The following is a 52,500-nucleotide window of genomic DNA, read 5'->3' on the forward strand; positions in this document are numbered from 1 at the left end:
TGGACTAGGATAACTTGTTCATTTGGTGAAGCAAATATCAGTAAGCCGTATGTATGAGACCTAGGGGTATTATTATTTGTATTTGGCATGGCCCTGACTGGTTATCAGAACCACATAACCAATGACCTCAGTTTTCGGGCGATCTGAGTAACGAAGAAGGAAATGAGGAAATGCGAAGAGTAATAATAATGTGCCGCTATCTCCCGGGCTGGCGATTCAATGCATAGGGCGCTAGTCTTACAAGCCAGTTGTCGTATGTTCGAGCCCCGACCTGGCAGGATTCATAGTGTCAGTAGGATCCGTAGTACTAGGCATTCAATGATTCTGTACACTAAGAATCGGCTGCGAAGTCTGTTGAAACAGAAAGGCCAAATTCCACAAAATGAATGTAATGCCAGGACTTTGACTTTGCAATCTCTCCAATATCAGAGTTCAATGATTGGTACATCGGAAAATTTTCAACATATACGTATTTAATACGACGTACAGCGATGTGGTTGCGACTAATCAAATTACTGCGCTCCCCGAAAGGCAGCAATCGTTCCGGGTTTCTTACAATCAACGAATTACGGGAAGCAGAGCATCTCTTGGCTCGGCGCGTACAATTAGAAGCATTTGCTGAGGAATGGAAGGCACTCAAAAGGGGTGAGTCTGTGTCAGGTCAATCAGCGTTACGATGGTACAATCCAAGTATCACAAGGGATCACCTCATTAGGTTTGGAGGACGTTTGATGCACTCTCAGGAATCAGATGATACGAAACATCCTATACCACTTCCAGCTCGGCACCGGTTCACCCAAATGATGTGGCAGCATTATCATGTGCGTTTGCCGCAACTACTTTTAAGTGTCGTTGAACTTCGTTTCTGGCCTTTACGTGGAAGAGACATGGCTAGACAAATAGATCACAAGTGCTATAGGTGTTCTCGATTGAAACCCGTATCCATACCGCAGTTCATGGGAGAACTACCGGCAGGTAGGGTAACAATAGCTCGACCATTTTAGAAGACTGGAGTCGACTATTTTGGACCGATTTATCTAAGACCTGTACCAAGACGAACGGCAGTAAAGGCTTACGTCACAATATTCGTCAATATTCGCACATAGAAGTTGTTTCAGATCTCTCTACGGATCGATTTCTGCAAACGCTTCATAGGTTCATCTCGAGAAGAGGAAGATGTACCGATTTATATTCGGAGAACGGAACAAACTTTGCCGGCTCTCGTAACAAGCTACTGGAGTTTTTCCGTTTGTTAAGGGACAAAGAACACTGTGAACAGGTGTCAAAATTTTGTGCAGATGAAGGCATACTTTGGCATTTCAACTTACCTACACTGAAATGAAAATCTTATTTATAATCATTAGAATTGTCATATGAATCATATGCCGAATATAATTTATAGAAGTTATATGGAAACTTATAATATTTATTTAATGTGTACGTTAAATCTAAATAGACGTTACCATAATGAAAGTTATAAGAATATCCCATATAATATAAATGATAATTCGATGAAACCCAACTCGTTACATAATTTATATTCATTGGATATGTCTTATGAATCGTACGCAGATGGTATTTTACAAAAGACATATGACAACTTATGACCTTTAATGGAACTCTACATAAAATCTAAATGATGATGATATTGATAAAAATACCATTTACAAATTATGCGAAAAGTCGATAGAACTTAAGCAAATATAATTTTAATATTCATTACATTTTTCTATTATTCGCATGCTGATTATGTTTAATAAAAGTCATGTGAAAACTTGTAATTTTCATTGGAAGCGTACACCAAATCTGTAACAAGGAAGAAAACAAGACACTGTTTTCTTAAGCTGAAGAAAATAACAAGCAATAATTTTTTAACTTAGACATATAATGAAGTTTGTTTTTACGAAAGAATAGTTGTGAATCGTACTGCTTAAAGCTGAAGAAGGAGTTGTGTCCTCGATATTCAACAACTGCTCCAGACAGTTTTTAGGAAGTTCCGTTATTCTGAATCACTGAGAAGACAGCTCATTCAATTTCGTTCAAGGATATGCCCTAACGGATTATGAAATAAATACCCGCTACGTCTCATAACTCTGTCTGTCTAATAAGAGGATTTAAATTTTTTTATTCATAGTTTCGGGATCCTACTTCTCCTTCGCAAATATCAGAAGGTGCTTCCTTACAAAACTAACGACTAGTATAGCTCAAATCCTTGATAAAAGAAGTAGTTTCCGATTCGTTGTGCATCTGATTCATCTGGTAACAGTGAATATCCGATAAAATCAGGCAGTTCCAAAGAAGTAAGTGTAGTTGAAATATTAAAATAAATTTTCATTATGAAACTCTTTACATACGGAAAATATAACGAGTTTTTTATAAGACAATTATTTTTATTGTTTTTGATTCCCTTAAGCACCATTACCCCAGTATTTTAATAAATTTGAATCTTATATGTATCACTTATTCAATCAAATAGCAATTATATGATCTATATATTACTGCTATATAGAACTGGGATGACCTCCATCAAAAGTTATATATATAAATTTTATGAAACTAGTCATATGGTTTAGATAAACCTATCTACATTAATTCGAAGTGAATATAACATGCGCTTCATAAATTGGTTATAGGGCACGCCAATAAATTTGACTCAGACTGAAAACTTCATTCGTTATATGAAAATCTTGTAAAAATAACGTTACGAAGAGTTCTATGTTTCATAAGATTATCTTATATATTTGACATAATGTTGAACACACTTTGTAGCTTTCAATGGAAATGCTAATAGTGAAAACTCAATAGAATAGCATATAATGTGAAAATGAGAATTTAGCTCGGTGTAGCGCCCCCATTTCGGCGGACTGTGAGAAGCTGCGGTCCGTTAGGCAAACATCACATTTTGCAAGTCATTGGGAACATTCCAGTAACACCCGAAGATATGAGGACATTATTGATTCAAGTAGAAGGATGCTTGAATTCAAGACCTATCACTGCTATTTCCAATGATCCAAATGATTTAGCACCGTTGACTCCGGCACACTTCCTAATAGGAACCTCCCTACGTCCATTCCTAAACCCAATTATCGAAACATCCCTATGAATCGTCTAAACCGGTGGCAATTAATGCAACGAAATCTTCAAGACTTCTGGTCAAGATGGTGGAGAGAATATTTGTCCCAATTGCAAGCTAGAGTCAAACCGACGACACGACCTGCCACTCGTCTATCGAAACTGTATCGCAAATTTAAGTACCCCTCAGTAACTGGTAATGTCAAAACGAAATCACCTGAAAAATTATTAAAAATGGCAACACAAGTTGATGAATTATTGATTTTAAATCCCAGAAAGTTGATTTTTTCAAAAAAAATTTTTTTTGAGATGACACTAAATTTCGATGTTTTATGCAGTTTTAAGAGTTTTGGCATCAAAAAAAATTTTCGATTTTGGAAATTTCATGTACTCCCCCCTATGGTGCTTTTTCAAGATCGATCATTGTCAAACCTTTACCACCGGGCAGCACCCCTTAAGCATGTCCGATTTAGGTCAAATTTTGCATGAGGGCTTTTTTCGAGGTGCTTAAACTTTTGAGCACTAGAACTTTACGAAAATAGAGTTGATCCCAAAATTTTGGCACCCTTATATATACAAGAGCGGTAAAAATCAACGTGTTTTGTCGGTTACGTCACTTATACCATCATATATCTGGAACCAAAAGTCACAACCATTTGATCTTCGAACTTGATCAATGGCCCGACAGTAGCTTTCAAACGAGCCCAAGTTTGTTAAAATCGGTTCAGCCATCTCTGAGAAAATTGAGCGCGTTCAAATAGCACGATTTTTGTCGGTTACGTCACTTATACCATCATATCTCCGGAACCAAAAGTCACAGCCATTTGATCTTCGAACTTGATCAATGGCCCGACAGTAGCTTTCAAACGAGCCCAAGTTTGTTCAAATCGGTTCAGCCATCTCTGAGAAAATTGAGCGCGTTCAAATATCTTCGAAAAGTGCACACACATACACACACACACACACACACATACACACACACACACACACACACAGACATTTTCCGATCTCGACGAACTGAGTCGAATGGTATATAACACTATGGGTCTCCGAGGCTCCGTTCGAAAGTCGGTTTTTCCAGCAATTCTAATACCTTTCTATAGAGAAAGGCAAAACCGATGCTTTAGTTTGTGAGCCTATCGTTACCAGTATGTTCATGAACATCCGATTCGAGTACTATAGGCTGTTGCTTCGGATGAACCGAACTTTGTCAGCTGCGGCTGGACGTTTCAGTTTTTGGGTAGCTTAGCAGAGTATGGTAATTTTGTACATTTCCAGTGAGCGTAGGGTGGCTCAATATGGTAAATTGAAAATGTTTTAACATTTGAAAATTCAATATTGAATAAATTGGTGAGTCAATAGCAATTAAAATTGAGTAATTTTGGACATTTACAACGAGCGTAGGGTGCCTTTATATGGAAAATAGAAATTTTTTGACTAATCTCATTTCGATGCTCTATTGATTAGTGAATAAATAGCAGTTCGAATTGGATAATTTTTTACATTTTCAGCGAGCGGGGGTGGCGCAATATAAAAATTTGTAAAATTTTTGATTTCTGCTAATTTGATGTTTTATTAAATATTCATTCAAAAGCAATTAAAATTTAACAATTTTGGACAATTTCTCTGACCGTAGGGTGGTTCTATTTAAAAAATCGACAAGAATTGTATGTTAGACTAATTCGATGGTCTTTTTTTTTTCATAATTACGTTTATTTCATAGGCAATATACATAAGTTTTTCTTCGCCGTGGCATCCACAATACATAGTAGTTTAAACCTAATACATTTCGAATATCATATTAGTATGTTGGTACTCATTAGTTAATCACTGTTTTTATCAAGCGTGTTGCTATTTTAAATTACGTTAAATAAAATACATTTATTTTGTACATGATCTTATAACTATTTCAGAATTGTTTGTATCAGTTCACCACTTATATTCAATATCCTATAGTTGGCTATTGGTTGAACTCATGGAAGAGAAAACAGTCTAACATAAAATAAAATTTAAATTGGAACTCCAATGGATTTAATGAATTGATAAAGAAGTTTCATGTATGGAAGGTCACGACAAGCAAGAATGTCGCGAACTGGGACATTGGATAGTCTACCTTGGGTACGCAAGGAATTTATTAGTTGAGATCTGACATCACGAAACTCCACGCATGTCCAAACAACATGGTCAATATCGCGGTAACCTTCGCCGCAAGCACAATGATTAGTCTCGGAAAGTCCAATTCGAAGGAGATGTGCATCTAACGTGTAGTGATTGGACATGAGTCTGGACATCACACGAATGAAATCTCTACTCACATCCAGTCCCCTGAACCATGCCTTTGTCGATATTTTAGGAATAATTGAGTGCATCCACCGACCCAGATCATCTTTATCCCAAGAAGCTTGCCAGCTGGCAAGTGTTCTTTGGCGAGACGCGCTATAGAATTCGTTGAAAGCAATCGGTCTCTCATAAATTTCACCCTCAATAGCACCACGTTTGGCTAAAATATCGGCTCTTTCATTGCCTGGAATGGAGCAATGAGCCGGAACCCAAACTATTGTGATTTGATAGTTATTATTTAATGACGTTCAGGCACTGTTTTATTTTGGCCAAGAAAAAAGGTTCATTTTTGCAAGCGGCGTTTGAGCGAATAGCTTCAATTGCACTTAGACTATCTGTGAAAAGAAAATAATGGTTTGGAGATAATGTGACGATTACACTCAAGCTATAATGAACTGCTGCTAACTCTGCTATATAAACAGATGCAGGTTCTTGAAGCCTAAATGAAACCGAAACATTATTGTTGAATATACCAAACCCAGTAGCCTCTTCAATTCGTGATCCGTCCGTGTAAATATTTTCTCAGAGTCAATATGCCTGAACTTACTTGTAAATATTTTTGGGATTTCCATCGAGCGTAGGTGTTCCGGGATTCCACGCACTTCGCGCTGCATGGATGTGTCGAAAAATAAAGTTGAGTCAGGGACATTTAGGAGGCTGACACGGATAGGAATATATCTTGAAGGGTTGATTTCCTGTGACATATGGTTAAAATATACTGTCATGAATCTTGTTTGAGATTGAAGCTCAACTAGCCTTTCGAAGTTATTAATAACCAGGGGATTCAGTACCTCACATCTTATTAGCAGTCGCGATGAAAGCTCCCAAAAACGATCTTTCAATGGAAGAACTCCCGCCAGAACTTTAAGACTCATTGTATGTGTCGAATGCATGCACCCTAAAGCAATTCGCAAACAACGATACTGAATTCGCTCCAGTTTGATAATATGAGAGTTTGTAGCGGAACGAAAGCAAACGCATCCATATTCCATCACTGAAAGTATCGTTGTCTGATACAATTTTATTAGATCTTCCGGATGAGCACCCCACCAAGATCCTGTTATTGTTCGAAGAAAATTTACTCTTTGTTGGCATTTTGTTATCAGAAACCTAATGTGTCCTCCCCACGTGCATTTGGAATCAAACCACACCCCAAGGTATTTGAAAGTCAAAACCTGTTGGATCATTCTTCCCATCATATGAAGCTGAAGCTGCGCGGGATCATGCTTTCTTGAAAAGACGAGCAGCTCTGTTTTCTCCGCAGAGAATTCGATACCCAGATGAACAGCCTAAGCGGACAAGTTATCTAAGGTATCTTGCAATGGTTTTTGCAGATCAATAGCTTTGGGTCCAGTAACTGAAACTACGCCATCATCTGCCAATTGTCTTAGTGTACATGGGGTTACTAGACAGCTGTCAATGTCATTCACGTAAAAATTGTAAAGGAGCGGACTGTGGCATGAGCCTTGCGGTAGACCCATGTAGCTAATTCTGATTGTTGCCAAATCGCCATGTGAAATTGCATGCGTTTCTCTGACAAAAGGTTGTGCAAATAATTATTTATAACCGGTGGAAGTCCATGTTGGTGGAGCTTGTCTGAAAGAACATCAATGGAAACTGAATCAAATGCTCCTTTAATGTCTAAAAATACAGATGCCATTTGTTGCTTTTGAGCAAAGGCAATTTGGATGTCAGACGAAAGTAATGCAAGGCAATCATTCGTCCCTTTATTTCTACGGAAGCCAAACTGAGTATCTGACAACAAACCGTTCGTCTCGACCCAAGTGTCGAGACGTCGTAGAATAATTTTTTCGAACAATTTTCTGATGCAGGACAACATCGCAATGGGTCTATATGAGTTATGATTGGAAGCTGGTTTCCCCGGCTTTTGAATGGCGATAACTTTCACTTGCCTCCAGTCAGGTGGAACAATATTTTGCTCAAGAAACTTGTTAAACAATTCCAACAAACGTCTTTTTGCGAGGTCGGGCAGATTCTTCACCAAGTTGAATTTAATTCTGTCCAACCCAGGAGCGTTATTGTTACAAGACATGAGTGCTATGGAAAAATCCATCATTGAAAAGGGGTTCTGAAAAGGGGTTGGTTTCTAAAGTCAAGAAATTTTCAAAATTCTGAGGAGTTACTTCTCCTCGTTTTAAAAACGTCTTGAAAGCATTTTGTTTCGCGTGCTTAGCATCTGAACACTCTTTGTCCCACCAAGGGTTTGGAGGCCTTCTGTTAGACGATAGACCAAGAAATCGTTTGGTTTGGGCTTGTTCTGCGGCCTCCAGAATCGAACAAACGAGGAAGTCATATTCTTCAAGTGGGGGGAGCTCTTCCATAGAAGTTAAGACACTTGAGATATTACTTTGGTATTTAATCCAGTCAATATTTTTTGTCAAATCATATGGCATATTAACTGAATTAGCAATGCCTTTGTTACTGCTAATTGAGATGATGATTGGTAAATGATCGCTACCATGTAAATCAGGAAATACTTTCCAGGTGCAATCTAGTCGAATTGAAGTCGAACAAAGAGATAAATCTAGTGCACTTGGATGTGCAGGAGGTCTTGGGATCCGTGTCATGCTACCCATATTTAGTACCGTCATCGTCTCGTCTATCGAGACGTATAATGTTAAAGTCATTAAAATTTAAGGCTATGTTTGATGTAAGCCATGTTTCGCACAAAGCAAATACATCACATTTTTGACTATGCAACAAAACTTTAAATGAATCAAGTTTTGGCATGATGCTTCGACAATTCCACTGCAGGACAGTGATTGAATCATTTGCGGCGGATGATAAATTATCCATCAAATGATACAAAACCTGAAAGAGCTGGCCATTGAGCTGATAACTGTTTCAAAAAAGTTCTAGCTATTGGAAGGAATGCTGTTATGATGGTCTTTAGAGGTTCAGAAATATTGAATGCAGCGAAAATCCATTCTACAATTTCCGAAAATTTCAGTAATCCTGTTGGTGAATATGAAATAGAGCCCACTGGATTATTGTCTTTTCTTGAGCTAGTTCCTGGATTGGTTTGTGAATTTGACAAACCAGGAGGCACAGTTTTTTTTTTAAATTTGGCTTTTTAGCTTTAACACGGGGATCTTTTTTTGAAGGTGTAATTTTAGGTGTCTTTTTTGGTATTTTATGGTTTGGTAATCTCCTCTTAACAGACCCTTGAGGAGTGACAAACGAGGTATCTTCCCTATTTCCGTCAGAGTCAGATTCCTCTGGCTCCGCAAGATTTGAAAAACCGTTTTCGGTTTCCGAAGGGGAGACATGTATGACCGTTTTGAGCATTTCTGCATATGTACGCTTAGACCGTGCTTTTAAAGAAAGCTTCATTTTGTCTTTACGCAGCTTAAATGCAGCGCACACTGAAAGATCATCATGAGGACTCTCCCCACAATAAACACATTTTTCAACATCTTTATCGCAAAGATTATCCTTATGAGGCCCTTGACATTTGATACATTTGGACTTGTTACTACAGTAAGTAGCTGTATGTCCGAATTTTTTACAGTTCGTGCAATTCATAACATGCGGTACGAAAAGCCGAACAGGAAGACGAATTTTATCGATATAGACATGGCTAGGCAATGCAGATCCGGCAAATGTTACGCGAAACGAATCTGAGGGACGATAAGACTTTTTTCGACAATAGATGCTGAGTACAATTGTTTGCACTCGAGTATCTTAACTCCCTCAAGCATGGAGTTTTTAAAACGGCCAACTCCATTTTTAAGTAAATCATCTGCTGTCAGACTTGCTTCAGTCACAACACCGTCAATTTCTACCTCCTTCGATGGAATGTAAACTCGATATTCAATAGCAAATAATTTACAGGTTACAATATCGTTTGCCTGTTTCAAGTCGTTAACAACAACTCGAATTTTATCTCTATTAACCTTACAGATTTCTTTAACTTCAGAGAAATGTGATGTCAAATCCTTTGTAATTTGCATCAAGTTTAAAATCTTTTCTTTTTTTCGAAGATAGACTATCCATGGCCCAGTGGTACCTTGTGGATAATGTTTAGCCCTCGGAGTATTTAAACTCCTACTAGTATCCGGAATCGGATTCGGATGATCTTCCATGAGATCATCCATTACATTAATTTTTTTTGTAAATTAATAATACCAAAATAAAAACTTATGTTTAGTAAAATTTCAGATATAAGAAATAAAAAATAAATTAAATTAATCTACCTTGTAGCTGATGTCTGTGTTCCTTTATCGTGAAGAACGACGTGAAGCTCTTCCAACGATTTCCAATTGGCAGTCTTCTGTTGTTTTCAATTGGCAGTCTTCTGTCGTTTACTGCTATCTCAGTTGCTCTGCCGTCGTTGTGGACACCACTGCACTTGCTGTGCTGCCTGTATCTGACCCCAGGTACAGTACTTTTGCTCTTGGTGGCGTTCAAATGCGACCTCTGTGCCTTTGCACCCCTTTGTCTTCGCACCTTTATGCGATGGCACCTCTGTGACTCGTCACTTCTATGCTCTTGCACCTCTGTGTCTCTGCACCTCTGTGCGTATGAACGGGATGGCCTTCGTTGCTAGCTTCCCAGTCGGGAAACGCCCCGAATATTGCGTTTGCTATGGGCAGTTTAACTACCTGAAGCTTAGAATTGTCTCGGTAGCAGCCGTTAACTCACGAGCCAGTACAATCGAAACACAACCTCTTCGCTTGAATGGTTTTTACTGAATCAATTCGATGGTCTGTTGATTCTGGAAATAATTTTTTACATTTTTATCGAGCGTAGGGTGGTGCAATATGAAAATTTGCATATATTTAGACTTTTTCTGATTTCATGTTCCATTTAATAGTGAATCAAGAGGAATGTAAATTTGATAATTTTGGACATTTTCGACGAGCGTAGGGTGGTGTTATTTGGAAAATTTTAAAATTTTTGACTAATGTCGATTCAATGTCCTATTAATTGATGAATCAATAGCAGTTCCAATAGGATTTCCTATTTACAGCGAGCGTAGTGTGGTTCTATTTGAAAAATGTTAGTATTTGAATTTGCAGATCCGATGCTTTATTGATGAACGAATTAAATTCGAATAGAATAATTTTATACATATCTTTTGGGCGTGGAATGGCTTAATATAAAAATTTGGGAATACTTTACCTTTTGCTAATTCAATGTTTAATAGTTAGCAATTGGAATATTAGAATTTTAAGCATTTTATTCGGTGATAAGGCAGCTTTATATGAGAAATTAAGAACTAGTTTTACAAATCGGATGCTGTATTGATTAATATATAAATAGTAGTGGTGGTGAACCATCGGATTTAAACATGCAAATCGTCGAAGTGCCTGTGATTTTGATTGTAATTTTTAACGCGCTATTACTTTGCTCATCAACTGAAATAGAATTTAGTTTTGATGCTGTAGGTAGGCATTTCATCGAACCATAAATAATAAAACTACGCATAGAATAGAGCTCAATTGACCTTCGCCGATGGTCTGCCAACTGAATGGTTTGGTACATATTGCTCCGCCGAACAGCAAGCGAACCTTACCATAAACCGAATGAACAGCTTTTGCATATTTTTGCTAGGAAAACATTTCTAAACAAATATGTATAAAGCATTGGTGCTCGGTTCCCGCTTTACCGTTGGCATGAAATTGTAAATAGTTTAAAAATTACAATTTCTATATTATCCAGCGCTCGCTGAGAATATCCAAAATTAACAAACGTCGCTCGCTCGCTAGAAACGTCCAAAATCATCCAATTCTACCTGTTACTGATTCGCTCATCTATTGAACATTAAAATACCAAAAATCAAAATATTTTCAAATTTTTATATTAAACCCCCTTACGATCGCTGAAAATGTTCTTATCATTATCATGAAAATCATCTTATTTGAACTGCTATTAATTCATCAATCAATAGAGCATCGAATTGATATTAGTCTAAAACTTTACCATTATACAGATAGAACCATCCTATGGTCCCTGACAATCTCAAAAATGAGCAATTTGTAATTGATATTAATTCACTATTAAATGAAACATTTTATTAGCAAAAGTCAAAATACTTACAAGTTTTCATATTGCGCCATCCTACACTCACCGAAAATGCCCAAAATTATTCAATTCGAACTGCTATTGATCCAACAATCAACAAACGATCGAATTGGTATTAGTCAAAAATTTTACAATTTTTCAAATAAAAAAACCCTACGGTGGCAGATAATTTCCAAAGATTTTTTACTATTTAATAAATCATCGAATTAGTAAAAAAATCCGAATTTTCAAATTTCACCTCTCTACGCTCTCTGAAAATGTCTAAAATTATCCAAGTTGAACATCTATTGATTCAACAATCAATAGAACATCAAATTTAAATGCGCTCGTTAAAATACCTGAAATTACCTAATTTTATTTGTTATTGACTCACCAGTTTATTAAACATCGAATTTGCAAGAGTAAGAAAAATCCCTTTTCATATTGAGCCACTCTACGATTGCTGAAATTTTCCAAAATATTCAATTCTTATTGTTATAGATTCTATAACCAAAACCATAAAATTAGCAAAAGATCCAAAACTTACTATTTTCCATATCGAGCCACCCTACGCACACTGATAATGTCCAAAAAAATACCATTTGAATTGCTATTGATCGATTTATCAATCGAACAAAACAATTATTTTTTGTGCTGATCACGTGTGCATTGATAATTTCAAAACCAGGATGCGAAAATTGAAATCAACAAACCATCGTATCGAAGGCAGTTTACTCGGCCCTCGCCGATGGTCCGCCAACCGAACGGTTCGAATCAGATTGCTTCGCCAAACACCGAGCACAGAACACCTTCGCATTAACCGAGGGAATAGTTTTCGAACCTATCGCATGCTTACGCTCGGCGAACAGTTTTGAGTAAATTTGCAGAAGCATCGGCGTTCGGTTCGCAATTTACCACCACTGCTGAGAAGGCTTTTTGCCTTTCTCTATAGAAAGGTATTAGAATTGCTGGAAAAACCGACTTTCGAACGGAGCCTCGGAGACCCATAGTGTTATATACCATTCGACTCAGTTCGACGAGATAGGAAAATGTCTGTGTGTATGTGTGTGTATGTGTGTGTGTGCACTTTTAGAAGATATTTGAACGCGCTCAATTTTCTCAGAGATGGCTGAACCGATTTTAACAAACTTGGGCTCGTTTGAAAGCTACTGTCGGGCCATTGATCAAGTTCGAAGATCAAATGGCTGTGACTTTTGGTTTCGAAGATATGATTGTATAAGTGACGTAACCGACAAAAGGCGTTGAATTTGAACGCGCTCAATTTTCTCAGAGATGGCTGAACCGATTTTAACAAACTTGGGCTCGTTTGAAAGGTACTATCGGGCCATTGATCAAGTTCGAAGATCAAATGGCTGTAACTTTTGGTTCCGGAGATATGATTGTATAAGTGACGTAACCGACAAAAAGCGTTGTATTTGAACGCGCTCAATTTTCTCAGAGATGGCTGAATCGATTTTAACAAACTTGGGCTCGTTTGAAAGCTACTGTCGGGCCATTGATCAAGTTCGAAGATCAAATGGTTGTGACTTTTGGTTCCAGATATATGATGGTATAAGTGACGTAACCGACAAAACACGTTGATTTTTACCGCTCTTATATATATAAGGGTGTCAAAATTTTGGGATAACCTCTATTTTCGTTAAGTTCTAGTGCTCAAAAGTTTAAGCACCTCGGAAAAAGCCTTCATGCAAAATTTGACCTAAATTGGACATGCTTAAGGGGTGCTGCCCGGTGGTAAAGGTTTGACAATTTTCGATCTTGAAAAAGCACCATAGGGGAGAGTACATGAAATTTCCAAAATCGAAATTTTTTTTGATGCCGAAACTCTTAAAACTGCATGAAATATCGAAATTTAGTGTCATCTCAAAAAAATTTTTTTTTGAAAAAACCAACTTTCTGGGACTTAGAAAAATTTTCATATATTTTCTAAGTCCCAAAAAGTCGACTTTTTCAAAAAAAAAAAAATTTTTCGAGATGACACTAAATCTCGACGTTTCATGCAATTCTAAGCCTTTGGCATCAAAAATTTTTTTTCGATTTCGAAAATTTCATGTACTCTCCCCTATGGTGATTTTTCAAGATATATGAAAATTCCACTAAGTGGACTAAGAAGGGTTTTTGCCTTTCTCTATAGAAAGGTATTAGAATTGCTGGAAAAACCGACTTTCGAACGGAGCCTCGGAGACCCATAGTGTTATATACCATTCGACTCAGTTCGACGAGATCGGAAAATGTCTGTGTGTGTGTGTATGTGTGTGTGTGTGTGTGTGTGTGTGTGTGTGTGTGTGTGTGTGTGTGTGTGTGTGTGCACTTTTAGAAGATATTTGAACGCGCTCAATTTTCTCAGAGATGGCTGAACCGATTTTAACAAACTTGGGCTCGTTTGAAAGCTACTGTCGGACCATTGATCAAGTTCGAATATCAAATGGCTGTGGCTTTTGGTTTCGGAGATATGATTGTATAAGTGACGTAACCGACAAATCGTTGAATTTGAACGCGCTCAATTTTCTCAGAGATAGCTGAACCGATTTTAACAAACTTGGGCTCGTTTGAAAGGTACTATCGGGCCATTGATCAAGTTCGAAGATCAAATGGCTGTGACTTTTGGTTCCGGAGATATGATTGTATAAGTGACGTAACCGACAAAAAGCGTTGTATTTGAACGCGCTCAATTTTCTCAGAGATAACTGAACCGATTTTAACAAACTTGGGCTCGTTTGAAAGCTACTGTCGGGCCATTGATCAAGTTCGAAGATCAAATGGTTGTGACTTTTAGTTCCAGATATATGATGGTATAAGTTACGTAACCGACAAAACACATTGATTTTTACTGCTCTTATATATATATATATATATGTATATATATATATATATATATATATATATATATATATATATATATATATATATATATATATATATATATATATATATATATATATATATATATATATATATATATATATATATATATATATATATATATATATATATATATATATATATATATATATATATATATATATATATATATATATATATATATATATATATATATATATATATGGGTGCCAAAATTTTAGGATCACCTCTTTTTTCGTTAAGTTCTAGTGCTCAAAAGTTTAAGCACCTCGAAAAAAGCCTTCATGCAAAATTTGAGCTAAATCGGACATGCGTAAGGGGTGCTGCCCGGTGGTAAAGCTTTGACAATTTTCGACCTTGAAAAAGCACCATAGGGGGGAGTACATGAAAATTTCCAAAATCGAATTTTTTTTTTGATGCCGAAACTCTTAAAACTCATAAAACATCGAAATTTAGTGTCATCTCAACAAAAATTTTTTTGAAAAAATCAACTTTCTGGGACTTTTTATATTTTTTTAAGTCCCAAAAAGTCGACTTTTTCAAAAAAATTTTTTTCGAGATGACACTAAATCTCGACGTTTCATGCAATTCTAAGCCTTTTGGCAACAAAAATTTTTTTTCGTTTTCGAAAATTTCATGTACTTTTTTTCGAAAATACTCATGTACTGGTGATTTTTCAAGATATATGAAAATTCCAGTAAGTGGACTAAGAAGGCTTTTTTTTTAGATTAGCATCACTGATTACAAATAGGCATCCCAAATGTCAAGCACTAGTTTGGAAAAATGATGCTGACTGTGTGACATAAACACTGAAGCATGCTTTTGTGAACTACTCGAATTAATCTGAATCAATTGGTGTCAAAATTAGTACCCGAAATAATTTAATAAAAGTATGAAATATATTTTCATGAGAATGTTATGAAAGAAGAGAAAGGCATTATCACACTACTAGGTGGATTAAGAAGGGTTTTGCCTTTCTCTATAGAAAGGTATTAGAATTGCTGGAAAAACCGACTTTCGAACGGAGCCTCGGAGACCCATAGTGTTATATACCATTCGACTCAGTTCGTCGAGATCGGAAAATGTCTGTGTGTGTGTGTGTGTGTGTGTGTGTGTGTGTGTGTGTGTGTATGTGTGTGTGTGTGTGTATGTATGTGCACTTTTCGAAGATATTTTTTCATAAATACGTTTATTTCTTAAGGCAATTCACATAAGTTTTTCTTCGCCGTATCATCACTTTTACATAGAATTCTTAACCTAATATAATACTAATATAGTCACAGCGATTTGAGTTTAATATAACATATTCCTCTTATATTTTAAATATCATATTAGCTATTTCGTTATTTATTATTAAATCTACTTAAGAACATTATTTGAACCAAGCGATTAACTGCTATAAATTATAAGATAAGCTTAAATTTTTATACACTTTGTTGTTGATTTCGTAACCTATTTTGAGTTTGTTTGTATCAGCACATCATTTTTATTAAAATTTTGCTAGTGGATGAACTAATGGACGTAGTAGGAGTCAAAACTAACCCTCAAAAGGGTCAATTATTAAATTGAAACTTCAATTGTCTTTATGAAATGATAAAGAAGTTTCATGTAAGAAAGGTCACGACAAGCAAGAATGTCTCGAACTGGGACATTGGATAGTCTACCTTGGGTACGCAGGGAATTTATTAGTTGAGATCTGACATCACGATACTCCACGCATGTCCAAACGACATGATCAATATCGCGATAGCCTTTGCCACAAGCACAATGATTAGTTTCGGAAAGTCCAATTCGAAGGAGATGTGCATCTAAGGTGTAGTGATTGGACATGAGTCTGGACATCAAACGAATGAAGTCCCTACTCACATCCAGCCCCTTGAACCATGCCTTTGTCGATATTTTTGGAATAATTGAGTGCATCCACCGACCTAGATCATCTCTATCCCAAGAAGCTTGCCAGCTGGCAAGTGTTCTTTGGCGAGTCGCGCTATAAAATTCGTTGAAAGCAATCGGTCGCTCATAAATTTCACCTTCAATAGCACCACGTTTGGCAAAACTATCGGCTCTTTCATTGCCTGGAATGGAGCAATGAGCCGGGACCCAGACTATTGTGATTTGATAATTATTATTCAATATGTCGTTCAGACACTGTTTTATTTTGCCCAAGAAAAACGGTTCATTTTTGCCAGCAGCGTTTGAGCGAATGGCTTCAATTGCACTCAGACTATCTGTGAAGAGGAAATAATGGTTTGGAGATAATGTGACGATTACATTCAAGCTATAATGAACTGCTGCTAACTCTGCTATATAAACAGATGCAGGTTCTTGAAGCTTGAATGAGGCCGATACATTATTGTTGAACATACCAAACCCTGTCGCTTCTTCAATTCGCGATCCGTCCGTGTAAAACATTTTCTCAGAGTCAATATGCCTGAACTTACGTGAAAATATTTTTGGGATTTCCAACGAGCGTAGGTGTTCCGGGATTCCACGCACTTCGCGCTGCATGGATGTGTCGAAAAATAAATTTGAGTCAGGGACATTTAGGAGGCTGACACGGATAGGAATATATCTTGAAGGGTTGATTTCCTGTGACATATGGTTAAAATATACAGTCATGAATCTTGTTTGAGATTGAAGCTCAACTAGCCTTTCGAAGTTATTAATAACTAGGGGATTCAGTACCTCACATCTTATTAGCAGTCGCGACGAAAGCTCCCAAAAACGATCCTTCAATGGAAGAACTCCCGCCAGAACTTCAAGACTCATTGTATGTGTCGAATGCATGCAGCCTAAAGCAATTCGCAAACAACGATACTGAATTCGCTCCAGTTTGATAATATGAGAATTTGCAGCGGAACGAAAGCAAACGCATCCATATTCCATCACTGAAAGTATCGTTGTCTGATACAATTTTATTAGATCTTGCGGATGAGCACCCCACCAAGATCCTGTTATTGTTCGAAGAAAATTTACTCTTTGTTGGCATTTTGTTATCAGATACCTAATGTGTCCTCCCCACGTGCATTTGGAATCAAACCACACCCCGAGGTATTTGAAAGTCAAAACCTGTTGGATCATTCTTCCCATCATATGAAGCTGAAGTTGCGCGGGATCATGCTTTCTTGAAAAGACGACCAGCTCTGTTTTCTCCGCAGAGAATTCGATACCCAGATGAACAGCCCAAACGGACAATTTATCTAAGGTATCTTGCAATGGTTTTTGCAGATCAATAGCTTTGGATCCAGTAACTGAAACCACGCCATCATCTGCCAATTGCCTTAGTGTACATGGGGTTACGAGACAGCTGTCAATGTCGTTTACATAGAAATTATACAGGAGCGGACTGAGGCATGAGCCTTGCGGGAGACCCATGTAGCTAATTCTGAATGTTGCCAAATCGCCATGTGAAAAATACATGCACTTCTCTGACAAAAGGTTGTGCAAATAATTATTTATAACCGCTGGAAGTCCATGTTGGTGGAGCTTGTCTGAAAGAACATCAATGGAAACTGAATCAAATGCTCCTTTAATGTCTAAAAATACAGAGGCCATTTGTTGTTTTTGAGCGAAGGCAATTTGGATGTCAGACGAAAGCAATGCAAGGCAATCATTCGTCCCTTTATTTCTTCGGAAGCCAAATTGAGTATCTGATAACGAACCTTTCGTCTCGACCCAAGTGTCGAGACGTCGAAGAATAATTTTTTCGAACAATTTTCTGATGCAGGACAACATTGCAATAGGTCTATATGAGTTGTGATTGGAAGTTGGTTTCCCCGGCTTTTGAATGGCGATAACTTTCACTTGTCTCCAGTCAGGTGGAACAATATTTTGCTCAAGAAACTTGTTGAACAATTCCAACAAACGTCTTTTTGCGAGGTCGGGCAGATTCTTCACCAAATTGAATTTAATTCTGTCCAACCCGGGAGCGTTATTGTTACAAGACATGAGTGCTATGGAAAATTCCATCATTGAAAAGGGGCTAGCAATAGAACTATTATTTGGAGGAGACTCCCGAATAATGCTATGCGTAGGAACAGAATCTGGACAAACTTTCCTCGCAAAATCAAATATCCATCGATTCGAGTACTCCTCACTCTCATTTCATACGTTACGATTCCTCATTCGTCTGGCCGTATTCCAAAGAGTGCTCATTGAGGTTTCTCTTGACAAACCTTCCACAAAATGTCTCCAATAGCTGCATTTCTTGACCCGAAGTATGTTCTTGTACTTGGTTTCTAAAACCAAGAATTTTTCAAAATTCTGAGGAGTTCCTCCTCCTCGTTTTAAAAACGTCTTGAAAGCATTTTGTTTCGCGTGTTTAGCATCTGAGCATTCTTTATCCCACCAAGGATTTGGAGGTCTTCTGTTAGACGATGGGCCAAGAAATCGTTTGGTTTGTGCTTGTTCAGCGGCCTCCAGTATCGAACAAACGAGGAAGTCATATTCCTCAAGTGGGGGGAGCTCTTCCATGGAATTTAAGATACTTGACATATTACTTTGGAATTTAATCCAGTCAATATTTTTTGTCAAATCATATGGAATATTAACTGAATTAGCAATACATTTGTTACAGCTAATTGAGATGATGATTGGTAAATGATCGCTACCGTGTAAATCAGGAAATACTTTCCAGGTGCAATCTAGTCGAATTGAAGTCGAGCAAAGAGATAAATCTAATGCACTTGGACGTGCAGGAGGTCTTGGAATCCGTGTCATGCTACCCATATTCAATACTGTCATGTTGAAATTGTCGCAAATATTATATATTAAAGATGATCTGCTATCATTGTAAACGGAACCCCACATCATTCCGTGCGAATTGAAATCTCCTAAAATCAAACGTGGAGCAGGAAGGGCTTCGACCATTTCATTAAGCTGTCGTTGTCCAACTTGAGCTCTTGGAGGAATATATACCGAAGCAATGCAAATGTCCTTTCCTTTAATGTTTATTTGACAAGCAACAACTTCTATACTAGAAGTCGAAGGAATGTTTAATCTATAAAAGGAATAACATTTCTTAATTCCTAAAAGCACTCCACCATACGGAGAGTCTCTATCGAGTCGTATAATGTTAAAGTCAATCAAATTTAAGGCTGTGTTTGATGTAAGCCATGTTTCGCATAAAGCAAAAACATCACATTTTTTACTATGCAACAAAACTTTAAATGAATCAAGTTTTGGCATGATGCTTCGACAATTCCACTGCAGAACAGTGATTGAATCATTTGCGGCGGATGATAAGTTATCCATCAAATGATACAAAACCTGAAAGAACTGGCCATTGAGCTGATAACTGTTTCAAAAAAGTTCTAGCTATTGGAAGGAATGCCGTTATGATAGTCTTTAGAGGTTCAGAAATATTGAATGCTGCGAAAATCCATTCTACAATTTCCGAAAACTTCAGTAATCCTGATGGTGGCTGTGAAACGGAGCCCACTGGATTATTGTCTTTTCTTGTGCTAGTTCCTGGATTGGTTTGTGAATTTGACAAACCAGGAGGCACAGTTTTTGGTTTTAAATTTGGCTTTTTAGATTTAACACGGGGATCTTTTTGTGAAGGTGTAATTTTAGGTGTCTTTTTTGGTATTTTGTGGTTTGTTAATCTCCTCTTAACAGACCCTTGAGGAGTGACAAACGAGGTATCTTCACTAATTCCGTCAGAGTCAGATTCCTCTGGTTCCGCCAGATTTGAAAAACCGTTTTCGGATTCCAAAGGTGGGACATAAATGATAGTTTTGAGCATTTCCGCATATGTGCGCTTAGACCGTGCTTTTAAAGAAAGCTTCATTTTGTCCTTACGCAATTTAAATGCAGCGCATACTGAAAGATCATCATGAGGACTTTCCCCACAATAAACACATTTTTCAATAACTTTATCGCAAAGATTATCCTTATGAGGCCCTTGACATTTTGTACATTTCGACTTATTGCTACAGTAAGTAGCTGTGTGGCCAAATTTTTTGCAGTTCGTGCAATTCATAACATTTGGTATGAAAAGCCGAACAGGAAGGCGAACTCTATCGATGTGCACATGGCTAGGCAAGGCAGATCCAGCGAATGTTACTCGATACGAGTCTGAAGGTCGATAAGTTTTGTTTCCTTCTTCAAAAGATGCTGAGTACAATTGCTTGCACTCGAGTATCCTTACTCCCTCAAGCATAGAGTTTTTAAAACGTCCAACTCCATGCTCAAGCAACTCTTTAACCGAAAGACCCGCTTCGGTGATAACACCGTCTATTTCAACGTCTTTCGAAGGAATATATACGCGATATTCGCGGGTAAATAATTCGCAAACAACAATCTCGTTAGCCTGCTTCAAGGAATCGACAACAACACGGATCTTGTCTTTATGGACTCTTACGATATCTTTGGTAGCGGGAAATCGTGATGTCAATTCTTTAGATATATTAAATAAATTTAAAGCCTTCATTTTACGCCGAAAATAGACTATCCATGGGCCCGCAGAAGTTTCATTGTAAAACTTCGTTCTCTGCGAGTTAGGAGCCGTTAAATTTTCGCCTGGTGGCAGAGATGGATCTCCTGGATTCTCATCCATTAGATCATCCATTACATATATATGTTTAAATTGATCTCAACTAACTTATATAAACGAGAATATACTTTAAAGTGAAATAAAATAAAGTTATAGATCTACCTGTTAGTCGCTTTCTGCTTTCCACAGGTACTCGGCATGAAGCTCGCTCCAACTATTTTAAATTTGCTGTCTTCTATCTCCGTTACTCTGCCGTCGTGGTCTTCGCTGAGCTTGGTCTGTACGCTGCCTGTACCTGGCCTTAGATACAGCGTTGTAGCTCTTGTTGACGATTAAGTGTAATGCTTCTTGTATAGCACCACACGATAATGCTTCTTTCTGTCCACCGCAACCGGTACTGTACACCATACGGACTGATACCTGGTGGTTGTCTTTGCGGCTTTGCGCTGATGCGCCCTAGCACCTCTGTGCCTTAGCACCCCTGTGCCTTTACACCCCTTCGTCTCCGCACCTCTGTGACTGAGCACTTCTATGCGTTCGCACATCTGTGTTTCTTCACCTCTGTGCTTATGAATGGGATGGCCTTCTTCGATTGCTTCCAAGTCGGGAACGCCCCGAATATTGGCTGTACACCAGCTTTTGCTGCGTTTGCAATAGGCGCAGGTAGGTTTTGTTTACCTGCAGCTAAAGTTGCCTTGACTCGGTGATAGCCGTTAACTCACAAGCCAGTAACACAACCTGTCTGCTTGAACGCTTTTTACTGAATGATTCGAAGATATTTGAACGCGCTCAATTTTCTCAGAGATGGCTCAACCGATTTTAACAAACATGGGCTCGTTTGAAAGCTACTGTCGGCCCATTGATCAAGTTCGAAGATCAAATGGCTGTGGTTCCGGAGATATGATTGTATAAGTGACGTAACCGACAAAAATCGTGCTATTTGAACGCGCTCAATTTTCTCAGAGATGGCTGAACCGATTTTAACAAACTTGGGCTCGTTTGAAAGCTACTGTCGGGCTATTGATCAAGTTCGAAGATCAAATGGTTGTGAGTTTTGGTTCCGGAGATATGATCGTATAAGTGACGTAACCGACAAAAAGCGTTGTATTTGAACGCGCTCAATTTTCTCAGAGATGGCTGATCCGATTTTAACAAACTTTGGCTCGTTTGAAAGCTACTGTCGGGCCGTTGATCAAGTTCGAAGATCAAATGGTTGTGACTTTTGGTTCCAGATATATGATGGTATAAGTGACGTAACCGACAAAACACGTTGATTTTTACCGCTCTTATATATATAAGGGTGCCAAAATTTTGGGATCAACTCTATTTTCGTAAAGTTCTAGTGCTCAAAAGTTTAAGCACCTCGAAAAAAGCCTTTATGCAAAATTTGACCTAAATCGGACATGCTTAAGGGGTGCTGCCCGGTGGTAAAGGTTTGGCAATTTTCGATCTTGAAAAAGCACCATAGGGGGGAGTACATGAAATTTCCAAAATCGAAAATTTTTTTTGATGCCAAAACTCTTAAAACTGCATAAAACATCGAAATTTAGTGCCATCTCAAAAAAATTTTTTTTTAAAAAAATCAACTTTCTGGGAATTAGAAAAAGTTTCATATTTTTTCTAAGTTCCAAAAAGTCGATTTTTTCAAAAAATTTTTTTTTCGAGATGACACTAAATCTCGACGTTTCATGTAATTCTAAGCCTTTTGGCATCAAAAATTTTTTTTCGATTTCGAAAATTTCATGTACTCCCCCCTATGGTGATTTTTCAAAATATATGAAAACATCACTGTACGTTCGTAATAACGTTGTCCGTGTCCCAGTTGGGTCCCAAACGGTGTATTCTGTTGAAATTGAATATCGGCTACGATGGTGACTTGCATATAGCTTTATATATGTACGATCGAGATAACTGCGAGACAACAAACGCACTGCTTGATGGTTGTAAGAATAATAATTTTTATTGGTAGGAAAAACCAGCAGAAGGCCAGTGAAAAAACCTACGTCTTTTCTGTCATTCAATTTTGTTTTGTTTTAGATGTGCGAGGTGTGCTAACTTTATTTGTGCGAGTGTGTTAGTATAGTACATTTGAGTGATTATGTTGAAGAGTTGAAGAATGATAGGGTTGTGTGATGTGTTAAATATTTACATGTCATTTCACAATTAATTCATTCGTATTTCATTTGATTGCGAAGTAGTTCAATATGTGTGCTATTGTGACTGTCCAGCTGGCCGTACTTGTTGATGAAAGAAGAGGACAGAACATGCCGCCCCCCTTGAAATATTTATTTCAACTGGAACCCTGCTTCAAAATCTTTCCCCAGAACTGCCACAAAGGGTTATCAGTCGGGTACTCGCCGCGCGTTCCCACCGTTGCGGCTGCCGCCAGGGACCAGCCGATCATCTTTCTTCAATTATCATGACGCGTTCGGGGTAGTTGGATTACTCGTCGACTGCTCCGAATCATCTGTGTCGGCAGAGCCGGTGGGTATGTGAGTGATAGTAGGAGCAAGGTGTTGAGTGCATTCGGGAGCAGGAGATTGGCGCTCGACCTTTGTGTCAATGGGAAATTGAGTTTCGTATAGTGGAAGCGGGCACATTTTTCGAATACTACGACGGTAGATTTTGTTATCACCCAAGAGCACATCTGCAACTCGAACACACTTATCATCGCCAGCTATCGCATTGACGACCCGGGCGATAGGCCATTTCGTCGGTGGTTGGTTCTCTTCTTGAACTAGAACCATGTCACCAACGGAGAGGTTCGGATGAATTCCTGGCCATTTCTGGAGTTTCTGGAGAGCAGGTAGATATTCGAGGTACCAGCGAGACCAGAACGATTGAAGGATCCGTTGCATCAATTGCCAACGGGATAAGCGATTTACGGAGAGTGAGCATAGGTCGGGTTCGGGTAATGATTGAAGAGGAGCACCAATCAGAAAATGACCAGGAGTGAGGGCTTCAAGGTCAGTAGGATCGTTGGAAATAGGTGTGAGCGGTCGTGAGTTAAGACACGCTTCAATTTGTGCTACAGTAGTAGACATTTCTTCTTGCGTGAGGATCACGTCGAGAGTCACACGATTGAGAATGTGTTTCGTCGACTTCACGCAGGCCTCCCATAAACCGCCAAACGAAGGAGAACGGGGCGGAATAAAATGGAACGTTATTCCTAACCGAGTTGATTCTCCTATGACTGCAAGCTTGTGCTGTTGAGAATGAAACAAACGTCGCAACTCGTGAAGTTCCTTACTAGCTCCTGTAAAATTGGTGGCGTTGTCACAGTAGATATTCAGTGGATATCCTCGTCTGGCACAGAAACGACGAAGCGCAGCCAAAAATGCTTCAGTAGACAGATTCATTACTAATTCAAGATGAGCAGCCTTAGTCACCATACAAACAAATACGCAGACGTATGCTTTAATAGGATCCTGCTTGCGAGGCGGTTTTATATAAACCGGACCTAAGAAATCTACACCAATATTCACGAACGGACGGGACGGTGTGACTCGAACTGGTGGGAGATCAGCCATTGTTTGCTGGGCAAACGTAGGTTTGTTTCGAAAGCATGTGAGACATCTGTGTACAACAACACGAGCCTTATTACGTCCATCAATAGGCCAATAACGCCGATGAACAGCTGCTAACAAATGCGAAGGTCCGGAATGAAGTGTGTTCTCATGACTGTCGTGGAACAGAAGTTCCGTGAACGGATGGTTTTTGGGTATTAATATTGGATATTTGCTGTCAAACGAGATTGGGGCGTTTTTCAGTCGACCACCAACTCTGATGAGTAGCTCGTCATCTAGCATTATTGGTTTAAGATACCGAAGTGAAGACTTGCTGTCGATAGGATTCTTTCTTTGAAGATTCTCGAAATCCTTCGGGAATTCAGCAATTTGAATTTGACGAATGAGTCGGATCTCAATGGAACGAATTTCTTGGCACGTTATAAATCCTGTAACACGATGATTCTTCTGCAGCTTGCAGTTATTTATAAACCGTTGACAGTGAGTAAGAATTCTTAAAGCATTATGCAACGAATCGTGACCTTTAAGGTATTCAATAATCCAGGCATCGGTAGGAGCAGTACAAACAGCAGTGAGGACTATTGCTTTTCGACGTTCGAAATCAATCTCCGGAGGTATCTTGGACTTCCATGAGTGTATTGTTTCTGGCCAGTCTGTATGAGGTTTAAGGTACCATTGTGGTCCATACCACCACAAAGAGTTTCCGATGATTGAATCCCCGGAAAGACCACGCGAAATATGATCAGCAGGATTATCAGCCGTGGGAATGTGAAGCCAAGTGGCTGATTGAGTAAGCTGTTGAATCTCCGCAACACGGTTTGCTACGAAGCTATTCCAAGACGAAGGTTGACCTGCAATCCAATGTAGTGTGATAGTTGAGTCTGACCATAGATATACTGGACACTGGAGTTCTAAACATTGCTGGATCCTTTTCTGCAAATTCGCTAGAAGCAGCGCTGCGCACAGTTCCAGTCGAGCAAGTGTTGGTCGACGCTTTTCCAATGGAGCAATTCGTGATTTTGCAGCTACCAACCGTGATGTCACTGTACCGCACATAGTAACGGATCTGAAGTAAATGCAAGCTCCATACGCACGTTGTGATGCGTCCGAAAAACCATGCATTTCGGTAGATACCATTTGATCAGAGAACACAAAACGAGGTATTGTAAGATGTTTGAGCGCAGTAAGTTGTCGGCTGATCTCCGTCCATCTTTCATGCAATATCTGAGGTAAAGGATCATCCCATCCAAAATTGCGTTCCCAAAGTGTCTGAATAAGCATTTTAGTGAGAATGATGACAGGACTGATCAGACCCAAAGGATCAAATAAGCTGCAAACGTGTGACAAAATACTTCGTTTGGTTGATATCGGATTCTCGGGCCATTCCGGGACTTTAAAGAGAAATTCATCGGATTCTGGCTTCCACAACAATCCGAGAGCCTTTACTGGTGCGGAACGATCTAATTCTAATATCGCCGACTTTTCTAGATAACTCTCAGGAAACTGTGCGAGGACTTCTCGATGATTTGCCGACCATTTCCGCAGTGAAAATCCGGCCGAGGTTAACATCTGAGACGTTTCTCGAGAGGCAACTATTGCTTCCTCAAGGGTATCAAATCCAAACATTAAATCATCGACGTAAAACCCCTTTGTGACAACGGGGACAGCAAGCGGAAAATTAATTGCTTCGTCTTCCGCTAACTGCTGCAGACAACGTGTTGCTAAATACGGAGCGGTTGTTGTCCCATATGTAACGGTGGTAAGTTCGTATGTGCAAAGCGGTTCTGAAGGCGAATTGCGCCATAACACTCTTTGTAGTGGTTGATCTTCTTCTGCAACCCAAATCTGGCGGTACATTTTCGTTATGTCAGCTGTAACTACTACAGCTTTTGCACGGAAACGAAGAATCGTGAGTATCATATCATCTTGTACAGTTGGACCTTTCAATAACAAATCGTTAAGGCTGAAACCCGAAGTGGTTTTGCAGGAGCCATCAAACACCACCCGTAGTTTTGTGGTTGTACTGTCCGGCTTGAAAACGGCATGATGTGGCAGGTAAAAATGGTGCCCGGGACAATCAACGACTGGATCCACCAGTTTCATGTGACCTAATGCAAGATACTCTTTCATGAAATTCGTGTACTGACTTCGAAGCTCTGGATTGCCAGCGAAACGTCGTTCGAGAGAATGAAAACGACGTGTTGCAATAGAGAGCGAGTGTCCAAGCTGTCCTACGAGTTCCGCTTTCTTAGGCAACGAGACTATATAACGGCCGTTTTTATCTCTGTGAGTAGTGGATCCGAAAACATTCTCGCACAACCTTTCTTCTACAGACCAAACAGAGCTCGATTGACACGCTTCCAGCTCCCAAAATCTACATATACGTTGATCTAAATCTCGATAAGTGATTATATTGCAATTAGACCGAATATTTCCTCCAGTCTGACCACTTTGGTGTAGACCAGACACAAGCCATCCAAAGACCGAATTCTGTAATAGTGGTTTATCGTCAGAGATCTTAACGTGACCATTTCGAATAATCTCAAAGAATATCTGGGCTCCGATCACGATATCGATCGGACCTTTCGTAGCAAAGGAAGGATCTGCGAGGCGAATATTTTCCGGAATTGACCAATCACTGGAATCGACAGTCCACGCTGGTAAGTCGTTAGTAACCTTTTCCATAACAATGAACTCGAGTGGAACACGGAAATTGTTGAAGCGAGATGCTATAGTGGCAACCGTTGAACAGGTAGCAACAGCTGCAATTTCTCCTCCAATACCTGCAATCTCAGTACTATCCGGTGTCTTACGAGCGTTGAGTAGTTGACGAAATCTTTCGGTCATTAGATTAGGTTGTGAAGCACTATCCAATAAAACTCGAGCGAGGAATGAATTTCCCTTGGGACCGAATACCTTCACTATGGCAGTGGCGAGAAAAACTTGAGTCGAGATAGGATGATCAAAACGAGACGTCACCGAGTGAGTTTCAGATCTGCGAAGCGGCTTACATGATGCAATAGTCGATGAAGGGCTGTCGGATAGTTCACCGTAATGAATGACTACATTGGAAACTGCCGGTGCAGTATCAGAAGTTGATGGCGTATCAATAAGCGGGTTATGTAACAAAGAATGGTGTTTAGCTCCACACTCCCTACACGCACCGTATTTGCAGCTTACGAACGAGTGTTTCCCGAAGAGACAGTTAGCACATAGACCGGCCTTTGATACAATCGACGTACGTTGAGATAGCGGAAGATGCTTGAATTGATCGCAGTAGTAGAGTCGATGTCCTTTTCCACAAACAGGGCAAGATTCCTTCTGGTTAGAAGTGATGGCGGGAGTTGCATTTGGTGAATATGTTCTGTTATCTACTGTTCGATCAACATGGAGAATTTCAAGTTCCACTATGTAATCTCGAAGAAATGTTATAAGTTCATCGTATTTTGGCATTCTTTTCTTATCAGCAATTCTCTGCCATTCACGAAATGTTGCCGGATCAAGCCTAGATGTGATCATGTACACCAACAGTGAACTCCATCCTTTAATATCTTCGCCCATTTTCTCCAGAATCCCTAAATTATTTTCAAACTCACCTACGAGGTTAGTCAGAGCTCTAGGGCACTCTTTCTTCACTTTATCCACCTTAAACAACGCTTCTATATGATTCCTTATAAGAATGTTCGTGTTTTGGTACCGATCCGTGATCATCTTCAATGCAACAGAGTAGTTGTCACCAGTCACAGATATTTTTTCCACTAATTTTAAAGCTTCACCACGCAGTGTAGATTTCAAATAATAAAACCTTTGTACATCCGAAAGCTCACGATTATCATGTACCAATGATTCGAAAGTATCGTAGAACGAGAACCACTCTAAAATATTTCCACCGAATTCCGGAAGTTTGATTTCGGGTAACTTAAAGGATCGCGATGACTGTGATTGTTGTGGTTGACCGGGTTCTACAACACGTTTTGCAGTAACAGAAGCTAAGAATGCCTTGAGCATGAAATAGTCATCCTCAAACGATGCCATATCTTCCGAAATATTAAGTCCATCAATACTTTTCCCATCCATAAGAACCTCAAGTATGCAAGAACATTCACGAAACCGCTCATATGTGCCATCAAGTGCTTCAATACGAGCGAGCGCTTGCTCGACTTGTGTTTCAGGATCGTAGGCATCCTTGAAAGAACGAAGTCTTGCTAAAAAATCACGCGATTGGCGATAGATTGCGAAATGCTTCTTAAATTCGCTTTCCTTTCCCATCGAAATTTGGAATTTGCAAGGAAACGAATATGAAATTATGCCAATCACACACGAAGGCTTGTATGATCAACTTAGCACTCGTTCCATACAGCCAAACAACAGTAGTGTTTTTTCTCAAAACCACTTGAGCATGCGGTTAATCTGCATTTATTCTCATACAGGTTAGTGAAGAAAAGCAAAATAATCGTACGTCACCTCCTTTTCTGCTATTCGAGTTTTATCCTAACCAACACTCGGGACGATAAAGTTGCTCTCGTGTAAGACAATTACATCCAAAATGTCTGCCCGCTAGCAAAATGCAAAAACCCTTTGGCAATATACACTCTCGATTTCGTAATCCGGTTCGAAGGACCATGTACGTTCGTAATAACGTTGTCCGTGTCCCAGTTGGGTCCCAAACGGTGTATTCTGTTGAAATTGAATATCGGCTACGATGGTGACTTGCATATAGCTTTATATATGTACGATCGAGATAACTGCGAGACAACAAACGCACTGCTTGATGGTTGTAAGAATAATAATTTTTATTGGTAGGAAAAACCAGCAGAAGGCCAGTGAAAAAACCTACGTCTTTTCTGTCATTCAATTTTGTTTTGTTTTAGATGTGCGAGGTGTGCTAACTTTATTTGTGCGAGTGTGTTAGTATAGTACATTTGAGTGATTATGTTGAAGAGTTGAAGAATGATAGGGTTGTGTGATGTGTTAAATATTTACATGTCATTTCACAATTAATTCATTCGTATTTCATTTGATTGCGAAGTAGTTCAATATGTGTGCTATTGTGACTGTCCAGCTGGCCGTACTTGTTGATGAAAGAAGAGGACAGAACAATCACTAAGTGGACTAAGAAGGCTTTTTGCCTTTCTCTATAGAAAGGTATTAGAATTGCTGGAAAAACCGACTTTCGAACGGAGCCTCGGAGACCCATAGTGTTATATACCATTCGACTCAGTTCGTCGAGATCGGAAAATGTCTGTGTGTGTGTGTGTGTGTGTATGTGTGTGTGTGTGTGTGTATGTATGTGCACTTTTCGAAGATATTTGAACGCGCTCAATTTTCTCAGAGATGGCTGAACCGATTTGAACAAACTTGGGCTCGTTTGAAAGCTACTGTCGGGCCATTGATCAAGTTCGAAGATCAAATGGCTGTGACTTTTGGTTCCGGAGATATGATTGTATAAGTGACGTAACCGACAAAAATCGTGCTATTTGAACGCGCTCAATTTTCTCAGAGATGGCTGAACCGATTTTAACAAACTTGGGCTCGTTTGAAAGCTACTGTCGGGCTATTGATCAAGTTCGAAGATCAAATGGCTGTGAGTTTTGGTTCCGGAGATATGATCGTATAAGTGACGTAACCGACAAAAAGCGTTGTATTTGAACGCGCTCAATTTTCTCAGAGATGGCTGATCCGATTTTAACAAACTTGGGCTCGTTTGAAAGCTACTGTCGGGCCGTTGATCAAGTTCGAAGATCAAATGGTTGTGACTTTTGGTTCCAGATATATGATGGTATAAGTGACGTAACCGACAAAACACGTTGATTTTTACCGGTCTTATATATATAAGGGTGCCAAAATTTTGGGATCAACTCTATTTTCGTAAAGTTCTAGTGCTCAAAAGTTTAAGCACCTCGAAAAAAGTCTTCATGCAAAATTTGACCTAAATCGGACATGCTTAAGGGGTGCTGCCCGGTGGTAAAGGTTTGGCAATTTTCGATCTTGAAAAAGCACCACAGGGGGGAGTACATGAAATTTCCAAAATCGAAAATTTTTTTTGATGCCAAAACTCTTAAAACTGCATAAAACATCGAAATTTAGTGTCATCTCAAAAAAAATTTTTTTTGAAAAAATCAACTTTCTGGGACTTGAAAAAATTTTCATATTTTTTCTAAGTCCCAAAAAGTCGATTTTTTCAAAAAAATTTTTTTTCGAGATGACACTAAATCTCGACGTTTCATGCAATTCTAAGCCTTTTGGCATCAAAAATTTTTTTTCGATTTCGAAAATTTCATGTACTCCCCCCTATGGTGATTTTTCAAGATATATGAAAATTTCACTAAGTGGACTAAGAAGGCTTTTTGCCTTTCTCTATAGAAAGGTATTAGAATTGCTGGAAAAACCGACTTTCGAACGGAGCCTCGGAGACCCATAGTGTTATATACCATTCGACTCAGTTCGTCGAGATCGGAAAATGTCTGTGTGTGTGTGTGTGTGTGTGTGTGTGTGTGTGTGTGTGTGTGTGTGTGTGTGTGTGTGTGTGTGTGTGTGTGTGTGTATGTGTGTGTGTGTGTGTGTGTATGTATGTGCACTTTTCGAAGATATTTGAACGCGCTCAATTTTCTCAGAGATGGCTCAACCGATTTTAACAAACATGGGCTCGTTTGAAAGCTACTGTCGGCCCATTGATCAAGTTCGAAGATCAAATGGCTGTGACTTTTGGTTCCGGAGATATGATTGTATAAGTGACGTAACCGACAAAAATCGTGCTATTTGAACGCGCTCAATTTTCTCAGAGATGGCTGAACCGATTTTAACAAACTTGGGCTCGTTTGAAAGCTACTGTCGGGCTATTGATCAAGTTCGAAGATCAAATGGTTGTGAGTTTTGGTTCCGGAGATATGATCGTATAAGTGACGTAACCGACAAAAAGCGTTGTATTTGAACGCGCTCAATTTTCTCAGAGATGGCTGATCCGATTTTAACAAACTTGGGCTCGTTTGAAAGCTACTGTCGGGCCGTTGATCAAGTTCGAAGATCAAATGGTTGTGACTTTTGGTTCCAGATATATGATGGTATAAGTGACGTAACCGACAAAACACGTTGATTTTTACCGCTCTTATATATATAAGGGTGCCAAAATTTTGGGATCAACTCTATTTTCGTAAAGTTCTAGTGCTCAAAAGTTTAAGCACCTCGAAAAAAGCCTTTATGCAAAATTTGACCTAAATCGGACATGCTTAAGGGGTGCTGCCCGGTGGTAAAGGTTTGGCAATTTTCGATCTTGAAAAAGCACCATAGGGGGGAGTACATGAAATTTCCAAAATCGAAAATTTTTTTTGATGCCAAAACTCTTAAAACTGCATAAAACATCGAAATTTAGTGCCATCTCAAAAAAATTTTTTTTTTTTAAAAACAACTTTCTGGGAATTAGAAAAAGTTTCATATTTTTTCTAAGTTCCAAAAAGTCGATTTTTTCAAAAAATTTTTTTTTCGAGATGACACTAAATCTCGACGTTTCATGTAATTCTAAGCCTTTTGGCATCAAAAATTTTTTTTCGATTTCGAAAATTTCATGTACTCCCCCCTATGGTGATTTTTCAAAATATATGAAAACATCACTAAGTGGACTAAGAAGGCTTTTTGCCTTTCTCTATAGAAAGGTATTAGAATTGCTGGAAAAACCGACTTTCGAACGGAGCCTCGGAGACCCATAGTGTTATATACCATTCGACTCAGTTCGTCGAGATCGGAAAATGTCTGTGTGTGTGTGTGTGTGTGTATGTGTGTGTGTGTGTGTGTGTATGTATGTGCACTTTTCGAAGATATTTGAACGCGCTCAATTTTCTCAGAGATGGCTGAACCGATTTGAACAAACTTGGGCTCGTTTGAAAGCTACTGTCGGGCCATTGATCAAGTTCGAAGATCGAATGGCTGTGACTTTTGGTTCCGGAGATATGATTGTATAAGTGACGTAACCGACAAAAATCGTGCTATTTGAACGCGCTCAATTTTCTCAGAGATGGCTGAACCGATTTTAACAAACTTGGGCTCGTTTGAAAGCTACTGTCGGGCTATTGATCAAGTTCGAAGATCAAATGGCTGTGAGTTTTGGTTCCGGAGATATGATCGTATAAGTGACGTAACCGACAAAAAGCGTTGTATTTGAACGCGCTCAATTTTCTCAGAGATGGCTGATCCGATTTTAACAAACTTGGGCTCGTTTGAAAGCTACTGTCGGGCCGTTGATCAAGTTCGAAGATCAAATGGTTGTGACTTTTGGTTCCAGATATATGATGGTATAAGTGACGTAACCGACAAAACACGTTGATTTTTACCGGTCTTATATATATAAGGGTGCCAAAATTTTGGGATCAACTCTATTTTCGTAAAGTTCTAGTGCTCAAAAGTTTAAGCACCTCGAAAAAAGTCTTCATGCAAAATTTGACCTAAATCGGACATGCTTAAGGGGTGCTGCCCGGTGGTAAAGGTTTGGCAATTTTCGATCTTGAAAAAGCACCACAGGGGGGAGTACATGAAATTTCCAAAATCGAAAATTTTTTTTGATGCCAAAACTCTTAAAACTGCATAAAACATCGAAATTTAGTGTCATCTCAAAAAAAATTTTTTTTGAAAAAATCAACTTTCTGGGACTTGAAAAAATTTTCATATTTTTTCTAAGTCCCAAAAAGTCGATTTTTTCAAAAAAATTTTTTTTCGAGATGACACTAAATCTCGACGTTTCATGCAATTCTAAGCCTTTTGGCATCAAAAATTTTTTTTCGATTTCGAAAATTTCATGTACTCCCCCCTATGGTGATTTTTCAAGATATATGAAAATTTCACTAAGTGGACTAAGAAGGCTTTTTGCCTTTCTCTATAGAAAGGTATTAGAATTGCTGGAAAAACCGACTTTCGAACGGAGCCTCGGAGACCCATAGTGTTATATACCATTCGACTCAGTTCGTCGAGATCGGAAAATGTCTGTGTGTGTGTGTGTGTGTGTGTGTGTGTGTGTGTGTGTGTGTATGTGTGTGTGTGTGTGTGTATGTATGTGCACTTTTCGAAGATATTTGAACGCGCTCAATTTTCTCAGAGATGGCTCAACCGATTTTAACAAACATGGGCTCGTTTGAAAGCTACTGTCGGCCCATTGATCAAGTTCGAAGATCAAATGGCTGTGACTTTTGGTTCCGGAGATATGATTGTATAAGTGACGTAACCGACAAAAATCGTGCTATTTGAACGCGCTCAATTTTCTCAGAGATGGCTGAACCGATTTTAACAAACTTGGGCTCGTTTGAAAGCTACTGTCGGGCTATTGATCAAGTTCGAAGATCAAATGGTTGTGAGTTTTGGTTCCGGAGATATGATCGTATAAGTGACGTAACCGACAAAAAGCGTTGTATTTGAACGCGCTCAATTTTCTCAGAGATGGCTGATCCGATTTTAACAAACTTGGGCTCGTTTGAAAGCTACTGTCGGGCCGTTGATCAAGTTCGAAGATCAAATGGTTGTGACTTTTGGTTCCAGATATATGATGGTATAAGTGACGTAACCGACAAAACACGTTGATTTTTACCGCTCTTATATATATAAGGGTGCCAAAATTTTGGGATCAACTCTATTTTCGTAAAGTTCTAGTGCTCAAAAGTTTAAGCACCTCGAAAAAAGCCTTTATGCAAAATTTGACCTAAATCGGACATGCTTAAGGGGTGCTGCCCGGTGGTAAAGGTTTGGCAATTTTCGATCTTGAAAAAGCACCATAGGGGGGAGTACATGAAATTTCCAAAATCGAAAATTTTTTTTGATGCCAAAACTCTTAAAACTGCATAAAACATCGAAATTTAGTGCCATCTCAAAAAAAATTTTTTTTTTTAAAAACAACTTTCTGGGAATTAGAAAAAGTTTCATATTTTTTCTAAGTTCCAAAAAGTCGATTTTTTCAAAAAATTTTTTTTTCGAGATGACACTAAATCTCGACGTTTCATGTAATTCTAAGCCTTTTGGCATCAAAAATTTTTTTTCGATTTCGAAAATTTCATGTACTCCCCCCTATGGTGATTTTTCAAAATATATGAAAACATCACTAAGTGGACTAAGAAGGCTTTTTGCCTTTCTCTATAGAAAGGTATTAGAATTGCTGGAAAAACCGACTTTCGAACGGAGCCTCGGAGACCCATAGTGTTATATACCATTCGACTCAGCTCGACGAGATCGGAAAATGTCTGTGTGTGTGTGTGTGTATGTGTGTGTGTGTGTATGTGTGTGTGTGCACTTTTAGAAGATATTTGAACGCGCTCAATTTTCTCAGAGATGGCTGAACCGATTTTAACAAACTTGGGCTCGTTTGAAAGGTACTATCGGGCCATTGATCAAGTTCGAAGATCAAATGGCTGTGACTTTTGGTTCCGGAGATATGATTGTATAAGTGACGTAACCGACAAAAAGCGTTGTATTTGAACGCGCTCAATTTTCTCAGAGATGGCTCAACCGATTTTAACAAACTTGGGCTCGTTTGAAAGCTACTATCGGGGCATTGATCAAGTTCGAAGATAAAATGGCTGTGACTTTTGGTTCCGGAGATATGATTGTATAAGTGACGTAACCGACAAAAAGCGTTGTATTTGAACGCGCTCAATTTTCTCAGAGATGGCTGAACCGATTTGAACAAACTTGGACTCGTTTGAAAGCTACTGGCGGCCCATTGATCAAGTTCGAAGATCAAATGGCTGTGACTTTTGGTTCCGGAGATATGATTGTATAAGTGACGTAACCGACAAAAAGCGTTGTATTTGAACGCGCTCAATTTTCTCAGAGATGGCTGAACCGATTTGAACAAACTTGGACTCGTTTGAAAGCTACTGGCGGGCCATTGATCAAGTTCGAAGATCAAATGGCTGTGACTTTTGGTTCCGGAGATATGATTGTATAAGTTACGTAACCGACAAAAATCGTGCTATTTGAACGCGCTCAATTTTCTCAGAGATGGCTGAACCGATTTTAACAAACTTGGGCTCGTTTGAAAGCTACTGTCGGACCATTGATCAAGTTCGAAGATCAAATGGCTGTGAGTTTTGGTTCCGGAGATATGATTGTATAAGTGACGTAACCGACAAAAAGCGTTGTATTTGAACGCGCTCAATTTTCTCAGAGATGGCTGATCCGATTTTAACAAACTTGGGCTCGTTTGAAAGCTACTGTCGGGCCGTTGATCAAGTTCGAAGATCAAATGGTTGTGACTTTTGGTACCAGATATATGATGGTATAAGTGACGTAACCGACAAAACACGTTGATTTTTACCGCTCTTATATATATAAGGGTGCCAAAATTTTGGGATCAACTCTATTTTCGTAAAGTTCTAGTGCTCAAAAGTGTAAGCACCTCGAAAAAAGCCTTCATGCAAAATTTGACCTAAATCGGACATGCTTAAGGGGTGCTGCCCGGTGGTAAAGGTTTGACAATTATCGATCTTGAAAAAGCACCATAGGGGAGAGTACATGAAATTTCCAAAATCGAAAATTTTTTTTGATGCCAAAACTCTTAAAACTGCATAAAACATCGAAATTTAGTGTCATCTCAAAAAAAAGTTTTTTTGAAAAAATCAACTTTCTGGGACTTAGAAAAATTTTCATATTTTTTCTAAGTCCCAAAAAGTCGATTTTTTCAAAAAATTTTTTTTTCGAGATGACACTAAATCTCGACGTTTCATGCAATTCTAAGCCTTTTGGCATCAAAAATTTTTTTTCGATTTCGAAAATTTCATGTACTCCCCCCTATGGTGATTTTTCAAGATATATGAAAATTCCACTAAGTGGACTAAGAAGGGTTTTGCCTTTCTCTATAGAAAGGTATTAGAATTGCTGGAAAAACCGACTTTCGAACGGAGCCTCGGAGACCCATAGTGTTATATACCATTCGACTCAGTTCGACGAGATCGGAAAATGTCTGTGTGTATGTGTGTGTGTGTGTGTGTGTGTGTGTATGTGTGTGTGTGTGCACTTTTAGAAGATATTTGAACGCGCTCAATTTTCTCAGAGATGGCTGAACCGATTTTAACAAACTTGGGCTCGTTTGAAAGGTACTATCGGGCCATTGATCAAGTTCGAAGATCAAATGGCTGTGACTTTTGGTTCCGGAGATATGATTGTATAAGTGACGTAACCGACAAAAAGCGTTGTATTTGAACGCGCTCAATTTTCTCAGAGATAACTGAACCGATTTTAACAAACTTGGGCTCGTTTGAAAGCTACTGTCGGACCATTGATCAAGTTCGAAGATCAAATGGTTGTGACTTTTGGTTCCAGATATATGATGGTATAAGTGACGTAACCGACAAAACGCATTGATTTTTACCGCTCTTATATATATATGGGTGCCAAAATGTTAGGATCACCTCTATTTTCGTGAAGTTCTAGTGCTCAAAAGTTTAAGCACCTCGAAAAAAGCCTTCATGCAAAATTTGACCTAAATCGGACATGCGTAAGGGGTGCTGCCCGGTGGTAAAGGTTTGACAATTTTCGATCTTGAAAAAGCACCATAGGGGGGAGTACATGAAATTTCCAAAATCGAAAATTTTTTTTGATGCCAAAACTCTTAAAACTGCATAAAACATCGAAATTTAGTGTCATCTCAAAAAAAAGTTTTTTTGAAAAAATCAACTTTCTGGGACTTAGAAAAATTTTCATATTTTTTCTAAGTCCCAAAAAGTCGATTTTTTCAAAAAATTTTTTTTTCGAGATGACACTAAATCTCGACGTTTCATGCAATTCTAAGCCTTTTGGCATCAAAAATTTTTTTTCGATTTCGAAAATTTCATGTACTCCCCCCTATGGTGATTTTTCAAGATATATGAAAATTCCACTAAGTGGACTAAGAAGGGTTTTGCCTTTCTCTATAGAAAGGTATTAGAATTGCTGGAAAAACCGACTTTCGAACGGAGCCTCGGAGACCCATAGTGTTATATACCATTCGACTCAGTTCGACGAGATCGGAAAATGTCTGTGTGTATGTGTGTGTGTGTGTGTGTGTGTGTGTGTATGTGTGTGTGCACTTTTAGAAGATATTTGAACGCGCTCAATTTTCTCAGAGATGGCTGAACCGATTTTAAACAAACTTGGGCTCGTTTGAAAGGTACTATCGGGCCATTGATCAAGTTCGAAGATCAAATGGCTGTGACTTTTGGTTCCGGAGATATGATTGTATAAGTGACGTAACCGACAAAAAGCGTTGTATTTGAACGCGCTCAATTTTCTCAGAGATAACTGAACCGATTTTAACAAACTTGGGCTCGTTTGAAAGCTACTGTCGGACCATTGATCAAGTTCGAAGATCAAATGGTTGTGACTTTTGGTTCCAGATATATGATGGTATAAGTGACGTAACCGACAAAACGCATTGATTTTTACCGCTCTTATATATATATGGGTGCCAAAATGTTAGGATCACCTCTATTTTCGTGAAGTTCTAGTGCTCAAAAGTTTAAGCACCTCGAAAAAAGCCTTCATGCAAAATTTGACCTAAATCGGACATGCGTAAGGGGTGCTGCCCGGTGGTAAAGGTTTGACAATTTTCGATCTTGAAAAAGCACCATAGGGGGGAGTACATGAAATTTCCAAAATCGAAAATTTTTTTTGATGCCAAAACTCTTAAAACTGCATAAAACATCGAAATTTAGTGTCATCTCAAAAAAAAGTTTTTTTGAAAAAATCAACTTTCTGGGACTTAGAAAAATTTTCATATTTTTTCTAAGTCCCAAAAAGTCGATTTTTTCAAAAAAATTTTTTTTCGAGATGACACTAAATCTCGACGTTTCATGCAATTCTAAGCCGTTTGGCATCAAAAATTTTTTTTCGATTTCGAAAATTTCATGTACTCCCCCCTATGGTGATTTTTCAAGATATATGAAAATACCACTAAGTTGACTAAGAAGGCTTTTTTTAGATTAGCATCACTGTTCTTATACAAATAGGCAACGCAAATGTCAAGCACTAGTTTGGAAAAATGATGCTGACTGTGTGACATAAATACTGAAGCATGCTTTTGTGAACTACTCGAATCAATCTGCATCAATTGTTGTCAAAATTAGTGTCCAAAATTATTTAATAAAACTATGAAACATATTTTCATGAGACTGTTATGAAAGAAGAGAAAGGCATTATCACACCACTAGGTGGATTAAGAAGGGTTTTTTAGATAAGCATCACTGTTCTCATACAAATAGGCAACGCAAATGTCAAGCACTAGTTTGGGAAAAATGATGCTGACTGTGTGACATAAACACTGAAGCATGCTTTTGTGAACTACTCGAATCAATCCAAATCAATTGTTGTCAAAATTAGTGTCCAAAATTATTTAATAAAACTATGAAACATATTTTCATGAGACTGTTATGAAAGAAGAGAAAGGCATTATCACACCACTAGGTGGATTAAGAAGGGTTTTTTAGATAAGCATCACTGTTCTCATACAAATAGGCAACGCAAATGTCAAGCACTAGTTTGGAAAAATGATGCTGACTGTGTGACATAAACACTGAAGCATGCTTTTGTGAACTACTCGAATCAATCTGAATCAATTGGTGTCAAAATTAGTACCCGAAATAATTTAATAAAAGTATGAAATATATTTTCATGAGAATGGTATGAAAGAAGAGAAAGGCATTATCACACTACTAGGTGGATTAAGAAGGGTTTTTTAGATTAGCATCACTGATTACAAATAGGCAACGCAAATGTCAAGCACTAGTTTGGAAAAATGATGCTGACTGTGTGACATAAACACTGAAGCATGCTTTTGTGAACTACTCGAATCAATCTGAATCAATTGGCGTCTAAAATTATTTAATAAATGTATGAAACATATTTTCATGAGACTGTTATGAAAGAAGAGAAAGGCATTATCACACCACTAGGTGGATTAAGAAGGGTTTTGCCTTTCTCTATAGAAAGGTATTAGAATTGCTGGAAAAACCGACTTTCGAACGGAGCCTCGGAGACCCATAGTGTTATATACCATTCGACTCAGTTCGACGAGATCGGAAAATGTCTGTGTGTATGTGTGTGTGTGTGTGTGTATGTATGTGTGTGCACTTTTCGAAGATATTTGAACGCGCTCAATTTTCTCAGAGATGGCTGAACCGATTTGAACAAACTTGGGCTCGTTTGAAAGCTACTGTCGGGCCATTGATCAAGTACGAAGATCAAATGGCTGTGACTTTTGGTTCCGGAGATATGATGGTATAAGTGACGTAACCGACATAAATCGTGCTATTTGAACGCGCTCAATTTTCTCAGAGATGGCTGAACCGATTTTAACAAACTTGGGCTCGTTTGAAAGCTACTATCGGGCTATTGATCAAGTTCGAAGATCAAATGGTTGTGAGTTTTGGTTCCGGAGATATGATCGTATAAGTGACGTTACCGACAAAAAGCGTTGTATTTGAACGCGCTCAATTTTCTCAGAGATGGCTGATCCGATTTTAACAAACTTGGGCTCGTTTGAAAGCTACTGTCGGGCCGTTGATCAAGTTCGAAGATCAAATGGTTGTGACTCTTGGTTCCAGATATATGATGGTATAAGTGACGTAACCGACAAAACACGTTGATTTTTACCGCTCTTATATATATAAGGGTGCCAAAATTTTGGGATCAACTCTATTTTCGTAAAGTTCTAGTGCTCAAAAGTTTAAGCACCTCGGAAAAAGTCTTCATGCAAAATTTGACCTAAATCGGACATGCTTAAGGGGTGCTGCCCGGTGGTAAAGGTTTGGCAATTTTCGATCTTGAAAAAGCACCATAGGGGGGAGTACATGAAATTTCCAAAACCGAAAATTTTTTTTGATGCCAAAACTCTTAAAACTGCATAAAACATCGAAATTTAGTGTCATCTCGAAAAAAAATCTTTTTGAAAAAATCAACAATCAAATTATCACACCACTAGGTGGATTAAGAAGGGTTTTGCCTTTCTCTATAGAAAGGTATTAGAATTGCTGGAAAAACCGACTTTCGAACGGAGCCTCGGAGACCCATAGTGTTATATACCATTCGACTCAGCTCGACGAGATCGGAAAATGTCTGTGTGTGTGTGTGTATGTGTGTGTGTATGTGTGTGTGTATGTGTGTGTGTATGTGTGTGTGTATGTGTGTATGTATGTGCACTTTTCGAAGATATTTGAACGCGCTCAATTTTCTCAGAGATGGCTCAACCGATTTTAACAAACTTGGGCTCGTTTGAAAGCTACTATCGGGGCATTGATCAAGTTCGAAGATAAAATGGCTGTGACTTTTGGTTCCGGAGATATGATTGTATAAGTGACGTAACCGACAAAAAGCGTTGTATTTGAACGCGCTCAATTTTCTCAGAGATGGCTGAACCGACTTGAACAAACTTGGACTCGTTTGAAAGCTACTGGCGGGCCATTGATCAAGTTCGAAGATCAAATGGCTGTGACTTTTGGTTCCGGAGATATGATTGTATAAGTGACGTAACCGACAAAAAGCGTTGTATTTGAACGCGCTCAATTTTCTCAGAGATGGCTCAACCGATTTTAACAAACTTGAACTCGTTTGAAAGCTACTGGCGGGCCATTGATCAAGTTCGAAGATCAAATGGCTGTGACTTTTGGTTCCGGAGATATGATTGTATAAGTGACGTAACCGACAAAAAGCGTTGTATTTGAACGCGCTCAATTTTCTCAGAGATGGCTGATCCGATTTTAACAAACTTGGGCTCGTTTGAAAGCTACTGTCGGGCCGTTGATCAAGTTCGAAGATCAAATGGTTGTGACTTTTGGTTCCAGATATATGATGGTATAAGTGACGTAACCGACAAAACACGTTGATTTTTACCGCTCTTATATATATAAGGGTGACAAAATTTTGGGATCAACTCTATTTTCGTAAAGTTCTAGCGCTCAAAAGTTTAAGCACCTCGAAAAAAGCCTTCATGCAAAATTTGACCTAAATCGGACATGCTTAAGGGGTGCTGCCCGGTGGTAAAGGTTTGACAATTATCGATCTTGAAAAAGCACCATAGGGGGGAGTACATGAAATTTCCAAAATCGAAAATTTTTTTTGATGCCAAAACTCTTAAAACTGCATAAAACATCGAAATTTAGTGTCATCTCAAAAAAATTTTTTTTTGAAAAAATCAACTTTCTGGGACTTTTTTCTAAGTCCCAAAAAGTCGATTTTTTCAAAAAATTTTTTTTTCGAGATGACACTAAATCTCGACGTTTCATGCAATTCTAAGCCTTTTGGCATCAAAAATTTTTTTTCGATTTCGAAAATTTCATGTACTCCCCCCTATGGTGATTTTTCAAGATATATGAAAATTCCACTAAGTGGACTAAGAAGGGTTTTGCCTTTCTCTATAGAAAGGTATTAGAATTGCTGGAAAAACCGACTTTCGAACGGAGCCTCGGAGACCCATAGTGTTATATACCATTCGACTCAGTTCGACGAGATCGGAAAATGTCTGTGTGTATGTGTGTGTGTGTGTGTGTGTGTATGTATGTGTGTGCACTTTTAGAAGATATTTGAACGCGCTCAATTTTCTCAGAGATGGCTGAACCGATTTTAACAAACTTGGGCTCGTTTGAAAGCTACTGTTGGGCCATTGATCAAGTTCGAAGATCAAATGGCTGTGACTTTTGGTTTCGGAGATATGATTGTATAAGTGACGTAATCGACATAAGGCGTTGAATTTGAACGCGCTCAATTTTCTCAGAGATGGCTGAACCGATTTTAACAAACTTGGGCTCGTTTGAAAGGTACTATCGGGCCATTGATCAAGTTCGAAGATCAAAGTGCTGTGACTTTTGGTTCCGGAGATATGATTGTATAAGTGACGTAACCGACAAAAAGCGTTGTATTTGAACGCGCTCAATTTTCTCAGAGATAACTGAACCGATTTTAACAAACTTGGGCTCGTTTGAAAGCTACTGTCGGGCCATTGATCAAGTTCGAAGATCAAATGGTTGTGACTTTTGGTTCCAGATATATGATGGTATAAGTGACGTAACCGACAAAACACATTGATTTTTACCGCTCTTATATATATATGGGTGCCAAAATTTTAGGATCACCTCTATTTTCGTTAAGTTCTAGTGCTCAAAAGTTTAAGCACCTCGAAAAAAGCCTTCATGCAAAATTTGACCTAAATCGGACATGCGTAAGGGGTGCTGCCCGGTGGTAAAGGTTTGACAATTTTCGATCTTGAAAAAGCACCATAGGGGGGAGTACATGAAATTTCCAAAATCGAAAATTTTTTTTGATGCCAAAACTCTTAAAACTGCATAAAACATCGAAATTTAGTGTCATCTCAAAAAAAAAAAATTTTTTTGAAAAAATCAACTTTCTGGGACTTAGAAAAATTTTCATATATTTTCTAAGTCCCAAAAAGTCGATTTTTTCAAAAAAATTTTTTTGCCTTTCTCTATAGAAAGGTATTAGAATTGCTGGAAAATCCGACTTTCGAACGGAGCCTCGGAGACCCATAGTGTTATATACCATTCGACTCAGCTCGACGAGATCGGAAAATGTCTGTGTGTGTGTGTGTGTGTATGTGTGTGTATGTGTGTGTGTATGTGTGTGTGTATGTGTGAATGTATGTGCACTTTTCGAAGATATTTGAACGCGCTCAATTTTCTCAGAGATGGCTCAACCGATTTTAACAAACTTGGGCTCGTTTGAAAGCTACTATCGGGGCATTGATCAAGTTCGAAGATAAAATGGCTGTGACTTTTGGTTCCGGAGATATGATTGTATAAGTGACGTAACCGACAAAAAGCGTTGTATTTGAACGCGCTCAATTTTCTCAGAGATGGCTGAACCGACTTGAACAAACTTGGACTCGTTTGAAAGCTACTGGCGGGCCATTGATCAAGTTCGAAGATCAAATGGCTGTGACTTTTGGTTCCGGAGATATGATTGTATAAGTGACGTAACCGACAAAAAGCGTTGTATTTGAACGCGCTCAATTTTCTCAGAGATGGCTCAACCGATTTTAACAAACTTGAACTCGTTTGAAAGCTACTGGCGGGCCATTGATCAAGTTCGAAGATCAAATGGCTGTGACTTTTGGTTCCGGAGATATGATTGTATAAGTGACGTAACCGACAAAAAGCGTTGTATTTGAACGCGCTCAATTTTCTCAGAGATGGCTGAACCGATTTGAACAAACTTGGACTCGTTTGAAAGCTACTGTCGGACCATTGATCAAGTTCGAAGATCAAATGGCTGTGAGTTTTGGTTCCGGAGATATGATTGTATAAGTGACGTAACCGACAAAAAGCGTTGTATTTGAACGCGCTCAATTTTCTCAGAGATGGCTGATCCGATTTTAACAAACTTGGGCTCGTTTGAAAGCTACTGTCGGGCCGTTGATCAAGTTCGAAGATCAAATGGTTGTGACTTTTGGTTCCAGATATATGATGGTATAAGTGACGTAACCGACAAAACACGTTGATTTTTACCGCTCTTATATATATAAGGGTGACAAAATTTTGGGATCAACTCTATTTTCGTAAAGTTCTAGTGCTCAAAAGTTTAAGCACCTCGAAAAAAGCCTTCATGCAAAATTTGACCTAAATCGGACATGCTTAAGGGGTGCTGCCCGGTGGTAAAGGTTTGACAATTATCGATCTTGAAAAAGCACCATAGGGGGGAGTACATGAAATTTCCAAAATCGAAAATTTTTTTTGATGCCAAAACTCTTAAAACTGCATAAAACATAGAAATTTAGTGTCATCTCAAAAAAATTTTTTTTTGAAAAAATCAACTTTCTGGGACTTTTTTCTAAGTCCCAAAAAGTCGATTTTTTCAAAAAAATTTTTTTTTCGAGATGACACTAAATCTCGACGTTTCATGCAATTCTAAGCCTTTTGGCATCAAAAATTTTTTTTCGATTTCGAAAATTTCATGTACTCCCCCTATGGTGATTTTTCAAGATATATGAAAATTCCACTAAGTGGACTAAGAAGGGTTTTGCCTTTCTCTATAGAAAGGTATTAGAATTGCTGGAAAAACCGACTTTCGAACGGAGCCTCGGAGACCCATAGTGTTATATACCATTCGACTCAGTTCGACGAGATCGGAAAATGTCTGTGTGTATGTGTGTGTGTGTGTGTGTGTGTGTGTGTGTATGTATGTGTGTGCACTTTTAGAAGATATTTGAACGCGCTCAATTTTCTCAGAGATGGCTGAACCGATTTTAACAAACTTGGGCTCGTTTGAAAGCTACTGTTGGGCCATTGATCAAGTTCGAAGATCAAATGGCTGTGACTTTTGGTTTCGGAGATATGATTGTATAAGTGACGTAACCGACATAAGGCGTTGAATTTGAACGCGCTCAATTTTCTCAGAGATGGCTGAACCGATTTTAACAAACTTGGGCTCGTTTGAAAGGTACTATCGGGCCATTGATCAAGTTCGAAGATCAAAGTGCTGTGACTTTTGGTTCTGGAGATATGATTGTATAAGTGACGTAACCGACAAAAAGCGTTGTATTTGAACGCGCTCAATTTTCTCAGAGATAACTGAACCGATTTTAACAAACTTGGGCTCGTTTGAAAGCTACTGTCGGGCCATTGATCAAGTTCGAAGATCAAATGGTTGTGACTTTTGGTTCCAGATATATGATGGTATAAGTGACGTAACCGACAAAACACATTGATTTTTACCGCTCTTATATATATATGGGTGCCAAAATTTTAGGATCACCTCTATTTTCGTTAAGTTCTAGTGCTCAAAAGTTTAAGCACCTCGAAAAAAGCCTTCATGCAAAATTTGACCTAAATCGGACATGCGTAAGGGGTGCTGCCCGGTGGTAAAGGTTTGACAATTTTCGATCTTGAAAAAGCACCATAGGGGGGAGTACATGAAATTTCCAAAATCGAAAATTTTTTTTGATGCCAAAACTCTTAAAACTGCATAAAACATCGAAATTTAGTGTCATCTCAAAAAAAAAATTTTTTGAAAAAATCAACTTTCTGGGACTTAGAAAAATTTTCATATTTTTTCTAAGTCCCAAAAAGTCGATTTTTTCAAAAAAATTTTTTTTTTGAGATGACACTAAATCTCGACGTTTCATGCAATTCTAAGCCGTTTGGCATCAAAAATTTTTTTTCGATTTCGAAAATTTCATGTACTCCCCCCTATGGTGATTTTTCAAGATATATGAAAATCCCACTAAGTGGACTAAGAAGGCTTTTTGCCTTTCTCTATAGAAAGGTATTAGAATTGCTGGAAAAACCGACTTTCGAACGGAGCCTCGGAGACCCATAGTGTTATATACCATTCGACTCAGTTCGACGAGATCGGAAAATGTCTGTGTGTATGTGTGTGTGTGTGTGTGTATGTATGTGTGTGCACTTTTAGAAGATATTTGAACGCGCTCAATTTTCTCAGAGATGGCTGAACCGATTTTAACAAACTTGGGCTCGTTTTAAAGCTACTGTCGGGCCGTTGATCAAGTTCGAAGATCAAATGGTTGTGACTTTTGGTTCCAGATATATGATGGTATAAGTGACGTAACCGACAAAACACGTTGATTTTTACCGCTCTTGTATATATAAGGGTGCCAAAATTTTGGGATCAACTCTATTTTCGTAAAGTTCTAGTGCTCAAAAGTTTAAGCACCTCGAAAAAAGCCTTCATGCAAAATTTGACCTAAATCGGACATGCTTAAGGGGTGCTGCCCGGTGGTAAAGGTTTGACAATTATCGATCTTGAAAAAGCACCATAGGGGGGAGTACATGAAATTTCCAAAATCGAAAATTTTTTTTGATGCCAAAACTCTTAAAACTGCATAAAACATCGAAATTTAGTGTCATCTCAAAAAAATTTTTTTTTGAAAAAATCAACTTTCTGGGACTTTTTTCTAAGTCCCAAAAAGTCGATTTTTTCAAAAAAATTTTTTTTTCGAGATGACACTAAATCTCGACGTTTCATGCAATTCTAAGCCTTTTGGCATCAAAAATTTTTTTTCGATTTCGAAAATTTCATGTACTCCCCCTATGGTGATTTTTCAAGATATATGAAAATTCCACTAAGTGGACTAAGAAGGGTTTTGCCTTTCTCTATAGAAAGGTATTAGAATTGCTGGAAAAACCGACTTTCGAACGGAGCCTCGGAGACCCATAGTGTTATATACCATTCGACTCAGTTCGACGAGATCGGAAAATGTCTGTGTGTATGTGTGTGTGTGTGTGTGTGTGTGTATGTATGTGTGTGCACTTTTAGAAGATATTTGAACGCGCTCAATTTTCTCAGAGATGGCTGAACCGATTTTAACAAACTTGGGCTCGTTTGAAAGCTACTGTTGGGCCATTGATCAAGTTCGAAGATCAAAGTGCTGTGACTTTTGGTTCTGGAGATATGATTGTATAAGTGACGTAACCGACAAAAAGCGTTGTATTTGAACGCGCTCAATTTTCTCAGAGATAACTGAACCGATTTTAACAAACTTGGGCTCGTTTGAAAGCTACTGTCGGGCCATTGATCAAGTTCGAAGATCAAATGGTTGTGACTTTTGGTTCCAGATATATGATGGTATAAGTGACGTAACCGACAAAACACATTGATTTTTACCGCTCTTATATATATATGGGTGCCAAAATTTTAGGATCACCTCTATTTTCGTTAAGTTCTAGTGCTCAAAAGTTTAAGCACCTCGAAAAAAGCCTTCATGCAAAATTTGACCTAAATCGGACATGCGTAAGGGGTGCTGCCCGGTGGTAAAGGTTTGACAATTTTCGATCTTGAAAAAGCACCATAGGGGGGAGTACATGAAATTTCCAAAATCGAAAATTTTTTTTGATGCCAAAACTCTTAAAACTGCATAAAACATCGAAATTTAGTGTCATCTCAAAAAAAAAATTTTTTTGAAAAAATCAACTTTCTGGGACTTAGAAAAATTTTCATATTTTTTCTAAGTCCCAAAAAGTCGATTTTTTCAAAAAAATTTTTTTTTTGAGATGACACTAAATCTCGACGTTTCATGCAATTCTAAGCCGTTTGGCATCAAAAATTTTTTTTCGATTTCGAAAATTTCATGTACTCCCCCCTATGGTGATTTTTCAAGATATATGAAAATCCCACTAAGTGGACTAAGAAGGCTTTTTGCCTTTCTCTATAGAAAGGTATTAGAATTGCTGGAAAAACCGACTTTCGAACGGAGCCTCGGAGACCCATAGTGTTATATACCATTCGACTCAGTTCGACGAGATCGGAAAATGTCTGTGTGTATGTGTGTGTGTGTGTATGTATGTGTGTGCACTTTTAGAAGATATTTGAACGCGCTCAATTTTCTCAGAGATGGCTGAACCGATTTTAACAAACTTGGGCTCGTTTTAAAGCTACTGTCGGGCCGTTGATCAAGTTCGAAGATCAAATGGTTGTGACTTTTGGTTCCAGATATATGATGGTATAAGTGACGTAACCGACAAAACACGTTGATTTTTACCGCTCTTGTATATATAAGGGTGCCAAAATTTTGGGATCAACTCTATTTTCGTAAAGTTCTAGTGCTCAAAAGTTTAAGCACCTCGAAAAAAGCCTTCATGCAAAATTTGACCTAAATCGGACATGCTTAAGGGGTGCTGCCCGGTGGTAAAGGTTTGACAATTATCGATCTTGAAAAAGCACCATAGGGGGGAGTACATGAAATTTCCAAAATCGAAAATTTTTTTTGATGCCAAAACTCTTAAAACTGCATAAAACATCGAAATTTAGTGTCATCTCAAAAAAATTTTTTTTTGAAAAAATCAACTTTCTGGGACTTTTTTCTAAGTCCCAAAAAGTCGATTTTTTCAAAAAATTTTTTTTTTCGAGATGACACTAAATCTCGACGTTTCATGCAATTCTAAGCCTTTTGGCATCAAAAATTTTTTTTCGATTTCGAAAATTTCATGTACTCCCCCTATGGTGATTTTTCAAGATATATGAAAATTCCACTAAGTGGACTAAGAAGGGTTTTGCCTTTCTCTATAGAAAGGTATTAGAATTGCTGGAAAAACCGACTTTCGAACGGAGCCTCGGAGACCCATAGTGTTATATACCATTCGACTCAGTTCGACGAGATCGGAAAATGTCTGTGTGTATGTGTGTGTGTGTGTGTGTGTGTGTGTGTGTATGTATGTGTGTGCACTTTTAGAAGATATTTGAACGCGCTCAATTTTCTCAGAGATGGCTGAACCGATTTTAACAAACTTGGGCTCGTTTGAAAGCTACTGTTGGGCCATTGATCAAGTTCGAAGATCAAATGGCTGTGACTTTTGGTTTCGGAGATATGATTGTATAAGTGACGTAACCGACATAAGGCGTTGAATTTGAACGCGCTCAATTTTCTCAGAGATGGCTGAACCGATTTTAACAAACTTGGGCTCGTTTGAAAGGTACTATCGGGCCATTGATCAAGTTCGAAGATCAAAGTGCTGTGACTTTTGGTTCTGGAGATATGATTGTATAAGTGACGTAACCGACAAAAAGCGTTGTATTTGAACGCGCTCAATTTTCTCAGAGATGGCTGAACCGATTTTAACAAACTTGGGCTCGTTTTAAAGCTACTGTCGGGCCGTTGATCAAGTTCGAAGATCAAATGGTTGTGACTTTTGGTTCCAGATATATGATGGTATAAGTGACGTAACCGACAAAACACGTTGATTTTTACCGCTCTTGTATATATAAGGGTGCCAAAATTTTGGGATCAACTCTATTTTCGTAAAGTTCTAGTGCTCAAAAGTTTAAGCACCTCGAAAAAAGCCTTCATGCAAAATTTGACCTAAATCGGACATGCTTAAGGGGTGCTGCCCGGTGGTAAAGGTTTGACAATTATCGATCTTGAAAAAGCACCATAGGGGGGAGTACATGAAATTTCCAAAATCGAAAATTTTTTTTGATGCCAAAACTCTTAAAACTGCATAAAACATCGAAATTTAGTGTCATCTCAAAAAAAAAATTTTTTGAAAAAATCAACTTTCTGGGACTTAGAAAAATTTTCATATTTTTTCTAAGTCCCAAAAAGTCGATTTTTTCAAAAAATTTTTTTTTCGAGATGACACTAAATCTCGACGTTTCATGCAATTCTAAGCCTTTTGGCATCAAAAATTTTTTTTCGATTTCGAAAATTTCATGTACTCCCCCCTATGGCGATTTTTCAAGATATATGAAAACATCACTAAGTGGACTAAGAAGGGTTTTTGCCTTTCTCTATAGAAAGGTATTAGAATTGCTGGAAAAACCGACTTTCGAACGGAGCCTCGGAGACCCATAGTGTTATATACCATTCGACTCAGTTCGACGAGATCGGAAAATGTCTGTGTGTATGTGTGTGTGTGTGTGTATGTATGTGTGTGCACTTTTAGAAGATATTTGAACGCGCTCAATTTTCTCAGAGATGGCTGAACCGATTTTAACAAACTTGGGCTCGTTTGAAAGCTACTGTCGGGCCATTGATCAAGTTCGAAGATCAAATGGCTGTGACTTTTGGTTTCGGAGATATGATTGTATAAGTGACGTAACCGACAAAAGGCGTTGAATTTGAACGCGCTCAATTTTCTCAGAGATGGCTGAACCGATTTTAACAAACTTGGGCTCGTTTGAAAGGTACTATCGGGCCATTGATCAAGTTCGAAGATCAAAGTGCTGTGACTTTTGGTTCCGGAGATATGATTGTATAAGTGACGTAACCGACAAAAAGCGTTGTATTTGAACGCGCTCAATTTTCTCAGAGATAACTGAACCGATTTTAACAAACTTGGGCTCGTTTGAAAGCTACTGTCGGGCCATTGATCAAGTTCGAAGATCAAATGGTTGTGACTTTTGGTTCCAGATATATGATGGTATAAGTGACGTAACCGACAAAACACATTGATTTTTACCGCTCTTATATATATATGGGTGCCAAAATTTTGAAATCAACTCTATTTTCGTAAAGTTCTAGTGCTCAAAAGTTTAAGCACCTCGAAAAAAGCCTTCATGCAAAATTTGACCTAAATCGGACATGCTTAAGGGGTGCTGCCCGGTGGTAAAGGTTTGACAATTTTCGATCTTGAAAAAGCACCATAGGGGGGAGTACATGAAATTTCCAAAATCGAAAATTTTTTTTGATGCCAAAGCTCTTAAAACTGCATAAAACATCGAAATTTAGTGTCATCTCAAAAAAAAAATTTTTGAAAAAATCAACTTTCTGGGACTTAGAAAAATTTTCATATTTTTTCTAAGTCCCAAAAAGTCGATTTTTTCAAAAAAATTTTTTTTTTGAGATGACACTAAATCTCGACGTTTCATGCAATTCTAAGCCGTTTGGCATCAAAAATTTTTTTTCGATTTCGAAAATTTCATGTACTCCCCCCTATGGTGATTTTTCAAGATATATGAAAACATCACTAAGTGGACTAAGAAGGCTTTTTGCCTTTCTCTATAGAAAGGTATTAGAATTGCTGGAAAAACCGACTTTCGAACGGAGCCTCGGAGACCCATAGTGTTATATACCATTCGACTCAGCTCGACGAGATCGGAAAATGTCTGTGTGTGTGTGTGTGTGTGTGTGTGTATGTGTGTGTGTGTATGTGTGTGTGTATGTGTGTATGTATGTGCACTTTTCGAAGATATTTGAACGCGCTCAATTTTCTCAGAGATGGCTCAACCGATTTTAACAAACTTGGGCTCGTTTGAAAGCTACTATCGGGGCATTGATCAAGTTCGAAGATAAAATGGCTGTGACTTTTGGTTCCGGAGATATGATTGTATAAGTGACGTAACCGACAAAAAGCGTTGTATTTGAACGCGCTCAATTTTCTCAGAGATGGCTGAACCGATTTGAACAAACTTGGACTCGTTTGAAAGCTACTATCGGGCCATTGATCAAGTTCGAAGATCAAATGGTTGTGACTTTTGGTTCCAGATATATGATGGTATAAGTGACGTAACCGACAAAACACGTTGATTTTTACCGCTCTTGTATATATAAGGGTGCCAAAATTTTGAAATCAACTCTATTTTCGTAAAGTTCTAGTGCTCAAAAGTTTAAGCACCTCGAAAAAAGCCTTCATGCAAAATTTGACCTAAATCGGACATGCTTAAGGGGTGCTGCCCGGTGGTAAAGGTTTGACAATTATCGATCTTGAAAAAGCACCATAGGGGGGAGTACATGAAATTTCCAAAATCGAAAATTTTTTTTGATGCCAAAGCTCTTAAAACTGCATAAAACATCGAAATTTAGTGTCATCTAAAAAAAAAATTTTTTTGAAAAAATCAACTTTCTGGGACTTAGAAAAATTTTCATATTTTTTCATAGTCCCAAAAAGTCGATTTTTTCAAAAAATTTTTTTTTCGAAATGACACTAAATCTCGACGTTTCATGCAATTCTAAGCCTTTTGGCATCAAAAATTTTTTTTCGATTTCGAAAATTTCAAGTACTCCCCCCTATGGTCATTTTTAAAAATATATGAAAATTCCACTAAGTGGACTAAGAAGGGTTTTTGCCTTTCTCTATAGAAAGGTATTAGAATTGCTGGAAAAACCGACTTTCGAACGGAGCCTCGGAGACCCATAGTGTTATATACCATTCGACTCAGTTCGACGAGATCGGAAAATGTCTGTGTGTATGTGTGTGTGTGTATGTGTGTGTGTGCACTTTTCGAAGATATTTGAACGCGCTCAATTTTCTCAGAGATGGCTGAACCGATTTGAACAAACTTAAGCTCGTTTGAAAGCTACTGTTGGGCCATTGATCAAGTTCGAAGATCAAATGGCTGTGACTTTTGGTTCCGGAGATATGATTGTATAAGTGACGTAACCGACAAAAAGCGTTGTATTTGAACGCGCTCAATTTTCTCAGAGATGGCTGAACCGATTTGAACAAACTTGGGCTCGTTTGAAAGCTACTGTCGGGCCGTTGATCAAGTTCGAAGATCAAATGGTTGTGACTTTTGGTTCCAGATATATGATGGCATAAGTGACGTAACCGACAAAACACGTTGATTTTTACCGCTCTTATATATTTAAGGGTGCCAAAATTTTGGGATCAACTCTATTTTCGGTTAGTTCTAGTGCTTAAAAGTTTAAGCACCTCGAAAAAAGCCTTCATGCAAAATTTGACCTAAATCGGACATGCTTAAGGGGTGCTGCCCGGTGGTAAAGGTTTGACAATTTTCGATCTTGAA

General features: G+C 38.4%; 1 protein-coding gene across 1 annotated transcript; it reads right to left on the reverse strand.

The window, feature by feature from the left end:
* Positions 1 to 23,235: 23,235 nt before the first annotated feature.
* LOC131429015 (uncharacterized) lies at positions 23,236 to 28,380 on the reverse strand. The gene has a single exon (XM_058593071.1). The coding sequence runs from the start codon at positions 28,378 to 28,380 to the stop codon at positions 23,236 to 23,238; it is 5,145 nt and encodes a 1,714-aa protein (XP_058449054.1).
* Positions 28,381 to 52,500: the final 24,120 nt, after the last annotated feature.

Source organism: Malaya genurostris, chromosome 2, assembly GCF_030247185.1.
Source record: "Malaya genurostris strain Urasoe2022 chromosome 2, Malgen_1.1, whole genome shotgun sequence".
NCBI lineage: Eukaryota > Metazoa > Arthropoda > Insecta > Diptera > Culicidae > Malaya > Malaya genurostris.

Bases quoted from the DNA above. Each gene is read 5' to 3' on its own strand.
- LOC131429015 (XM_058593071.1), bottom strand. From the start codon at position 28,380: ATGGCATCGTTTGAGGATGACTATTTCATGCTCAAGGCATTCTTAGCT.